We start from the raw sequence: 72089 nt of genomic DNA on the forward strand, positions 1-72089 counted from the left end.
ACAAATAATTTTGCTGCCTCAACAAATACAGATACAAATACAAATACTGGGCTCTCTGCACATCCCTAATAGATACAGTTTATACATGTAGAGAGGCTTTGTCTGCTGTGTGTGGTAGAGCAGGAGAACTCATATACAAGTCTCAGAGGTCCAGGAGGAAATATATATTTCCACTGCACCAAAGTAAAGGTGCATTATGATGCTATGTGAGTACAAAAACTGCAGAACTCTGTGCATGAACAGCATTTCTGTATTAATGGGAGATGTGAAACCGAGTCCTTAAACCTGCAGAGACACTGCTGTAAGTGTTCATTAATGAGTTCATCACTGTATTCATTGATATCATGGCTTCAGCTGGTTCCTGTATCTGAATGATGACAGGTGAGGTGACGTAAGAGCAATGTGTCACTCTAAAGCAGTCCGGGTCAGGTTGCGGTTAAACGTTGTTGTTTTGTTGTTATTCAAAAAAAAAAAAGAATAATCCTCTCAGGTTGTCTGCAAAGAAAAACTGTTTCCTGTACTTGATGAGTTTTCTCTCGTTTCTGTAAAACCCTTATCTGAGAGTAGAATAACACAGGAAATAAGAGGAGAATGTAGAGAAACCAGTTCACATCCTGCTGCCGTCCTTCCCGCTTTTCTCTCTTAAACTTTGAAACAGTCATTTCTATTTAAATCCAGATGGATTTTGCCATCAGCTTCATCAGCCATCCCTCGGCTCTCCGCAGTTCTACAAACACGTCGGGTGTTTCTGATGAGATATGTGTGAAGTGTAAAAATAACCACAAGGACAGTGTGGAGCTCAGATTGCCTCCTGTAATTCCAGTTTGTAAGTGCCTTACACAAACATAAGATACAAATAAAAAAAATACCCCCTCTAGTCTTACATCTGACAGAGGAGCAGCCAGGAGGTTCATGACGAGGGACCTCAGCTGAACACAGACTGCTGTGAAGATCCAACAAATAAGATCTTAAAACAAGTGGGTAGCCGGTGTAGTGATGCTAAAAGTGGAGTAACATTCTCCTGGTTTTAGTATTATTATAGTATAGGAGCTGGTATTGTAGAAGACAAGAAAGTCCATGTTTGAGACGGATCAGGGTGATGTTGGTGCCTCCTGTGCTGTAACATTACTCACTTCTATCTCCTCACTCTTTTAAGTTATATGAAATTTTGAAATATGTGGCTGCAGAGCGAGCGGTGTCACACCCGAAAGTCAAATCAAATCTGCAGGAAGCTTCATCATGAGCCCAGTGTTTATGTAACTTCTGTAGTCGCAGTTTGCATCAGTAAAAAAGTCTTTACAGCCTTCCAGAGGATGGAAATGTATGTCAGTAATGGCTGAAATTCATTTTTGGAGACAATCTTCCCTCCGTTATCAGCCAGTGGTTGTTTGTGTTTGGCACATTTTACAGCCGACCGTCTGCTGAGTTTTAAAACATGGTTTCTTCCTGTTACTCAGCTAAAGGAATATAATATATCTGTGCTAAAGCTAAGCTAACAACCTCCGGCTACGTTTGGCTGTCTCACTGTTCAGAAACTTCCTGTTGAGTCTCAGCTGAGCAACAGAAGAATCAGACTCTGCTTCATAGACGCTTTATACTGTCTAACATCTCCAGCTGCAGACATTACTGCAGGTAAACATGCTGCTGCTTTCATTAGGGCCTATTCTGATTGGCTGAGGGGTGAAGGTGGGAGGACACACCTCCAGCCAATCAGAGTAGGTGTTCATTAATAATGCAGATTTTATGTAAATAAACAGTCTGCTGGAGGACAGAGAGGAGTCTGAGCTGTAAGGAAAGATAGATTTAGAGAAAACTAAACAATGTTTGGTGAATAAAATGTAACAAATATGTTTAAATCAGTATTTATAAAAAATAAGTCAAAAAGGCCAAAATACCAGATCTTTAAAAGTCTTGAGATTGTGAGAGTGATTTCTGGTTTATGCCCGTTAAAACATTTCTGCAGTGAGGAGACTAAACAAAAACTAAAAACAACTTCTGCATTTTTACAAGATAAACAGGACTGGACAAGCTGCTGATATAATATTCAAAATTGAGGCTGGGGACACTGGAGACACATATTCTGTCACACCCTGCCTGAACTTTGTGTGTTTTTTGGTCTCTTTGTGTTTTTGTGTTCTTTGGGGTCTCCTGGTCATGTGGGTGTTCTTTTTGTATTTGGGTGGTGGGTCTGGACCGCCTTTTGTTGTTTGGCCTGGCGTGTTGTGTACTCGGGTTTGGGTTCATGGTGGTTCTTGGACAGGTTGATGTGGGTTGTATTTGGAGTTTTGTGTTTTCTGGGTTTTGGTTTTGTTGCTGTGTTTCCCTTGTGTGTTCATGTGCTCCTCCTCACCTGCCCTTCATCACCCTCGTTAGCTCTGCTTCCTGTGTTTCCCTCAGCCAATCACTCCCAGCCTGCCCTTGTGTCTTGTCACCTGTTCCCCCATTCCCTGATTAGTTTAGTCTGTATTTAAGGTCTGGTTTTGAGTTGAGTCTTTGTTGGATCATTTGTTTTGTTCAGCTTGTTCTGGTTTGCCCTGTCCTGCAATCTCTGCATGCTGGTCTCTGCAATTGCATCTGTTCCTGCTACTCAACCTGACATATTTATACCAGGTGTAAATGTAATCAGGTTAAATCATATCATTTTTAATGCAAGGTGTAAAGGGACTCTGAGATGCCTAAATCCACAGAACAGCTGTGGAAACTTCTGCAGGAACAACCGACTGAGAGCTGCTGCTGTTTTAAAGGCAAAGTGTGATCACGCCAAACGTTGACTTCATTTAGGTTTCTTCTGTTTACTCAACTTTCTATCACACTAATTGATAAATAAAAACTATTCATGGCATTATTTTTGAAAGCATCCTCACTGCACAGAAGCATCTGCCAAATGAAGCTTTGGTGAAAGTTGAAGAAGGAAGATCTCTTCTCCGGTGTTCTGCCTTTATTTCACTATGGATGGAAGTCTGGATTTCCTCCTGTTCTGTTCTTGCCTTCCCACGCTGTCAAAAATCCCTTCATTCACAATTCCAACATCAACATAGTTGACCAATTATCTCTCAGCCCACATTCCTCTGGCCAATCAGTCTCTAGATCCCGTTTTTTTAAATATTGCTGCCATTCTGCTATTCTGTCTTTCAGAACTATTGTTGTGCGACCCACCTGCTCTCCATCACCACCATGACCTCCATGATATCCAGAGAGACTCGTCCATCAACCACCTGCCTGCTGGCTCCACTCCACCACCACCACCACCACCACCACCACCAGCGTCTAGACTCCGGGGGGGATCCTGTCCTGTCTCCTGTCTTCATTACGCTTTATGAGGATGCTTCACATCGATGGAGTCTAATCACCAAAACTCTGTCTGACGCTAACATCAATAAATATTGTTATACATTTCCAACTGATCTCTCTTTGTCTGATGTCTTTGGCAGAGCTGATTAAGAAGCTGTTGAGAATGTCTCAGACCAGGGGCCAGATTAATAAAATGATTTATGAAGTTACTGTACTCATGGTTCTGGTTGTCAGTAGGGGCACATACACAAGCCTCATTTCCACTCCCACAATCAGCCACATATGGATGAAGATACGCCCTTAAAGGACGGGTTCACAGTCAGGAGCCCAAATGAATATTAAAGCTGTTTTTCTTGCTGTAATCATTCCTCTTGTTCATACGGACCATTAGAAGATCCCTTCATAATGACCTTACAATGGAAGTGATGGAGGACAAAATCCACAGTCCTCCTTCTGTGCAAAAATGTATTTAAAAGTTTATCTGAAGCTAATATGAAGCTTCAGCATCCAAATGAGTCAAATCAAGTAGATATCTTTCAACGTTACAGTCTTTTTAGTGCCAAAGTTCCTCTTTTTGTTACTATACTTCCACCAGAGGGAATCTGATGCTGATGCTTTGATCTGCTTTCAATGTAAGTGATGTACAAAAGCAACAGTTTATTTATTTACAGTTTATCTGAATCATATATGAGTCTTCAGCAGTCTGAGTTAGTCATATCAAGTGGATATCTGACACATTTACAGTCTTTTTAGCATCAAATTCCCTCTTTGTGTTTCCTCGGACAGTGTTTCCCTGTTGAGCTGCAGGTGGAAGGATTGTAAAAGAAGAACTAAAAAGATTAACTTTGGAAGAAACCTCATATAAGCTTCAGATAGACTTTTAATTGCATTTTTTTCCCAAAATGAGGAATTGCCCTCCATCACTTACAGAGGCAAAGTAGGAAGAGATCTTTAAAGGACCGGTATGAACAGGAGGGATGATAATAGTGAGCAAAACCTGTTTCAGTGTTCATTTTGGAACCTGACTGTCGCCTGATCCACTCGTCTTTACACCCGTCAATGAAACAAACAGTACCAAGTAATGATATTTATATCCTCCATATCACATGGACCTGTGAACCATCATCTGCAGTGACATCTCATCATCATCATTATTAAAAATCTGAAACATGATCAATGAGTTTGCAGCTCAGATCAACTTTACAGGGCGTCACAATAAAGAATCAAATAAGAAGAATATTAACAGTGAAATAAAATAACGTCTTCAGTGTTGATTAAAAGTGATAAAAATTGATCATCCAAAATTTATTAATCAATATAAAGTTTATAAATGTTCCTTTGATTTACATTTCACAGATTGCTGTGTAGACGCATAAAAATTAGACAATCAGTGCAGTTGATTAATAACAATCATGTTTTATTATTTAGTTTTGACCTCTCAGATCATTTTTCCGTCTCCACCTCATCTCATCTGTTTTTATAAATACCAGTTTATCTGTGGGAAATGGTGTTTGCATGTTTTTTGTGATGTTTATTGAAAGCATCCAAAAATCCTGATAAATACCCAAATGTATACACTTGTGTTTGAGTCCACTGAATTAATAATACAACATCAAAATTATTTTTACTTGTCTTTTTCTTTTAGATTTAAGTGTTTAAGTGTAATTTAAATTTCACTGTAAAACACTTGTGTATGTTTGCCTACGTGCAGCCTGGAGTCATGCCAAACTATGCAGATATAATCATAAAATAAAATAAAATAAATTAAAAAAACACTTAGTTGCACCTCTCAGTAAAATTGACGGTCATCATGATGTTTTAACAGAATAATAATTTAGCATAAGGTTTATTGTTATTTTCATGTTAGTTAATTTTTTGTAACACATTTAAACTTGAGATTAATTTTAGGTGAATGTATTATAATTATAAGCATTTCTTCCCTTTGATGAAAAGCAGTTCTTGCATGAGGCCCAATGAGCTTTCAGTGTAATTAAAGTAATAGCTGGACTGACAGGCAAACATCTGGCAGCAGCGTTCAGGGTGTGAAAACAGTTTGTTGAACATCTGCAGAGCCTGACAGGCAGCACTCAGCCTCATTAAAGAGAAACAACAGCGATTATAAATCCATTCAGCTCCACACAGATGACTTTTCTTTATTTATCGGCCCATCAACGTGTCAGAGAGACACCTCGCGGCATCGAGATGTCGGTTCGGATCCTGCATCGCTCTCACTTTGGTTATAATGATATCGGCTTTTTACACCATTTCACATGCAGATGGTTTGCTGCTCTTTATTAGTCATTAACTAAACAGTGTTTGATTACATGTCCCGCTGCGAGGACGTGGAGCTGTTGGGTAGAAAGAACCAACAAACAAATAAACACCAGCGAGGCCTAAATATATCACAGTAATGTTGTTGCTGTTGTTGTTGTTGTGATGTTAATCCCTTTATATTCCCAAGTTATCTCTCTCCTTATTGCAGGTAACCAACTTCAGTGAAGTACTGGAACCTATACTGAGGATTCATCTATATTGTACCATTATATACATATATATATTGAAATATGGGTATTTTTCTATGTAATTATTTTTCAATATGGCTGTTTGTGAATATCCGATGCTATTGACTGTTTATGATGGATTTACTAACCTTAAAGATATTGATACCTTGTTAGAATTGACTTAATCTACCTGAGCCAGTGTTATTCTGATTGCAGCTGACAGCAGCCTTGGTAAATCTATGAGCTGTCACTTGTTTTTAAATGCCCTGAAGAAGACTGTGAGTTGAAACGCGTAGGCGCTAAGCCCATTTCCTAAAGGCTTTTTAATTTTTGCAAAGTAGTGTGCCTTGGTATTTTGTGGTTATGACTTCTTGAAAGCAAAGCAAAGTACAAGTCTAAACTCTCTTTTTTTTATCTTATATGTCCTTGGATCCAAAGAGTACCTGGTTTTTCATACCTGCACTCATGAAGAAGCACTTTTCAGCTTTATCGACTGACATTTGCTCTCTCTACCAGTAGAGAAATGATTTATGATGGCAAATCAATTTGTTGTGTTGTTGTGTTTCAGCTCCTAAAACAGGTTTTAAATTATCAGCTTGTTTCATATTTCAGTCAGTTTTAACTTGGGGTCTTATAATCTCTAACAGTAACATTAAATGGAAGTCCAGAGGTTTGTGCTATGAAGCAGGATTTGTGGTTAGCGAGGTAACTTCAGGTTTAAATTTGGGTTTTCAGGATTACAGTGGTTCACTTCTTACCGCGGTACATCACCATGGCAACATATGCTGAACAGCTTAAGAGGATCGGATCACAACCTGTCAAAACTCCGACCACTGACCAATCAGATCACTGGAAAAAAAGGACAAAAGTCTTGAGTTTACAATAAAGTGACAAGTAAAAAGATCAATATATATTTTTATGGGTCAATAGAAACATTTTATTGTTCCAGACTTTCTATTTCCACTCTGGTTTTAAAACAGAGCCTCTAACAAACAGAGAGATCGTTTACGACACTAAACACATAATGATGATTTTAGCTGGGGGAGTGACAGCTGACAGTGTGGATGATTTTACACTCTGCAACTCACAAGAATCATGAGACAACTGTGATGATAAATGGAAATAAAAATGAAAGATTGTCTTTTATTAGAAAAACAATCCTCACACTGTAAATGGGCTCCATGATTATAAAGCAACATTTGGGTCAGATAGACTCATCGGTCATTAACTACTTTTACACTCTTTTCTTCAGTAGCAGAAACAGTCTGACGTTACTTTTAAGTTTTTTATGTGACATATTCAAAATGTTCTCCAACTAAATAGCAAGAAATACTCACTCTAAGATTAAGTCATATATTGATAATTCCCACATGTATTTTAAGTCGTAGCCTACTTTTAATATTTGGAAATTATTTCTATTGTTTCTTCATTTTCTCATTCTGTTGTATGATTACAGGCTTGTTTACATTTTGCTTCGTTGAACATGACTTTTTGCTGTTCCTAAAACTGAAGTTTTTTGCAGGTACTTAATATCACTGTTTCATCTCATATCATATGAAGAACTTCATTCATGGTTCTGATGATGTCACTCATAATTAACAACCCTGCCTCTTTTATGTGAAGACGCTTGCAGCTGTTAAACCCAGAGTTGACTGAGCCAGTTGATAACCAGTTTTGTAGTTCTGGTTATCTGGACGGTCAATGTTAGGCTCAGTGAAGCCAGATAACCAAAAGATAATACTGGATATGTTGAGCTTGCTTTGGCAGGGTTAGGGTTAGGGTAGGGGTTAGGGTTAGGGTAGGGGTTAGGGTTAGGGCTATGATCTGCCAATGTTACAATGAAATAATTTCATCAAATTTAAATTATACTTTCCATTCATGTGTCTATTGTGTATGAACATTTTAATTAAAAGGGTTATGATTAGGGGTTAGGTTAGGGGTTAGGTTAGGGTTAGGGGTTAGGGCTGGGGTTGGGGTTAGGGCTGGGGTTGGGGTAAGGGGTTAGGGCTGGGGTTGGGGTTAGGGGTTAGGGTTAGGGTGGGGGTTAGAGTTAGGGTTAGGGTTAGGGTAGGGGTTAGGGTTAGGGGTTAGGGCTGGGGTTAGGGTTAGGGGTTAGGGCTGGGGTTGGGGTTAGGGGTTAGGGTTAGGGTAGGGGTTAGAGTTAGGGTTGGGGTTAGGTTAGGGTTGGGGTTAGGGTAGGGGTTAGGGGTTAGGGCTGGGGTTGGGGTTAGGGTTAGGGTAGGGGTTAGGGTTAGGGGTTAGGATTAGGGCTAGAGTTAGGGTAGGGGTTAGAGTTAGGGGTTAGGGTTAGGGTAGGGGTTAGAGTTAGAGTTAGGGTTAGGGGTTAGGATTAGGGTTAGAGTTAGGGTAGGGGTTAGGGTTAGGGGTTAGGGCTGGGGTTGAGGTTCGGGGTTAGGGTTAGGAGTTAGGGTAGGGGTTAGGGTTAGGGCTATGATCTTCCAATATTACAATGAAATCATTTCATCAAATTTAAATTATACTTTCCATTCATGTGTCTATTGTGTATGAACATTTTAATTAAAATGTAAAATGCACTTATCCAATGTATATAAAATAACAAACAAAGAAAAAAAGCAAAACAAACAAAGGTCCACTTACTAGCATTTTCTGAACTACCACATCTCATGGTCTTTCTCAGCAGATGGAGTTTGATTAGTTGTCATCACAGATAATTAAGGAATGGTCACATGTTATTAGCAACAACAACAATAACAAATGAGGAAAGCTTCAGAAAAAGCTAGGAAGTGGACCTTGATTTAAAATGAGATAGTTTATAAGCACATGAAACTTGAAAAAATGCTCCTCTTAGGGTTTCTGTAAAAAAGAAAGAAAAAGAACCATTAAACACAACTATAGCATGAATATAACAAAAAAACACCATCTTTTTTCTCACTTCTTATATTAACTAGGGAAACATTTAAATTAACTTAGGACAAAAAGAAATATAATAATCAACAATACTTAAAACACAAAATATCACTTTCTAAGGTCATGAACAATAATGTAGTGTTCTCTGTCTTTTTTTACATTTTATGTGCTGGTTTAAAATTATATGTGAGATATTTGCATTCAAATTACGTAACCTTCACAAAGTAACTAATTATACAGGGTGAAAATGCATAATTACTGCCAAAATGAAAACTTAATTGATACATAAGGTATATGTAAAATACAATGTACAAACTTTTTTTTTTTTTCATTTTTAGATTTGATTTCATTTTAATCTCAGCAACCTTGAACTTCCATAAGGAAATCATATCTGTTGAACCTGTTTTACTCTTTACTCTTTAGTATTTGTGGGTTGAGATTTGGATTTGAGGTGTTAGATTTATTTGGTCAGGATGAATCTCCAGTCAGATGGAGACTATTTACTCTCTTCAACACACAGGATCAAGTCTGCTGCTGCCGACATGTTCAGAAAAGATCAGAACGATAAAAGTAAGAAATGAGGCGACTGGGGACCAGAGTATGCATCCATGTAACCTGCAGCTAAAAGAATATACAAGCTTCAAAGTGCCCTCTGAAGTTAACATTTTTTTATTATTTTTTTATTATTTTATTATTATTTATTTATGTTTCTAGTTTTTATTCAGTTTTTTCCCTGTTCACCATTGGTCAGATGATCTGTACAAGAGTGAAATATATCAACAACTACTGACCAGAGACCCATATAAATGATTCATGATGTCACAGTGACACCCTATCAGTGACAATAAGCTATAGCAATATAATATGGCTGTAATATCTATATATATAATAGTATCGTAATATCCTTTTTTGATAAATATAACGTGTAATATATTTAACATACACACTAACACAACATACATGTATAACATACAGTAAATTTGCCAAATGTAATATACAGTATGTAATACAAAAATTCACAATATAATTAGTTAGTTAGTATAAATATAGTATAGAGAAAATATTATTACATTTAAAATAAACAGATAAAAAAATATAACTTTATAATAAATAACACTGTTTAAATATATACAAATAAATACAGTAAATGTATAAATACCTATATACTGTAAAATAGTTGAAAGGTTTAGATATAAAAATAAAATATATAAAAATACAGATATATGTAGAATATCATATATTGATTTATAACAAATTATATTTTAAAATGTTTATATATGTATTATCATGATGTATTCTATATTTTATTTTAATAATATGTAATATAGTTTTATATTTTTCATACTACATATAGTTACAATATAACATTTGTTTATCTTTATTGTAATATATATAAGCAATATAACAAATATATGTTTAATACAGTATACCAAATGTGATATATGTATATATGGTGTAAATATAGAATATGTTATAATATTAAATAAACATCTAGTATATGAAAAACGAAGATATAAACTATTATAACTATATTATAAATATACAGCCATATTGTGGCTGTAATGAACACTGCAGCCTCTAGGGGTTGCTATTTATCTATTTATTTATTTATTTTTAATCTTTTTAAAGTTAGGAGACAAAGAATCTATTTCAAATATAATGCTTTTGTTCCATAATATATACTCAGCTCTTTGATAATGTTAGTGTGCCAAGGAAAGTATGACCACTGAGCCTAGTTTACGTTATTAATTTTTAATTGACATTGTGGGTGTATGTGATGTGCTGTTGTGTGTAGCTTTGTATTTTGTATGGTGTGTTCTTTGTGAGTTTTTTTTTTTTTTTTTGCTTTGTACTGTTTGTTGTTGTGCTGTTGTATATTTTGATTGTAATGGACTACAGATGCAAATTAGCTTCAAGCTAACTCTGGTGCAGTGCATCATTTATGCTTCATACTGCACACTGTCCCAATCAATAAATCAAATCAAATCAAATCAAATCAAAGAGAAAACATATGCACATTGATGATTTTATATGGAATCCTGTGGGCTCAAATAATGGTCAGTAAGACTGAAATGATGCCTGTGGTTGTGGATGAAACTTTGTAAACCTGTGAAAAAATGAGAGATTGACGTTTTCGGATGTGCAGAAAAGATCTATAGTTGTAGGAAAAAATGAGAATGTCAAACTAAAACCTTTATACACAGTATGTCAATGGTGAGGTTACTGAAATACTGAAGTGCTTTTGTGATTTGAGTACAGATTCAAAGCAGAAAACTATCTAACGCTGCACACACACACATTCAAGATTTAGCACAAATGTTGGCCCTGATTCCAGATGTAAAAGTAACTTTAGTGTCACACACAGTGTGGGAACTTTGAGTGCCGTGTTTCACACGTAGTTTTCTGCCTTGAACCTGTACTCAGATGTTAACAGAAGCATGTATTCTTTCTCAGTTGTCTTTGTGTAACCTCGCCATTGATCGTTTTGACATTCTCACCAACGAGTCTTTTCTATACATTCACAAGCTGTTTCTCACAGGTTTATAGTGGCTGACATGTAATCACAAGCTTTGAAAGAATTTCTGAACATCATTTTACAAGATCAAAATCTTATTGAGCCTCATTTGAGTCCATAGACAACTTTTTCATGCAGCTTGTGAGAAAGGGTGAGACCACACACTTAGTCCCATGTGCACCTTGATGTATTTCTTGCAAAGTCAGTATCTTTATCTGTTGCATTGCTAGCGCTTATTATCCGGGGTTTGTTTGTGTTTAGCATGATGTTTTGTTAGTTAGGCTACAGTCAGCATTTTCTGGTTAAAACAAGACATACAAATAATTTTTAAGTTCAGTTATTGTTTATTGATTTAATCCTGAGTTTCCTGAATCAATCATTTGCTCACTTTGATGCTTACCAAACTCTCCCAACCACTTCCTGCTTTTATGCTCTCACTGACATTATCAAAGATTTTGTTTAGTATTTGTTTTTGTACATGGGTTTCTTGGCAGATGGTAAGGAGTATATTGTATAAACAATAGTATTGTCTGGATCGTGTCTGGATGAGCAAAAGTGAGACACCCCAAGAGAAATATGGTTCTGCCGAGACTGACTGGAGGACCTCTTAAAGGGGAGAGTTGTTGTTTGTTAGAGGTGAGAGAAGCAAAGAAGAGGGAAGGATGCCTGAGTTTGTTGAGCTTTCCTTAGTAAAGCCAGTTAAACGTACAATATGTAATTTCAGCCGCTAGGGGTCTCAATCAAAACAATAACAAAAGACGGAGTGTGATGATGGTGTGAAGTAACAAGGGATCATGGGAGTTGTTGTCTTCGTCGTTAAATAACCAGCTTCACCGGGATAGGATTACTCCAGTGTTCATCATTCGGGACGTTTTTACCCGCAGAGGTCTCCTCCTCTCCAGAACAAACGGACCCGGAGATTACAGGTAAAAACACTGAATAAAGCTGTTTCACCAAAAAAATCAGTGTTTCTCCAACGATGTACGGTGACCACCGGACTTCCTGGAGGGGCTGTTAGCCGAGCTGCTGCTAACACTTGTTTGGTTTATTTCTCTTATAACTTTAGATCCAGACGTTCAGTCGGTTTCTCCCGGGAGCCGAATTATCTGCAGAGGTCTCCTCCTCTCCAAAAACAAACGTACACGCAGATTAAAATTGTTAAAAATACAAATTAAAGCTGTTTCACATATTTCTCCAATGATGTTTGGTGACCACCAGACTTCCTGGAGGGGCTGTTAGCCGAGCTGCTGCTAACGTTTGTCCAGTTTATTTCTCTGATAACTTAAGATCCAGACGTCCAATGACTAAAATCCTTCTTCCGGCTAAAAGATATAGTTAAAAACCACCTAAATTTATCATGAAAATGTGTCTTAAAACTGAATAAAAGTCCATTTATAACAGTTTGTGTGGAACAACCACAACGCCGATGTATTATCTTGTATGTGTGTAAGTTACTCTTTGGTAGACGCCATTGTAGCGGACAAACACAGCGCCGCCGTATGCATCTGGTGTGTGTTTACTCTTTGGTAGAGGAGGTATGACACCATCGACAGGCGAGCAAATGAAACGGTCCGTTACTTTGATTAAATTACAGATTTCTCTGAGTTTGAACATTGTTGGAAACATTTGGGATAATGTAAGTACACAACTCAACAACATATATAACATAGGTCTAGTTGTTTTTAGACATTTTAATGTGGAATAATTACATATTATACCTTTAAGCTAAGCTAACTAGCTTTACTAAGCTAAGGGTGTAACTAAGTACATTTACTCAAGTGCTAAAGTACAATTTTGAGATACTTGTATTACTTGAGTATTTACATTTTAAGCTACATTTCAGAGAAAATATTGTACTTTTAACTCCACTACATTTATTTACCACTTATAGTTACTTTTCAAACAAACAGTATAATATACTATAATAATATAACACTCTAAAAGAAGCCAGTCTGCATAATGAGTACTTTTACTCTCCTCACGGCGGAAGTTGTGTATCAGCTCCTGTAATTCATGATAAGGTTGTTTGCAGCTTAGTTGCAGTGATTTGAAACTGTCTGTTAGTCATACAGCAGGATAATAACATATCCTCCTTCTTCCCCAGCCTGAATTCTGTTAGACTGAAGGAACTGTAGTTGTCATTAGGTACATGATGAAAGGCTCGGTAGGTTTTAATGGTTCCTGGAACACAGGGACAAATGAGATTAGCATTGAGTGTTTGTTCTCTCTACTGATGTTGAGCTGACTCATGTGGATCCAATACAAATCCCAGTTTGTGCAGATAAACAGGCTGTGTGATCTGGTTTCTCTCTTTCAGCCTGGCCTGATTAAATGTGTAATGTCTGATGGCAACCATTCCATACTTTCATTCCTCTGTACATAACAGTACATTGGAAGGAAGTGAAAAACAACCTCTTGATGCATGCCTAATATCTAAGTTATGGTCATTACTACTAAATGAAAATTGATGGTACAGAGCATTTGGGATTTTAGACAATGAAATATTTTTTTATAAAACAGAGCAGGGAAATAACTATCCTGTCCCTCACCAGTGACCAGCCGAAGGTTATGTGCATCTTGATGAAATTCTGATACAGTTCAGAGCGAGTCATGCAGCTCTATTCTGGAATAACTGTAGTTTTTCCAAGTCTTTATTTGACTACACTACTGGACAGTTATCTAAATGAGTAAGAAGTGATGTTTGAACAATTTGAGAAATGCATTGTTATGGTAAAAAATTAGCACATATCTTAATAACTGCCAGACCTCTCCCCCATAACTAGGACAGTTTTATCATTCTACTGTCTAATATTGATCCATGGAGTTTGGTTTACTCTACCTATTTTAAAGGCACTCCCTGTACAGAGAAAAGTAAAAAGAGAATTTTGATCTGATAGATCAAGATAGATTAAGAACTAACTTGTTAGTCCATGCCCACATTACAACTGATTGTAATTCTGACTGTTCTTATGCCACGGCTCAAGACTAAAGGTGACTAGAGGCTAAAGGCTTTTGCAGAATCAGTGAAGTCTTTTAAATCACTTCTCAAAACATATCTTTTTTTAAAAAAAGGCCTTTATTTAATTCTTATCACAGTGTTTTATTTCCAACATTTTTTTTTATTTTATTGTTATTATTATTTTTGATATTATACTAGGGGTATTTTATTGTTTTATTTTAGTGATTTTACTGCTTAACTGTAATAGTTAAATGTTTTAACCATGTAAAGCATGTTGTAACTTTGCTGTATAAATAAAGTTTTATTATTATTATTATTATTATTATTATTATTATTATTATTAATAATAATAATAATAATAATAATAATAATAATAATAATAATAATAATAATAATAATAATAATAACAATAATAATAATAATTAATTCAGACATTTGCTATGTATTGTACATATTAGGTACATGCAATAGTTTTACTTTCAGCCTTTCAAATCTTAGTTTTCTGAACTGTGAATATGAATTTTCATCATGTTTAAAGACTAAGAAGTGGTCTTCGGTATGGAAGCCCATTAATGCCAGAAAAAGAAAAAGATAGATGAAATGATAAAAAGGAAATACATAGATAAATACTCATGGTAAGTCATGAGTGTGTAGTCAAAATTCTGACTTTAAGTTGAAATTATGAGATACTACATTGGAATTTAAGTAAAAAATATGATGCAAATATGATTGTTAATTTAAGATTCTTAGTCAAGATTTTAAGATACTTAATCAAAATTTTTACTTTTTATGTAAAAAATTAAGAACTACTACATTAATACTACATCACACTTGTGACTTTATGAGATTATTAAATTATAAGATGCTACATCAAAATTAAGACTTTGTATGTCAAACTTCTGATACTACATCAAAATAGACTTTAAGTCAAAATTATGTGATAAGCTGTAAAAATTATGACTTTTAAAGTAAAAAATATGAAATAGTAAATCAGAGATTATTGTTTTATATGCACAAATACACACAATATGCACAAACACATAATCAAAGCCATGATTTCATGAGAAACTACATAGAAATATGACTTTTAAATAAACATTATGAGAACAAATTTAGATATACTAAACCAAAATTATGACTTATGAAATTATGACAATGAATTGTGAGATACTACGTCAAAATTGTAAGATGCTAAGTCAAAATAATGAGATACTGTGTAAACAGGGCTTCTATAATGAGACAATAAATCATAATAATATTTATTATTATTATGAGATACAAAGATAGAATTAACTTTTTATGTTTAAAATTGAGATATTAATTCATAAGTGCTTTTACAGTAATAATTATGAGGTAATATGTCAAAATGTTGACTTTGTATCACCATAATATGGAGTCTTTCTTTCATTCCTAACTTTTCATGCATTTTTTTCTTTTCCTTGTGGAAATGGGCCTCCATAGCTCAGAGTCTAACTCTGCTAATGTAATTATTGTGTGACCCACTGCCAGTATCAGAGTTCAGAGAGCTGCAGATCACTGACAAATGACTTGAAGCCGGAGGGACTCTCCCTTCCCTCTGACCCAGAGTGAAATCCAGCCCACACAACAGCTGTGGGTTATTTACATGGTGCTGGGAGGAGCTGCTGCTGGGATGGAAGAGCAGAGACCAGTCAATTTGCAAAAGAGCAAAAGAATAACTGAATTCACATGATTGTCATCCTGGTTCTGCAACATGCAAAAACTGAACAAACTGGAAATTATTTGATGGTGGAGATCAGCTTTCACATGACTGTGTGTGTTTTTAAAGAGACAGGAAGTCCGGCTCGGCTGACGGAGACAGCGGTGAGTTCTTATTTTAAAATCAACTCTGCAGCTGAGAGTCTGTAGAGTTAGAGTGTTTGAGTTGTAATTATCAGTTTGCTGGGAGGCGGCCAGTTGTCAGGCTGACAGTCTTTTTATAAACACTCTCCGGCGCTGAGGCACTGTGGGAGGAAACGGTTCCTGCAGCAGGTTTTATTTACTGAGAATAACTGGGAGGAAATATGTTGGAGAGTCAAGCTGAAGAGGCAGGCAGCAGATACACAGTCAGTTCAACTTCATCAGCCATTCATTCACATACAAACCACATATACAGCCTCTTAAAGTTAAAAAAAATGTAGAAATTTACTTCAAACTCTTTAAAAAAAAAAAAAAAAAAGTGTGAAAATTGGCAGGAAAAGTCAATAATACAAAAATCTGCTTGATCAGTTTTTTTAAATTAAAATATCAAACATACATCTCAAGATCAGTTTACTACTCATGGTTTAGATGACTCAGCCTATGAAAACAGAGTCTGAAAAACTAACCCTGATGATGTCACAGTGACGTCATCAGGGTTATCTCAGACTACTGGGGGTGTGGAGTGTGAAAGATGTGGATGTTTACCAGGCAGAAATGGACCGATGAGAAGATGCTATCAAGTTGCATTATGTTTGTGGAAGATATTGCGACCTTTGCTGCCTTGATTTTGACCGTTCTCTTTGTTTAATCTCTCTCATGGGTCCCCCGACTTTACAATAAAAATAAATCACTGGAGTAATCCTTTCAGTTTCACAGTTAGGGTGAGGGTTGGGCTCACCCCAACTCACACATACCATCCTGCTGCCCAAAATACTCACTAGAGCTCCAACTGTGGATTGATCCACCACTGAAAATAGTCCCCCAAGAAATGCACTATTCCCTCCTGTTTGAGCAATGTTTGCTTAAAAACTACAAATGACAGACTTTTTAAAAACTATATACTGTATTGGCTTGGATAGAAGACAACTCTCCCTTTTGTAACACCTGTTTGTGGAAAAAGACTTGAAGCTACAACACACTTTCACACAAGTTTCCATGAGATGCTATCAGTCCAAGGGGAAGAGAGTCCTCATCCTGGAAGCCTTTTCTTATTGCACAATTTTATGCAGTTTGGGTAAATATAGCACCAACACAACATCGGTTTAAATTGCAGTAGCAATCGCATAACAAGCTTTAGCTAAAAACTGTCACAAATGTATTGTTTCTTGTACAAAACGATGTGCATATGACATTCAAAATATACACAAGTTAACAAGAATCAATAACAAACAATGAGATGTGAAATTAAAAAGAGGAGCCAGTGTTACAGCAGTACTCTCAGTAATAAGTCAGTTGTTGGTTTTGGTGTTTTCATGGCATTTCATGACAATAAGAAAAATATGGAATATCACCAGACTCATTGTTTAAAGCTGCATCAAGTAAGTTTTGACCTCAAAACAAACTGACAGAAACACGGCAAATAGCTGCAGAGTAACATTAACCCACTGGAGTTGTGTTTCTGTGCTTGGTTACATGTTAGTAGATGTGGGGAAACTATCTCGATTTTCTCTTCTTTCCCACAGAAACATCGGGACAGACAGTGGAAAAGTGTGAAGAAATCTCTTTACCTTTCACCTCCTGACTCACACAGTCACCCATCACTTCACTTAAGTCTCTCTTTCACTGGAGACATACAATCCTCTGTTTCCATCTCTTTCCTCTCTCTCTCTCTCTCTGTGGTTACAAATCGTCACATACAATCATGGACAAACCTTCAGTTACGCCAATCTCTCTTCAGACACAAACAGAAACCATCACAGTCTCCATGCAGACCGGTGAGTGTGAATCAACACTTATTTTCATTTGCAACATAGTAATATTAACAACACTTTGAATATGACATAGTATCTTAAAGGATAAACCAGTACAATGTCTGTCTTATTTTAATAACCAAGCGGCAACCTCCGGGGCTAAAAAATGAAGCCAATGCGGAAGTGCCAAAAACTGCAGTTCCTTGAGGCTCCAAAAGCGAGTCAATCCCCATAGACCCCCATGTTTAAATGCCCAACTTTACAGCAGAAATAAACATGTTTACAGCCTGGTACAAACAACGGTTTTGGTCTCTGTAGCTAATTTCCTCTTTCATGACAACTGTACGGGGGGTGAATTTTTTTATAACTCACCCATTTAAATTTTATTAAGCCGTAAAGTTCTGCATAATGAAGGACATGGCTGCTTTGAGTGACAGGTCCGCCAGCCGCTAGGTGGCTTGTTTCAGCCATTCGGCCACGCCTCTTTACCCATTTTTGATTGGCTGGGAGTTAGGCACGTACTGCCAATACGGCGACGGCGGCTCACTTTGAGTTTCAAAACTGCTCTTCAGAAACCAACGGGTGACATCACGGTAACTACGTCCATATTTGTCTATGAGTTTTAACCATCATTTATATCAGTAATAGTAACGTTGTACTTGCCAAGTGAAGAGCTGAGATCAGACAGGTTGGAATCAAACCGACAGTTCATGCAGATTATCTAAACCACTTGATTTGGAAGTCACAATGAAAGTGAACGCACCTGAATTCATTCATTCAACACGAAAACTGTTTAAGCACAATTACATTAACAACTGCGGGTCAAAGATGAAGCAGGAAGAGGATGTGTCAACTATGACGGATGTTTACAGACAGTTTGGTGGTAATTTTACTGTTGGCCTTTGTTTTCTCTTCCAAATAAGTTTGAATAACTTGCAGGTTTGTTTCCAACCTGTCTCATCGTCTGACCTTTTTGTGGTGTAGAATAGTTTCACAGTCGGAGGGGTTATTTCAGACACCCATGTTTCCAGAAGTAAAAGTTATGTTTCCCCAGTTGAATCATGAGTACACGAGATGAACAACTGTGTGAGAACTATCTGCTTCTTAATTTTGGATAAATTCAGTAACTTTGACATCATGTTTTGTTTCCAAATTCATCAATGAAAAGAGCCTCTTATTGACTTCTTCTCCATAGCAACAGTAGCTGGGGATCATGGGTACTGTAGTATTGAGAGCAAAGTGTCACTGACAGCTGCTAGATGCTTCCTCAACTTCTCTCCAGAAATACTGAGTCAATCATTGTTTTCAATGAGTCATTCTGGTCTCAATCTTTAAATTCAGACCCTCTAATAAGTGTGCTGGTGGTCATTTTGGAAATTATTGCTCTGTTAATAAGATTTGAAGACTTCTAGTAGCTTTGATGTCTGCTGTGTTGGTGTTGATTGACAGCTGTGATTGACAGTTGGGTCACCCACTGCTCTCTCCGACTCTGGGACTCACACTGAGTCGGACTATTGTCGCAATATTTCACTACGTTTAATGTGACTTGATACTTGCCCTGTTAGCACAATTTAGCTAAAGTAGATAATGTTAGCCCAAGTGTGCAGCACTCAGTGTTCCCAGTAAGCTAGCATTAGTTTGGGTGCGAGCTAGCGGGGCGTGTTTCATGCTCAAAAATATTGAGGAGGAATATTTGAAATGAGAAAAGAGAAGTTCCTCAAACTTTGCACCTGTTGCAACAGATGACCAGAACAAAAATGTTGTAATGAACATAGTTTTCATTTGAATCTTTTATTAAGTGAAACCACAAGAAATTCTGTTTGTAGTTTCTTAAAAGTGATGATTTTCTTCTTTTCTCAGTCCTCCAAATTAAACAACTAAACACATGGTTTGATCATGTGACTCCGTTTTCCAAAACTGTTACACATCACTGCTAAACAATAATGATGTTTTATGATGTGACAAGGCTGTGGTTCAGGTCTGGTTAGGTTTAGGGAAAAATCATGGTTTGGGTTAAAATGATCGCTTTGTTAAGCTTAGAGAAACATGTGTTGTGGGTTAAAGTTACTACTTCCTTAAAGTTAGGCCACCTTTGTTAATAATAATAATAACAATAATAACCACAGAGGGTTAAAGGTTAGGGAACGATCGTAGTTACGCTTTTTAAAAAACTGTCCCGACTCACGGCAACAGGAAACAGGAAACCGGTCTCCTGTGGCCACTTTTTCTTCTGAATGAGGATATTTGTCACAAACACACTCAGGGAGCACTTTATTAGGAACACCTGAGCACCTGTGTGTTGCACACTTAAGCAGAAGACACAATTACTATCTGGACTTTTCAGAGCAATAGTTTTTATGTTTTTTTATGTTTTTTTATTTGCCTTTTTTTGAAATGTCAGTACTTGTTACACTGTCACTTTACTTCTTTTCTGTTGTATTTGCACAGCATTGGTACACATATTTACTTTAGCATTACACTAGCAATATGCTAATATAACAACATGTTACACAAATAAAGAGATTCAGATTTGGATTAATTTTCCATCATTTATTAAGGTAACATGTAGTACGCAACATATGAATAAAGTAGTTAGTACAGTCTACATCACAAGGGGATTTATCTCAGAAGTATACAGTTTAGTAACTTTTTCATAAAAACACTGGGGTACGTATTAGTCAAGGCACAGCACACAGACACAGTCTTGTCAAGGGAAATCATGTCCTCGCCTCCACATGGGAGCACCATGCACGCTGGTACGGTCTCACTTAGTATGGTGTATTTGGTGTATACACATCCAATCACCTCCTCCATATGGACCCTGAGGTGAGCTATCTGCTGTGTCTCCTCCACATCTTTTGCATCCAGCTGGCAGCGTCCTCTTGTGAATGCAGGGATTTTTCACTTCTGCACACATTAGTCTGACACCGTCCCTGAGGTCAAATCCACGATCCACCAACACCAAGTCTCCAGGCAATAGTTTATGTTCTCAGTCACCTGCTTGTCACTGGCACAGCCTCCCCAACCCTGTGGTAATGCAAGAGATATCTCCCTGTGGTGTAATGCCAATAAGATACTTTATGGTGTGCTTGTGTTTGTAATGGGAAAATGTCTGGCTTTCAGATTTGATGCTTTCTCAGTGTAAATTTCAAAGCACTCCACAATAACCACATGACTGCCAAAAGCCTCCACAAACTGATGTGGCATGCTGCCTTTAAACAACGTCTCTCTGGCCAGTTCACCAAGGGGGCTAAGGTGTGTAAACAGTGCACCTTTGGTGTCTCTGAACATGGTGGACACAGTCTTTCGGTCTATGCGGAAGATGTGTGCAATTCAGGTGCATCAGAGTCAAGAGGAGCATTTGAAAAAGAGTAAGTTCTCAGCCTCTCTGTGGTAGGCAAGGAAGAAGTACACCTGTCACAACAGCAAAACATGGCGTAGTACCTGACCTTCATGTCATCATCTTTCAAGAAATGCTCATCCATCTTCTTTTGGGAGAACTCTTCCTTCAGTATCCTGTTCAGTGTAACCTGCGGCAACAAAAACTGTATTTATGCTGTTCTCTAGTGTCGTCCTGTAGTGCAGCTTCACCCACCTGTGACCTCTGTGCAGCTATATCTGGTGGTGTTGTTTCACCCATTTGTGCTGCAGGTGCAGTGTTGTTCCCTGTGAGAACTTACTGTCTCTTTGTCGTTTCGTTAAACCACTCAGTGTGCATTGCTTTGAGGTCTGTGTGCCCGAGGTGTCATGAAGGTACCCAGTCAGGATAACACTGTATCATTGTCTAAAAAAATCCACAAAGAATATCTTTGATTAGTTATGTAGCTCTGCAGCCATCTAGTTGTGCAAAGTAAGATGTGTAGCAACAAACCAACAACAAACAACACAGCTTGGCTACCGTACGCCATGTATGCAGAGTTAGCAGTAACCACGTAACAGTCAAACGTGTTTTGATTATATCTTACCTGTGTGAAAACGCTGTGAACACGTGAACATTTGTCAGGAAATGTTGCTGAAGGTAATGTTTGTTCGTCTTACAGCTGATGTTTACCACGTGATGCCTCTTTGTTTACTCTGTGACTCTGTGAGTTCCACTGTTTTGTTTTTAAGCTGAAAAATCACACTCCAGTCGTGAGAATGGTTATGAAAATTGATAAGTTGGATAAGATGTAAACACCACTGCAATGTCAACTTCCACTACTACTGCTACTTGGTCTCTACCATAGCCTCTGTGTCCTAAAATATGCTCACTTCCATTCACGTCACATCTGTTGTTGTCTAAAAACTATTAAAAACGCATCAGTGAGCCACAGCGCTGCACTGGGTGACATGTTCCTTCATCATGAAGAGTTTTGTCACATTAGTTTGTTTAGAAACGGCTCCAAAGACTAATAACAGTGATCGCGTTTTCAGTCTCTAGAGAGTAGTTCTGTGTAAGGCAGACACCACCTAGCTTCACTAGCTCGCTGTGTTACATGTCACAACCTCTTGACTTTGTCCTCATTGTAAATTTCTCAAAGAACTTCAGTACTTCAGACAGGTGGGAGAAAAAGCTGTAGTTCAAAGCAAAAATATCGACTCCTGCACACTGTCAACACTTGTGGTGTATTTATTTACTAGCTGTGTTTCAGTCAAGCGACCTTCATCAGGCATTTCATACAGCAAATGACAATGAGTCTGTTATAAGTACATACACATAAGCACCCACATAAAAAAAATAGCCAATCCTAGGGACCAAGGAATCAACAATCTAATAGGACAAGTAAACCTGGGAGGGGGCGGGGAAAAGAGAAAATACATTGATAAGGCCTATATATATTCATAAATAAAGAATAAAATCAATTGTCATTTGGTAACAACCACCTATATGAACCAGGGTGAATTATTCACAATAAAGTTGTAGTAAAGCATCAAAAAGTACTCAAGAGTACAAAGCAATTAAATGTTATACTGAAAATATGTATTTGTTTTTGTCATTGTACTAATTAACCCTGAAGTAAGTAAGTAAAAACCCAAACCATCATCACATCTGTGGTGCTGTGTGTTCTCGTTGAGCTGCTCCGCTCCAGACAACATCAACAAGATTTCATGGGAAAGCAGTTTCCTCATTTGTTGAGCTGTTGTTGTCATGCTTCACTGTGATTGGTTCAGCTGTTTCAGAGTTACGAGACCAGTGATGTGACTGGCTGAAGGTGTATTTATTTTTTTCATCACCACACCCTCTGAAATAGGGAACCAAAATGTTTTTCCCCCGCTGAGTGCCTGGGTTTTTACCAGGTCAGGTGTCTCGTGCAGTGAAAAGCAGTTGCCAGCTTTTCACCCGCCACTCCAGGTGCTCCCTTTGTATGTTTGTGCTTCCTGTCAGTCTCCATCCACAGCTGAGTGTTGAAAAGCAGTCACTGAGCAGCCAGACAATGATGTTGTTGATTTTCTGCTCTGTATGGCTGCTTCCCTGAGGTGGAGTGCCTTTATTTAAACAAAGACAACATGGACATTTGTGAAACCTGAAGGGAGGAGAGATGGATGTGCCAGCTGTGAAACAACACACCACTCATGTAGAGTACTGCAAAAGAAAAGTCGGCTGCTTGCAGAGGATATGTATTTGCTGAATGGCTCCAACACCATGTTTGTGCTCTATATTGTATGTGCAGAAAAAAGGGAGAACAGGTGGGAATTATAATGGATGTTGTCAACCCTTTTCAGAGGTTTTAGCATTGAATAGGACAGGAGGCAGGAAGAGCAGAAGAGTAGCAGCAACATTAGCACAAAAACACTGTATTTTTTTATATGTAAAAATGTGACAAAAAGTGAAGTTATTGCTTCAAAAATACTGTAAAAAGCATCTTGTTACCAGACTATTAATCAGTCAGGTATTAATTTTTGTTGGTTGTTTTCTGTGTGGATGATTTAAATTTTTCTTTTGGATAATTTTCTGCTAATACTGAAACAGCATTGATCAGTGTAGTTGGCTTGAATGCACTTTAGCTTAATTTATGCATGTAGACTTAATTATGCAGTTATTAAGTTAAGCTAACTGTTCGCTGTAGATATTGAGACCGGTATGTGAAGACAGTTTGCTTCTCTGAAAACACGTGTAAACATTTATGTGAACCTACGCAGGCAAGAGGAGACGTAAACCAATTACAAACAAGTATAAAATAAATCGCACCGCAAACGTCTCTGAGCGGCCCGTGTTTTGGTTGCAGCCAGTTGTCAGTTTAAAGGATAACACACCGTGAGCTCTCCCGAATACAGAACAGAAGATGAGGCAAAGATTTGTAAAGTTTCTTTTGCTAATTTTTTTTATATTTTTTGACATGTCTGAGAGCATCACAGTTTTATTAACTATAATGGCTGTTTTAGACCAGTGTCAGGCAAGTTACCTGAAAACTGTAATCATTTACACACATTGTACATAATAATCACAAGGACTTCAAACCATGCACACTTCCTCTGCTTCGAACAGCTGACTGGTGCTAGTGGTGAGTGAATGGGGACACCAGACACAAGGAGCAGAAATGAGTTCAACAAAGGAGGTCGAGCACCTGTCCGCCTCCGAGACAGAAAGTGCCCTTTGTCTTGGGTGATTTTTATTTTTATTTTTTTTATAAATTAATAAATTCCTGTTATTCTTGCTATATCCAGCATGTAGCTGACGGAGAATTTATATTAGTATTATGTTCAAATTAATAGTTTATCATGAGATAACGTGACTGTAGTTGACAGAACTCAGTAGCTTGAAGCTAACTTTGAGGGTTCGTCATACATCCCATGCAAAGCGGAAGTTGTTCAAGTTAGTTATAAAGTTGTGGAAAAGGTTTGCAGGTTTTTTTTAAGACTCGTCTTTGGTCAAAGAGTATTTCACAAAACATTTTATCACTAAAGGTGGTTTAGTAGGTTTAATCAGCTTCTCAGTCTCAGGCAAAGCACTTTGAATTGCACTAACCTGTATGAAAGGTGCAATACTAATGAAGTTTGACTGACTGATTGATTGATTAATTGATTGATTGATTGAGAGAAGTTAGAGGTAGTACAGAGGACTCCTAAGTCACTGCTCACAATCAGTCAAATGCTGCAGGCAATGAGCCTTACCGTGTCAGTGTTTTGGAAACATTCATTTAAATAAAGCTGCAAGCAAGACAAAGAAAAATACTCATATATTTGAATGGAGAGTGTGAGTGAACCCACACCTTTTTGAACATTTACTGCTTCCACATAGTTTTAGATACAAACTTCATTTGAACTTTAAATGAATCACGAGACTTTGACCTACAAATCTTAAATTTACATGTTTTTTCTATCTTTTACTGTTTTTGAGATATTAGACTTTTAAAGTCTTTTCTTGCTCCTCCTGTGATTTTATAATGAGTGTGTATTGCGGAATGTTTCACAGCACTGAGGGAGTGACATCACCAGGAGCAGTTGGAGAGGAGGATTTTAGAGTACTCCTTTTGTGAAATCTCCTCATAAATCCCATGACTTTGGCCAAATCTTACATTAAAAATCATATTTTAGTAGGAAATTTCGTGGCGAATCCATGGCGGCCATTTTAGTTACATAGGTGGCGCTAGAGAGCACATTCTGGCACTCTGGGGGTTAATTTTTAAATTTAATCAAATTTTTCACCAGACCTGATGTGTGTGCCAAATTTGGTGAGTTTTTGAGCATGTTTAGGGGGTCAAATTTAGGGTTTAAGTGGCGTAATAATAAAGAAAGAAAGAAAGAAACAAACAAACAAACACACAAACAAACAATAGGGTCCTCACCCTTAGTCCTCTGCCTTTTGGGCTCGGTCTCTAAATATTAAACATTAGTGAAATAACGGTGCCAGTTAAGAACAATCAAACAGCAGATGACAGTTTGCACAACTAGACACTGGAAAAACACAGTTAGCAGTGCTGATGGACATCAGATACATCAACTGACTGTTTGGTCAGACCAGGTGTCGGGAACCTGTTGCACATGAGACCATGAAAGTGGGCACAGGGAGCAATTCAATAAAAAATATTTTTTTTAATATAAAGTGTAGCCTAATGGTAAACTAAAAAATGAACATTTCATTTTAAAATTATATTGAAATAATGAATTAGTCTCAAAATACATCACAGCATCACAGTAGTGGTGAAAACGAAGGAAAGCTAGCTGGCTTCCTTTTTTGCTTTAATTCAAGAACAACTGATGATGGCAGAAGCAAAAAAAAAAAAAGTAGGTTGTCTAATATTCGCCTCTTTTAGCCGTCTTGGATGAACTAATTCAGATGTTTTTACTCCCTGCTGTGAAAATGTTGTGTGTTGAACTTCAAGTGTAAAACGTCATTTTGAAACAAGGCCTGAAAAAAACTTCAAGGAAAAGGCTGATAAAGCTGAACCAGTTAAGAGGGGCAACATGTTTACAACCCTGTGTGCTGCCAAAGCAGGGTCAAAGGTCGCACTACATTGGTAAGACTGAATAAATTTTCTTCTATGCCCTAGTAATTTTCATACATCTGAGCAAGTAATAAAGTGTGGGCGTGTGTGTAGAGTGCAGCAGCAGTAAATAAATAAATAAATAAACAGATAAATATTCATTATGAAAATGAACTGGCACTCAGGGCTGTGTGTGTGTTTTTTTTTTTAAACATTGTAAGGTGGCACAGGACATCTAAAAGGTTGCCGACCCCCTGGGTTAGACTGTTTGTTACATGTAGATTAAATAATAACCAACTGTAATAACTGTATTAATAAAGATGATTTCATGGACATTGCTGGATTACCAGTAAAATGAATGCTATATTTAGAATTACTGTATGTGAAAAATGTGTTTTGTCAACTGGAAACAATATATATCACAGTATCAACATGCAGATGGTAATCTACCGATCTATGTTCCTCATCATCCTCCTGAGGAAAGTCTCCTTGTGAGTCAGATACCAGGATCCTGGTACACAGCCAAAATACCAATAAAATCATAATCACACAATCAGAATATTAAAACAAAAACCACCCGGACTGCTAATTATGCTGTACAGATCGTCGACCTCTGTGAAGCAAATTTGTGATTGTCTGCTTTATAAATGAATCCAAATAAAGTGGTTCAGATCAATCTGATGAAATCTTGGTTGTTTAAAACCTTTGAGATCCTCTGACAACTCGTCTTCCTGTTGGACTGCTGTAGCGATGTTGAAATGCTGAGTCAAAGGTTCTCATAAATTACAGTAGTCCAACGAAACGACGAAATACGTCCAGAACGACACATAAAAGTGTTTTCTGATCTGACCGGATTTCATTTGCTTGCAGCGACGAACTAAATGTACACAATACTTTCATGCTGAGTTCAAATTTTGTGAACTTTGACTTATCAATCTGCACTTCTGACTGTAAACAAGCTGTCTTGACAGTGCTGAACTTCTTTACTGAACCTCCTCTGTCGGAGTAAAAACTATTCGTTCCACAACAGAGACACGGTTTGCAGACCGATGTGAGACAGGAGTCGATGGTACAAATATGTTTTTTAAATAAACTGTGACCTTATTGTCCCATTAGAGAAGTTTGCTAATTGAACAATAGCAAACTTGTTAACTTGGAGAACTTTAAATCTGAAGTTTTATTATTTGGATCAAATTGGAACCATTAACTGACATTATTTCTTCTTCATCTTGGCCAATCGTCTCCTGTTGTTAAATCACATATAAAAAATCTTGGAGGTATATTCGACTCTCGACAAACGAATCAATCAGGTTGTCTCCAAACGTCTGACCTGGAGAAAGCCATCCTTGCCTTCATCTCTCATCCTCTCGTCTTCTTTATCTCGTCTCCAATTAGTTCAGAACGCTGCAGCAACAGTTTTAACAACCTCACCTCCCTGCTCCGGCTCCCTGTTAGCTATCAAACTGAATTCAAAATGTTGCTGCTCTACAAAGGGTTAAATGTTCTCACCCCTTCTTACATCAGAGAACTCCTGTGTCCATATCACACTGTCAGAGACCTGAGATCTTCTGTCTGTCCACAGATCCAGGACTAAATGTTAAGGGGGACAAAAGTATGAATTCTCTCCCTCCGGCCGTACGATTCTCCCCCTATTGGAGATTTTCAAGAAACTCACTTTTATGCGTTTATAGCTTTCAACTATGCCGAACCTAACCAGCTAATGTGCCTTTATTGTCTCCACACTCTTTTTTATTATTTCTTTACTTTGTTTTTGTTTTACTTTGGATCAAGTGCTATATAAATAAAGCTGAGTGGAGAGTTGAGTTTATTTTCCATCTTTAATAACTTTTTATTGAACGGTAAACAGAACAGTAGAGAGAAAATAGAACAAAGCTGTGGGAGGTATTGTGACTAATTAGCCCGACCGCACCAGCAACCTATCACTAACCAACCCTGCGAGTAGTCACTACATCACCGAGCTTCTGGCGCCGTCTGTCTCACGTGGGCGAGCAAACGTGACTTTGGTGAACGCTGCTTGAGATGTTTTTCAGTGTCAACAAAGTTTTTTTTTTTTTAGGTAATTGGACGGCAGGCTGAACAGTTGTAGGCCAGAATCCCTGACTGATGGGCTGTCTGTGGAAAGACGGCAGCTCAGCGTGAGAGATGAAGAGCAGGAGGAAGACGAGGAGAAGGAGGAGGAGGAGGAGGAGGAGGAGGGGAGTCCTGTAGGGCTGCAGCTCTCCTTCCCTATCTCTGACACAAGACTGGAGGAGGTGGGGGGAGGGAGGGAAGGGGGGCTCTTGGGGCTGTAAGATAAACAGACACCCGACACCATTTCTGCCTTTTGCACCCCTCCCTGTTGATTTCCCAATACATCTTCACCAGCGACACTCTCTCCTCCTCCTCCTCCTCCTCCTCCTCCTCCTCCTCCTCCTCCTCCTCCTCCTCCTCTCAGAAGGAAAAACTACCTCCAAAGCCTGCAGCTCCAAAACTCAACACATCCTGTTCCAACTGAGCTGGCAGTAGATGGTTTCCTCTTGCAGCTGGGTTTTTTTTTTTCCTCTCCCTCCTCCTCCCTTTAGTGCTGTTTTTCTTCTGCTGCCACTTTTTACTTATCGATTTCTCTTTGTCTCATTCCTGTGCACTGTAAGTGCTTTCCCTTCTCTGCCTCCAGCCCTTTGTTTCATCCTGTCACTCTGAGTTTCTCAGCCTCACTCTCCCTCCTCCAGCCGCCTGACTCACTCTGTCATCTACCTCATGACCTCTCTTTGCCTCTCCCACCTGTCCAGTTTTTCCTTCCTCGTCTGACCAGGTAATTTCTAGTGATGCCGATAGAGAGACACAGTGGATAATTGAAAAATTCTCCTCACTGTGTCTCTCTGTGTTTCTGGCAGCTTCAGACGAGTTGAGGTCAGCTCCTGTATCTTCTCGTCCGACACCCGCCGTCATGCTAAAAATGGAGGATCGTGCCGCTGTTTCCTGTTGTCGGTGACACTGTTAACAGGCTGCAGAGCTCTTCTTAAAGGCGTTCAGACTCTTTGTTTCTGAGGAAGACAATTGTTGTGTATATTGTGTGATGAAGGAAATCTTACATTCTGTAAGATATAGCATGACAGGATGGTAAACTGTGATTAATAGCAGCAACAAAATGTATTCAAGTAGACAATGTTTCGATCCAAGTTAAGGTTCTTGGAGGGAACTCAAGTCTTTTTGGGTTACATATACGTTTTTTAAATTTTTTATCTATACACATGTACAACAGCATCAAATCCAGCTAATAAAGATAAAATAGGTGTGACAGGAGAGGCGCAGAAACTACACGCTGATACAACAAACCTCCCCTCAACTTAAGAAAACAAAGGAAAAATACTAAACTAATAAATACAACATGATTTTATAAAATACAAAGAAAATAAATGACAATAAGAAACACACACAATTAACTTTTATTACTAATTATTTATGAGTGCGTTTAGAGTAGAAATCCACCATTATATATATAATTAAAAAAATAAAATAAAATTTAAGGATTATTTGTTGAACCATGATACCTGACATCTGCAAACCTCATCGAATGTGTATTACCCAGTTATATTGCACAAGTCACCTGTTTTTGACAGTTTTTTTTTTTTAATTTGATTGGTATTACTTTGTTTTCTACTTTTGTTTGTTTTTTTATTGTAAGTTGTTAAATTTGTGATTTGTTACATTAAGGAGGGGTTAGGGGTTAGGGTTAGGGGTTAGGGTTAGGGTTAGGGGTTACCTTAACCCTAATCAGGCTATGTGAGTCCTACTTTTTATTGTCGTAGTGTTGGATTGTATTTTTTTTTTCTATGTTTATAATCTTTTTAGGGTTAGGGGTTAGGGGTTAGGGTTAGGGGTTACCCTAACCTTAATCAGGCTATGTGAGTCCTACTTTTTATTGTCATAGTGTTAGGGTTAGGGGTTAGGGGTTAGGGTTAGGGGTTAGGGTTAGGGTTAGGGTTAGGGTTAGGGTTAGGGTTAGGGCAGGAAAAATATGTTTCAGTTAAAGGTTCTGTATGTAGGAATCAGAAATTCCTTCTCATTAGTGACATCTGAGGTCATTAAATGAGGTGCAGTCAACATCCCGCTGCTGTGCGGTGTGAAACTACTGCAGGTGACATCCTTTTCCTCACTTACACTCCTCATAATTACATAAAAGATCTCTAATGTTGTGTTTTGCAGAGCATCTCTCATTTCCAGTCAGTCAGCCCCCCTCCTCATACATTAATACATGCAAAATGCTTCACAATTCTACATATAGAACATTTAAAGTATGCACAGGATTTCTGGGAGATTAAGTCAACAAGTCTCAGTGTTTCTGAAAGGTCGATGGAGAAGTTTCCTTGTGCAGCTTCTGTTCTCTGCCCAGAGACTGAATGATTTATGCTGTGATTGTTTCTCCTGTAAAATAAATAAAAACTGCTTCAAGCCAGTCAGTTATCACTACTGAGACCCTCCCAGCTTTATTTTCCAATATGATTTTTTTTTTTCTGTTCCTCAAAAATAATATTCTTGCCTCATTAAATAACTCTGTGGCTGGTGACCAACAGATCAGATCCAATTTCCCAGAGGTCATCTCAACTCTGCCAACTCCTCATAATCTCATTCTCTGAGCAGTATGTTGATACTTATCCAGCCTCTCTTGAGTATGACTTTACTGATTATTGGTATTATTTTTATGCTGTTGTTTGGTCTATCATCACTTCGGCTCAGACTAGTGCTGTCTCCAGGAAAACAGTCATATGTTCACACGTCTGATGGTGACAAAAACTCTCACCTTCTCCCGCCTACTCAGCTTTACTTTAGAGCTGCAACTATCAGTCTATTAATCGATTGGGCAAAAATACCAAACATGCTGTGGTTGCCATGTCCTACCGGGACTTTTGCTGTTTTGGACTCTTTGTGTATTCTGTTTTCTTGAGTTTTCAGTGTTGCTATTATGTTTCCTGGTTTTCTCTGTTTCCCTTGTGTGTTCCTCCTGTGTTTTTGTGTCACCTGTTTGTTTACTTTAATTCCTGTTTTATTCTGAAATATTTTCTCCTTGTGTCTGGTCACCTTTACTTCCTGTGTTTGATTGTCTCATGTGTCTCACCTGTGATTAGTTTGCAATCACTCCCTGTGTATTTATAGTCCAGTTTTCAGTTCGGTCTTGGTCGAGTCATACTGTCACAAAGGTGGGTGAGCGGAGCAGGTGGACCCAAATGCAGAGACGGCAGGCAGGCAGGCAGGCAGGCAAAATCCCATGCAGAAATATTTAATGAAAATGCAAAAGTCATAGGAACATACCAGAAATGCAGGAGACACAGACACAGGAACACTAACCAGGAACATGGAATAAATGTAGAACAAAAGCAGACGACTCGACCAAGACTGAACTGAAAACTGGACTATAAATACAAAGGGAGTGATTGCAAACTAGACACAAATATTTCAGAATAAAACAAGAACTTAAGTAAACAAACAAGTGACACAAAAACACAGGAGGAACACACAAGGGAAACAGAGAAAACCAGGAAACATAATAGCAACACTAAAAACTCAAGAAAACAGAATACACAAAGAGTCCAAAACATAAAAAAGTCTCGGTAGGACGTGACAGTGGTTGGATGAATATCATGGAGGTAGATGAGCTTCTTGTAAGGTTCGTATGCAGAGCAGTTTGTGCTGAAGGCAAAAAAGAAGAAAAAGCAGAGAGTTTGTGTGAGATCCTGGATGAAGAGGTGCTGGAAATGTGGACTGGAAGTTCAGGTTGTGGTTGGTTGTGTAGCGATTTGATTTGATGTTGTAGAGACGTTCATTATCAGCTTTTCCTCCATTTCTCTTAAACCACAAACCTTTCTTTTTTTTTCAGTCACAAATATTAAAAATGTTCAAAAATCTCTTCATGAAAACAACTGGCAGCAACTTGATCTGCAGATTTCAGATGAGAATCCTTACATCACACACACTTTTATGATTTTATCAACACCAGCTGGCACAGACTGGAACAGACCTGCTCCAGTTCACTCCCATCAGTCCTCATGTGTCCCCACCTTTTGTATATTTTTGTTTATTTACTGTAAAAGTAAAGCACACGAAGCATCAACGCATATATCAAAGTAACAAATTGATTTACTACTATTTGATACCTGCACATCCTGTTAATGTGTCCTGAAAGATGCCTGGACAACAACAAATACTCAAAGTAGTTGAAATACTCCAAATATTTAGAAGTCCAGACTCAGGTATACCAAAGCAACACAACACTTGAACTTCCCACCGCTACTCTGGACTGAAACATCTTGCTAACTATTGGAAGGATTGACATGAAATTTGGTATTGACATTCACCTCAACCCCATCTCATTTATGCTGGTGGTCTCATAGTCTTAAAGTCCAGATGAAACAACATTTTGAAAGTATCAGAGTGGAACAGGATAGACAGGCAGGACGTAACGTAAGGAGGATTTTGATTTGAGTGCTGAAAGGTTTCATAAGATTGATTGATTGGTGGATGTCATATTATTGGTTAAAACTGGTTGGTTCAAGCCTACATAAGCATACGTTGTATTTTGTTTTACAGGAAGAAAACGTGTTTGGATTTTGATATTTGATTTTTTTTTTATATATTGGGCCAAAAAAACAAACAAAACAGTAATAATTGGTTGAAAACCACTTTTTATAAAATTCAAACATCACACAAGGCATCCTATAAGATCATTACATCATTCAGAATCATCTGTGCCACCTGTATTGTCACCTGTCTTTGCTTTACGCATCATAGTACCATCTTGTGGTTAAATCAAAACAAAAGAACCAAAAACAAAGAACAAACATAAAGAAGAAGTTGATGAAATGAGTCTGTGTGAGGTCCAACAGACATTTGTCTCCTTCTCAACACAACCCTGTCTCCTAGAAACTATGTTCATATACGACTTAATTGTTTTCCCAATTCTGTTGCATTTGCAAATGTAACTACTGCCTGGGTTATGTTCATGGGTTATGTTTTTTTTTTGAATGAATGAAACTATATTTATATATCTTTCTGCAGTGGGAGGGAGCAGGTCGGGGTGGATGAGTCCTGTGTGTGTTCAGGTTTGGTTCAGGTTAGTGGAAGATCATTAACATGTTGAGCCTCAAGTCACTGCAGACTTTTTTCTGTATTTTGGTGGAAAAAACAACTATGTTGTCTGTGAACTTTTCACTTATATGTTCATTATCAACATGTCAAATATGTTAATTACCATTTTCTCATTATGTTGAGAGAAAACGTAATGCATCAGCAGTAAGTTGCTAGCAAAATGTATTTGCTGTTGCAATTTAGTCGTATATGAACATCATTTCTAGGAGACAGAGCAGTTCAGGGTGAATTGTAATAACTTTGGTGCTCTTCTGAATTTTCATCTGGTGCCATCAGCAGGTCAAAGCTTTTATTTGTCCAGTGCTTTTGTTAGCAGTGAACACAGTGTGTACTATGTACCAGTTCATAAAAAGGAAATGAGTCGTTTTTCCTGGTGGGCTGTTTCCCTCTGACAATCATTTCCTTTCATTAACCTTCTGTGGAGACACTGGTCAGCCTGCAGCACTGCACCGTAATCACCTGCTCCACTGCAGCTTCATGCAACACGTCTGGACTCTTCATATACTGCAGAGACACAAGCATGTGATGAATCCATTAGAGATTAATGTTTAGTTTCCTCCGGCTGAGGTCGTTCTGAGGTCAACGCTCCACTTTGACACATGAAACATCCATCTTTGAAATTCACTGATCCGCTTTCCTGCTCGCCAGAGGATTAACCCTTCAGATTTGAAGGTCTGGACTGTGCAACCGCAGTAATGGACCTTTTAGAGTTTAATTAATAAATTGATTAATAAAAAACATAATAAAAAATTAAGGCCATTTTTATTTAAACTATGCATACAAAGCTTAAAGTTAAACACAATTTCGAATTAATGTCTTGAAACAAAGAACTAATAATTGAATTTTAAAATAAAATCACAGTATCAATTTAAAGGTTTTTAAATTTATTATTGTGTCCGCCTGTTATATTCCATCTCACAATCTATTTGTCTCCTTTACATTCATTTATGTTTGAACATTTACACTTGGCATTTTGTGATGGCTTTAATTTAAACAAAAAAAAACTATTACAATAAATAAATGCAATTAATAACTGAAATTATATAATAATATAATAATAATACATTTAAAATTATGTGATGAATTAATTATAAATTAATACTGTGATTCCATTTTAGAATTCAATCATTATTTGTTTAAATGATTGAGAAAAAAAATATTTAAATTTGAGTTTCAGCTTTTTTAAAATTATTATTTTAATGCGAAGCCACCGGAGTAATAACACAAATAGAATCAAATATATTTTATAAACATACATATAAAAGATAATTATCATTATCATCCAAATAGAAATTCTGTCAATATATGATCAAACATTTTTTCAAATGATTTAAAATCTAACTTTGTTATTCTGTTTTTCCATCTCACACTTAATCTGTTTCCCGCTTTATCAAACACAACACGTATTTCAAGACAACTTGAATTTTCAAATTAAAAATATAAGGCATAACTTTAATTAATTACTGATGTAACTGAATTAAAAAAAAAATCTATAAAAACAGATAAATGATGCATATTAACATTCAATTATTTTTCCTTAAAATTATGAAATACCAATAAGATAGTAGAATAATTAATTGTCAATTTAATGATTTTTAAACTAATATAATCATATATATTCAAATAGTTACATTTGATTCCTATTTCCATTCATATATTGATTTATTTACAATAAATATAACAAGTGAAGAAGAAAATAAAATATCTGTGATTAGAAAGTTGCTCTCCTTAAAGATTGTAACTCTTCATTCAACACAACTTCTCTAATAATTCTCCAACAGTCCCAAATTCACTCAAATATGTTTTTCTCACTATAATTCCATTTTATTAATGATTTTACTGCTGCTTTATAATCTTTATGATGGAGTGACGTGAATGAGAATACCAAAATACCAGACTATTGTGCTGCATTTGGATCTTCTGAAGAAAGAAACGCCAAAACCAAGACACAAGGAATAATTTCTACTGTTCTTCTACAACATGTTGAATCTGATATAGTGTTACCACTATAAACAATAAGAAGTGGCTTTAATCTTTCTATTGTGTAGCTATGAGTGAAGTGAATTTATTTACCTGGATACAGTAACATGCACACACAGCAGCCAACCAGAGTCCAAGCACCGACCTGATGATCTCTCTCAAAGAATAAATGCTGCTTTTTTACGGCGACTAAAACTTACATTAGACTAAATTTATATTGATCATGTTTCTCAAACACAAACATGCAGTCCAAGTGATTGGAAAAGTGATTGATTGATTGACAAGAGCCAATAGACCTCTTCCCACAATCACTTGTTTAGGAATCAGCATCATCAACGCTCCTAAAATGTCCATATGAAAAGAGTTTGAGGTTTGCTGCTGTCAGAAACCAGCAGACACATTGATCAGTGTCAGTCGTCGTATTAGAGGAGCTGAAACAATTAGAAAACATGAATCCATCAGAGCAGCAGCTGCACCGTGACAGAAATAAAGAGGAAACACTTTGACATGAAGTTAGATGCTAAAAAAAGCATCTTTCTAAAGCAAAGTGACTTATATGAGAGGAGGTCATGTGACGTTGCAGAGATATTAGAGGAGAGAATATTAGAGCTGCAACACAACATGATGCTGGACAGAGAGCTGCAGAGAGACACTGAACCAGATGTTTACAGCTGCTACTGACAGAAAAATCATCACACTGAAAAAAACCTCTCCGGGTTGCCGGGATAAAATATGCCAATAAAAATGATAAAATCTGAAAACCCTCTTGGCAGCTATGATAATGATAACTGCGGACCCTTCACACCCTGGACAATAGACGCTACAGAACACTGAACACCAAAACCACCAGACATGGGAACAGTTTTTTCCCCTTCATGTCACACTTATGAACAGTTAACTCACTTGTTGCACTGTGGAATAACCCCGGACACTATAATACCCACTGTACCCACAAATTATATATATTTAATTTAGTCTAAAATACAAAATGTGCAATACATTCCACTCACTACTGTATATCTGAACAGGCTGTATATACTGTACATAAATGTCTTTTTTTTATCATTTAATATTAATCTCATCACTCCTTGCACTCTTCACTTCTTTGCACTATTTGTATCCTGTTTACAGTTCACAGAAACGCTTTCACCTGTATATCGTCTTTCCTTGTGAATATTCCTCATGATTGTTGTGTTGTTATTCTGTGAAAGTACATTAGGAGCCACTACATGGGAGACAAATTCCTTGTATGTGTAAACAAACTCGGCCAATAAAAGATGATTCTGATTCTGATGATAATACGGCAAACATAATATTAATTTTGCATAAACTTTGTTTTAGTTGATTTCAGTATATTTAAACTCCAAATTCACTCAGATTAAGTTATTATCATTTTAAATCAATCAAGTGTTTCTCCTTTTGTGAAGAAAGTCAGACTGTCTGTCCATGACATGAAAATTCTTTGTACAAGGAGATTGATGAATGTCTCATACATGCTTCTTAAGAACGAATCCGTTTGTATGAGTGGTTCTTGTATGAGGCCTGATGACTAGCAGGGCCGATCATATATCTATGATGGTGAAAGAGCAGAAGAGTGAGATATGATTGGTGGTGGTCGGAGGGGAAGCATCAGCTCGCCATTTTGTACTTTATCACCCTCAGTTGAAAAAAATACATTTATATACATCTGATTTCCAACAGAAAATGTGTTTTTTATGGACAAAAACTGATTCATTAAACATTTTCATGAAATTAGGATTTACGCAGGCGTGTTGGATTAGTGACAAGGATATTTTTGGGGTGAATTTAAGGAAAATCTGTAGGATATTAAAGGGGAAAAATGTTACAATAGAAATTTCAGAGACAGATATCTCAAACAAGACAACTAAAACCAAAAATGCAACTTAGGTGAAGTGACTCTTGAGAGTGAGGTAACACAGAGAGGTGATGGAAGTGTTGCTGGTTGGAGGGGAAGTGTCAGCCAGACATTAATTGGACATTTTCACCTTCAGTCAGACTCACAAATGTCAGATGATGGAAATGGGTAAAAAAAAAAAAAGGCCCAAGCTTAGATAGATACACTCCATCATTTCACTTCAGTCATCTATCAGGCTTGTGGAGAACTCAGCATTCAGAAGCTGCTTTGCAGAGTGTACATTTATATTTCTACGTTCATAAATCATCACCAGCAGAAATTCGGGATTGCAAAAGTGTCCAATTATCCTTTGAAAACACTCTGGACCTTTTTCCTATTAAACCGATTCAGTGTGGAGCCGACAGCATCAGGTCCCCTTCAGCCTGCAGACTTTTAGGCAAATAACAAACATCTCCACAGAGTCTGGCTGATAACAACATGATGGCTATTGATGGCACAAAGCATTCACTGAATGTTTGGCCTGAAGCTGCCAAATTGAGGGCTGTTTCTGTCACACTGTTGGCTCCATTCAACAGCCCGTCCATCCTCACAGGGTCCATAAATGATCCAACTGCAGCGCCACAACGGTCAGAAACTCCCCGAGAGCTCAAAGTCTGTCTGCACACACTGATAACATTCTCGTTTTGATTGTGATGGTGTGTGTGTGTGTGTGTGTGTGTGTGTGTGTGTGTGTTTCATTCCCATCTTCCCATTTAATGATTCAGTCAAAAGAGTTAAATTTCTGCCCTGCTTTTGCATGTATGTATTTGCTGAGAATATCCTATCAGCACAGTGTCAGCCGCAGCGCTGCAGGGTGAAATTAATTTGGCTTCTAGTTCCTGCTCGGAGACACTTGCAGCTTTTTCTTCGTCTTCGGCTTTGGGTGAGATTAACGCCACTTCTGGGAATGCGATGAAAGGCGTGTGTGACACTCCCCAGGGGACAAGATATTCTGTGTGGAGAGTCTTCCTTCCTTTCCTCTGCCCTCTGAAGAGGCCCGTGGCTGCCAGCGGGGCAGAGCATATGTCCCGTCTTTGTCCTGCAGAGGCCTCTGGATTTTTCTAACGAGGCTAATGAGGCTCTGGCTTTACTAGACAAATGTGACTGAGATTTGTGCTCTTCAACCTGCTCTGACATTCATTCCTTCTGGATGTTGACTTGTTCCATCCCTCTTGGGTCAGATTAAACTCTATTTGGCAGGCAAACAAAAGCTGTGAGTCTCCATTAGCTACCCCTGCTCTGGTTCCACCAACCTATGTTGCCTCAGAAATAGAGCAGATAGAGTAGAGTGATACCGGAGTCTTGAGGTTGATACCAACACCGAAATTTGATAGTATAAAAAGTTGTCTGACATTTTTGATTGAAAAATTGTGATTGTTTGTACTGAACAGGACATTTTACAGTTAAAAAATAAACTTGTCAGTGCTGAGATTTTACCGTCAGGCAAGCAAACGCTCGGACCGCCAACTAAGAGGGCAACTAATAGCTATAGATATACTGTACTGGCACATACTGGTATTTGGCAAACTGTGTCTGTTGTAATCACATGCTATGTATTTTCTAACATTATTTAAGTTTATGCAACATTTCATGAACAGTTTGCTTCCATCTGTGATGTGATTAGCAGTCATCCTTGCTAAATAGTCCTCGGGGAAGCAAGGGCTGTTTCTTTAATAATAGCAAATGGTTTGGTGTTTTGGTTCAAGATCATTCAGGTTGTCAGATGAAGTAGTGGTCTGTCATTAAGTATGGCCTCAACTTTGCATTGAAATGGTTTATGCCTACAGATATCTGGTGCCCCCTGCCGGTGTGGATAAGGCACCGACAGACAGCTGTCCTCTACCTCTGACCGAGGTATCGAACGTAGTTCACAAAATCTACAGACGCATGATCCATCCTAGCCTTGCTTAGGGAACCAAATTCAGCCTGGCTTCTATAATCACCAGCTGTTGTTGAACCACTACCAACGGGCCTATTTAGTCAAGTATGTCCTGACAGCCTGGGTCACAACGAAGTGTATTGGTGCAAATAGGTGTTGGAGGTTTGAAAGTCCTCCAAGATGGCCTCCTAACAGGTCATCTCTGGAGGAGCCCCACTCTGTCGGTCGAGGGCACTCTCCTGGTTTTATAGGGCAGCTTCAGAGCCCTAGCCCTAACAATTTAGCCAATTAGACCCCTAATTATAAAACACTCAACCTAATTTTAGACAGAAATCATACCTCTATCACATGTACAGCAATATATTAACTTCAGTCACTGAACCATTACCACTCTGTTATTCTATAAACAGCACTAATTTTTACCTTTGCAAAATTCAATAATTTATAATCTAAACAATTTCAAAACTAATGTCAGCCTATCCCGAGGGGGCGTATTTTCTTACCTTAAAGGAACACCAGAGGACAAGTCAGGAACTTTGGTTGGAGTGTATAAAAATACAAACCAGTTTTATTTGGTTTTACAAAGCAAGCAATCTAAGAATACAAAAACTAAAATACAAAAACTGAAACAAAAAATTAAAAAGCAAAAATTAAAAGATTAAAGAGTCTCAAAGAGATCCCTCAAAAGACCCTAAGGAAAAAAGAGGTCCCACAAAAAGAAAAAGGAACCAACTCCCTAGAGCCTCTCTTGGCTTTACTTTTTTATAACTCTACAATTTCCTCTTATTTGTATTACCACATATCGTCTATCTTCAAGACATCTATCAGTTTCATGTTGATGTTACATGACTTTACATAAAAAAGTGAGCATTTCTATATCTGTCACTTACATCAGAGTACATGGAAATTTTGAACTTCTTATTCACATTTTGAGCATGTAATCATGGGATGTCTGCAAGGTGCAGAAACACAGCTCCTCTATTGCCTCAGAATATCTGGTGTTTGCCTCAGTTTTGTGATGTTTGTTTGTGTTTGTTATGGTCATCTGTGAAGGTTCAGTTCCAGTTCAGTACACGTTGCATAAATTGTGAAAATTCCTCAGAAATGGTGCAAGACATTCAACTATATTAATTTGTCTCCAATTAAAATAGTTTGAAGTAGGCTTGAATAGAGTTTGTCTCAGCCACATATAGTGGAACTTTCCACAGCATAATAGAGTTTGTAGACACTAATCATCTATTGTTTGATCATGCAAGACAGACTTGTTGTTAAAGAATGTTAAATAATGTTAAATTTAAATTTATGCAGCAGTTTATGTACAGTTCAAGTATAGTTTGAAGAGGATTATAGTTGGATTTTGCAAAGGTTATGTATGCACTTGCTATTATCTTGTTCTTGAGTGCTGGGATGCAGGAACACACTGTATATTTTAGTTGTTTGCGACAGTAGATTGTGCCATAAGGTAGTTTTAATGCACCTGTGCATTAAATACTCAAAAAAGGTGGTGCTAAGATGTAGAGGAATCTGCAGACAATGTCCAATCAAAACAAGTTTTTGACCATGTATAATGTGTAACATGTGTAACGTGTACATGAGATATGAGATGTTACAGTTCAGAATACAACTTCAAGTAGATAATGGACAAGGCTTAATGTAACTTCAAATAAATTTTCATTCAGTGTTTTCCCTGCTGCTGAGGACATGTGAGCACATTGGGATTTGATTCACTGGAACACGAATCAAAACAAAGATTTGCAGACTAAGTAGCCTAGGAACTTGGAACATGGTAAAACAGCCACTATACAGCACCAGTCAAAAGTTTGGAAATACCTACTTTTTCAAGGGTTTTTACTATTTTCTACATTGTAGAACAGTGGTGCAAGGTAAAATAAAAAAAACAACTAACTTCTGATACGTAAATCTGTTTTCAGTTTTTGGATTTTTTCTCTAATCTTTGATTTCTGGAGAAATATTGGATCATTTACATATTTATGTAAATAAACAAACCATGTGAGAGGGTAAGAGGGAAAAATCACAATTTGGTAGAGCTCAGATGTAGAGAGACATCTGAGAAGGAAATGCCCAGTTAGCCCTGTGAGCAATACACTGTCCAGTCCTTCACAGCCCAAATGTCAGAGGGTATCATCACTGTCCTGCAGGCCTGAGTTTCTTTGTCTGGAGGCCTCCGCCTTCCCTCGTCAGCTGGATGAGGTGGACTCTCTCGGTCTGTGATGCCCTGTCACCTTCCCGAGTGTGCCCCCTCCTGCACCTGCTGTCAATTTCAGGGACCCCCCCACCTCCACTCAAATTTTACTGTGTATGGAGGCAATGTCTCAGATCCGGAGTTTCTGCTGGTGGGAAACTCAATTGTTCACTTTGTGGAACTGCTCAGGGGCTTAACATACTGTTTCTCTTGTGCTAAAATCTTTGATATGGCCCAGGTATGAACAATCAATCAAACTCCAACATGATATTGAATTTCTTGCTGTAACTGTGAAAGTCTGTATGTAGTATCTGAGCCCATTCCAACTCTGAAAAAAGGGCGTGAAGGTTTTAGCCGGCTTTCTGGTTTTAATCAATGGCGTCAAGTGTTGTGTTCTGCCATCAGTTTCAGCTATATTTATCACTCTGATGCATTTTGGAATTGGAGAGGCTCAAAAGAGATAGGCTACACCCTAACAAAAAAGGCACACATTTACTCACAGCAAATTTTTAAACCTTTATTTATTCAGGGGAGTTTCTCTGAGAGCAGTGCTGTCTTTTTCAGGAAAGCCTTGATCAAATTCACACAGTTATACATTCATACATGGAGGCTGCCCAGTACAACCATAGTTTGATCTGCCGGCCACTGAGCAGCTCCATTGGAGCAGTTAGGGTTAGGGGCCTTGCTCAAGGGCACCTTAGTGGTGGTAATAAGGGAGAAGCAAGCACTGCTTTTTCACTTTCCCCGTGCAGATTTATCCTGCCAGTCCGGGGGATTGAGCCAGCAATCCTCCAGTCACAAGCTCACTTCTCCAACCCACTACCTAAAATTTTGTTTATTTTATAAACAATACCTGGCCATGCGGACTATCTAGCACACTTCCTCTCCAACAGAATTCAAATGATTCTCAAATGAACCAGTTAATGACTATTTGTGGTAGGAGACAAACCACTGTGCAAAAGGGGCAGCAGCAGTTATATTCAAATACAGGTATATCCAGTTTAATCACAGTTTCTCACTTTCCTTTGTCAACTCCGCTCAAGCAATTGCAGTCAGCTTCTCTTAATGTGAGATCATTTGTAAACAAATATTTCTTATGTAACAATTTTATTCTTTCAAACAATCTAGATCTCTGTGATCACAGAATCTTGGTTGACACCAAATGATCATGTTCCCTTACTCAAAGCCAGCCCAACTGGTTATTGGCAGGGGTGGTGGGGTTGCTCTTTTATGTAAAGATAGCTACAAATGCTCTAGCACTGATATGGGGCTGTTTAGCACCTTTGAAGTCTTTCCTTTCCTGATTAAAGGTAAGGCAAATTTATTTGTGTAGCACATTTCAAAAACAAGGCAATTCAAAGTGCTTTACATAGAGCATAAAAGGCATCAAGACAAAATATAAAAGCAACACAAGTATAAAGACATTTAAATACAATTTAAAAGTGTTTAATTTGGAAACAAAAAGAAGCTAAAAAGGAATAAGACAGATAAAACAGGAGAATAAAAGTTACAATGCAGTGTGAAATTTTAACCCTCAAATTTGGTTTAATAAAAGGCAGCGGCAGACAGAAAAGTCTTCAGCTGTGATTTCAAAGAACTGAGAGTTGCAGCAGACCTGCAGTTTTCTGGGAGTTTGTTTCACATATGTGGAGCATAAAAACTGAACGCTGCTTCTCCATGTTTAGTTTTTACTCTGGAGACAGAAAGCAGACGTGATCCAGACCACCTGAGAGGTCTAGATGGTTCATAACGTAGCAGCAGATCAGAAATGTATTTTGGCCCTAAACCATTCAATGCTCTATAAACCAACAGCAGTATTTTAAAATCAATGCTTTGATAGACAGGAAGCCAGTGTAAAGATCTGAGAACCGGAGTTATATGATCCACTTTCTTGGTCTTAGTGAGGACTCGAGCAGCAGCGTCTGAATCAGCTGCAGCTGTCTGATCAATTTTTTAGGGAGACCTGTGAAGACGGCGTTACAGTAGTCAAGTCTACTGAAGATAAATGCAGGACAAGTTTTTCCAAATCCTGCTGAGACACAAGTCCTTTAATTCTTGATATATTCTTCAGGTGATAGTAGGCTGACTTTGTAATTGTCTTAATGTGGCTGTTGAAATTCAGGTCTGAGTCCATGACGACACCAAGATTTCTGACTTGGTTTGTAGTTTTTAACATTATCAATTGAAGCTGAGTGCTGACTTTTAAACGTTCTTCCTTGGCTCCAAAAACAATTACTTCAGTTTTGTCTTTGTTTAATTGAAGAAAATTCTGGCACATCCAATCGTTGATTTGTTCAATGCACTTACTCAGTGCTTGTATTGGACTGTAGTCCCCTGGTGATATGGTTATGTAAATTTGTGTGTCATCTGCATAACTGTGGTTACATATTTTTTGTTCTCCATAATCTGAGCTAGTGGGAGCATGTAGATGTTGAACAGAAGAGGCCCCAGAATGGAGCCTTGGGGAACCCCGCATGTCATTTTTGTCCGCTCATATGTGTGATTTATATTCATGCTGCCTCAACAAATACAGATACAAATACAAATACTGGGCTCTCTGTACATCCCTAACTCTCTGATCTAGTCTCAAAAGATGTAGTTGCCTCTCAATGTCCTAGATAAATGAAAATATTCGGGTGCTGACACAAAAATGCTGCAAAGCTTTGTGTCATTTTTGATCAAAAGCAAGTCAGATCAATCCTGTTTTCATCATCTTAGAAACAGTTCAAAGATTAGGCTATTTCTTTCTGCCAAAAATCTGAAAACTGTCATCCTCACCTTCATAACCAGTCAGCTGGTCCACTGTAATTCCTTGCTCTCTGACATCGTGGTTCCCGAGGCTGCCAGCTCTCTCTTCTGTCCAGCTCCTCAGAGTCTCCGCTGCCCAGCACCACAGACGACGCCCAACCTGATCCTGAGCCATCAGCCACCCCTGCCAACACCCAGCCTGAATCCCAGTCGTTGGCCACCCCTGCTGACGCCCCACCAGACCTCCAGCCAATGGCTGTCTCCGCCGACATCCTGCCAGACCCCCAGCTGTCGGCTGTCTCCGCTGACATCCTGCCACACCCCCAGCCATCAGCTGGCCCCACTGATGCCCAGCCAGACCTTCAGCAGTCAGCTGCCATCGCCCTGCCAGTTCAAGAGATGTTGGCCGTCGACGCCCTGCCAGACCTCCAGTCGTCGGCCGCCCTCATCAATGCCCCACCAGACCTCCAACCATCTGCTACCATCATCTAGCTGGTGAACATAGTGGAGCACTGTTCACCAGCTAAATCAGAGCCCCGTCAATGCCTGCCCTTCTGAGTGGCTTTGTCGATGTCTCAGCCCTCAAGGTCTCTGCCCTGAGCATCTCTGTCAGCCTCCAGAAGAGTCCCACCTACATCATTGACCTCCAGAGCAGTCCTCCCCATCTGTTCTGCCATTTGGTTGACCTCCCAAGTGACTCCACCCATCTGTTCTGCCTTCTGGTCACCCTCCAGAGTGGCTCCACCTATCTGCTAGCTAGACTAGCTGGTGAACATAGTGGAGCCTTTAGCAGCTAAAGAGCCAGATATTTCCCTCAGGAGTTGTTAGAGAGCAAATACAGAGCCAAAAGAGAGTGAATATTGGACTTACATTCATCAGGTGGACAGAAACACAACTCCAAATGAATGATAATGATGCTCTGAACTGCTGGGGGTAGGCATAAGCAACTCTTTGCTAACAAATATAACATATTAACTTAAAAGCTGATGAGATTCAAGATTCTAGAATCAAATACTTATCTAGACATGTAGTTTGTTAAAAACTTTCACTTTTCAACAAAATATAGCCTAATTCCAACCCAGATATCTTGATATCTTTGATCTGCAAATCAGTAAATGAGTATAAAATAACTCTTGTTTCCAGCATGTTTTCTCTTGTTACAAGATTGATTCTAGAAAATTCTTGAAATGTGGATTTATATCGCAAACAGAAGAGTTCAAAAGTAGTTTTTAGACACTTTGGACACATTTGGCCGAATAACTTGTCAGAGCAGAGATATTTTTACAGTTTGCAGTCAGTGTAGTTTAATTTCCTTTCTCTCTGTCTCTTTATGTCCCACATGACTGAGTCTTGTAATTCTGCTTTAATTGCACTGAACTCATCCACATTGTAAACAACGCAGCAGAATGAGAATTTAACGAGTGGGCGAACACCTCAATGTGTTGAGGTGATTAGGTATTAATGAGCCTCTCTGTTAATTGCACACATCAGGCTGAATGTTAATACTGTGTGCTGAACACTGCTGGGCTTATGGGATGGATCCCAGTTGTAGATCTCTCTCACACACAAACACAAACACAAACACACACATACACATTCACGTGGAGCTACGTCCGTCCTTCAGCAGAAAGTCGAGTGAAGGCGGGCAGATGTTGCCTGAGCAATAATTCATGATTACCTTTAATCACTTTCTGTAACGAGCTTACTGTTCAAACAAACTCTGATGAAAAATTCACAGCTGTTACAATAACAAAGTCATCTGCATCCAAACATCTAAATCTCCTCCCACATCTTAGATTTTGTCCAACAGTTGAGAAAGATCTGTTGTTGAGAATATTTGCTTCCAACTTTGTCAGAAATTGACAAACTCTGTCACTCTTCCGGCTGAAATGACACTTCCCCAGCGGTATATTTTAAGTTTCTGAATCTTCTCTTTCCTTTTATTTATGGTGTGTATGTTGTTTGTCTCACACTTACATACAGACTAAGTCTAATACAGAAATGAGAGCAGAATGATGCATATTCATTGAAACTATAGGAACACAATTTGTGGTGACACAATTTTAAGAGTAACGTCTGCCCCTCTTGGCATAATCGGCAGGACAACATCATTTGTCTGTACTTTCCAAAACCGTTACATATCACTGTTAAAGAATTATGATGTTTTATGATGTGACAACGCTGTGGTTAACGTCTGGTTAGGTTTAGGCACAAAAATCATTTGGTTAGGTTTAGGGAAAGATCATGGTTTGGGTTAAAGTGATCACTTTGTTAAGGTTAGAAAAACATGTGATGTGGGTAAAAGTTACTACCTCCTTAAAGTTAGGCCACCTCCATCGTCATTGCTACAATAATGACCATGGGGTTAAAGGTTAGGGGACGATCGTAGTTACGCTTTTTAAAAAAACTGTCCCAACTCATGGTGGCAAACAGGAAACGAACAGAAGTCTTCTGTTGGATTAATGCCTCTATCCACCCTCCTCCTCTAAATGAGGAAATCTGTCCACATGTTTACACACCATCTGAACTATACCACTGCTCTGAGTCATAATTATTACAGCCGCTAGATGGCAGCTGTCACTCAAACATAACTGTAGGTCGTTTTTGGGTGACTGACATTACAACCTATTGTGTCCTTTTTCTTGGAAGGACAGTCTCAAATTAAGTTGCTTTGCCTTTAGTTAATTAATTTATATAATGAGTCAATACAATGGAAACTGCTTATAGTGATCACAGTTACAGTGATCAACCGCTAATATGGATCAAAAAGCTTGGGTCAGAATCATTCCTATACAAATGCTGTTTAAATAATTTGCTTATAGTAATCAAGTAGTCCACTTTCAGTGTTCATTTTGGGTCTTTTCATACATGAAAACATATGGGAAAAACTATGCTAATTACTTACCTTACTCCCATAGTTCACGTATGATGTGTATTTAGTGGCTGCGGAACCATTATCAGGCGTTGTGGCACACCTCTGCAGGTTTGTGTGGAGGTGCAGGGTGTGGGTGATTATTTGTAACCATTGTGAAACAATCAGAAAATAACATTTTTTTCCTTTCATTCACCGGCTTTCTCGCTACCAGTGATCACTGTTCTCATCCACTTTCTAGCTCGCTCAACCACTGCTTCTCTCTCTCTCTCTCTCGTCTTTTTTAAAATGAGTCGGAAAGCCATCAGCAAAGCCTAACTTTACTTTTAATGTTATCAAATGAAGAGAAATGTCCTCCCCTCTTCCTAGTAATGTTTTTGTCTTCCCTCATGGCAGGGTTGTGCAGCGTTACAGTGTAGCCCCGGCCCCGCAGCCTAAACGCACAATGCAGAACCCGTCTAATTCAGGCTGGGGGCGTGCGTGCACATTGAAATCATGACAGGAAAAAGAAAAGGAGAAAGTAATTTTCTCTCAATGAAAAACGTAGTGTCATTGAAGCTCATGACAAACTCCCAAAAACAAGCCAATGAGATGCAACAGAGAAACAACAAGCGTTTGAAACAGCTGTACTATATTTTGAAACAGTTTATAAAATTCAGTAAATAGCAAAGCTGCCCATTTCATTATTTTATATTCATGTAATAAATATACAAATGTCGATTAGATGGCATGAGAAATTAAGAAAAAGAAAAAAAATCTTATAATAATCATTGCTTATAGTGATCATTTTGACCCCGACGGATGTGATCACTATAACCGGTTTCCACTGTATAAAAGGTCTCAAATTCTTCCATGATTTAATGTTCATCTGTAAACCTTCTTCTGCACATTAAACAACACTAAACCTTCTTCTGTGAATGTTCAGCTAACATCTTCTGTGTTTTCTCTGTGGCAGATTACGATATGGATGACGGATATTTTGACGCCATTCTGGGAGGTGAGTTCAGATTTTCTCACCATGTATGAGCCATTCAACGAATCCCACCGGTTTTGTCTCTTCAGGCCTCATTTCTGCTTCTGTAGACAATAATACACTGCTGAGTACAGACAGCAGCCCTGGTTCATTGAGACTGAAAAAAACACACACTTCTCTTGAAGAAAACTAGAAATACCGCCTTGCAAATGTATGCCTCCAACAACCTGTCAAGTTGCAGTTTACATCCATGTGTGTCCAGATTCATATAATATTCTTAGTGATTACTTTGAAGGAATTTAATAAAATCACCACAGTTTCAAGGTGGGAACCAATATTAGTGTCAACAATTCAGTATCCGACCAAATGTGAAACATGGTCACAATCTCCCCTGCTGTTCCTGAGTTATGGTGTTCTTGCAGGACATTGTGATGTCACGGTGAAGTTGACCTTTGACCTTTCGGATATAAAATGTCTTCACTTCATTTTATCCTATTAGACATTTTTGTTAAACTTTGTCATAATTAGCATATGAATTCTTGAGTTATGGCCAACAGCGTGTTTTGTGAGGTTACAGTGACCTTGACCTTTGACCACCAAAATCTAATCAGTTCATCCAAACGTCCAAGTGGATGTTTGTGCCAAATTTGAAGAAATTCCCTCAAGGCATTTCTGAGATATCATGTTCACAAGAATGGGACAGACGTACATATGGACAGACAGACGGACAGACAACCCAAAAATATAATGCCTCCAGCCATGGCTGTCACAGAGGCATAAAAAAAGTCTGATAAATGTCCTGGAACAAAGGCTTTTAAAGCCAGAATTCAAAAGTTTTATTTGATAGTCTTTGGTGTTTGAGAGGGGGGGGGGGGGGGTGCAAAACAGGGGACGCACGTCAAATAATTTTTTAAGCACTGGGGAGGGAGTTACAAACAGGTGACAAACTAAAGGAAAAACTGGTACACGTCTGAATGCTTGACCCCCACAGTGAGGGGATCCGGTGGCTCTGTTATGCTTTGGGGGGTATTTTGCTGGTATGATTTGGGTCCACTTGTCACCTTAGAGGGAAGGGTCACTGCTAATCAATGCAAAGTTGTTCTGAGTGATCACCTTTATCCCATGATGAAACATATCTATCCTGATGGGAGTGGTCTCTTCCAGGATGACAGTGCCCCAATTCACAGGGCATGAGGGGTCACTGAATGGTTTGAAAGATTTTGGACTGACGTGTTAGACAGCGCTCTCCACCACCGTTATCAAAACATCAAAAAAGGGAATATCTTTTTGAAGAATGGTGTTCCTCAGCCTTGGCATTGATTCTACAATTGATTCTGTTCTTCTGGAACTCTTCTGGAGGGATGAACACCATTCTTATAAGCCATCCTTACATATAAAAAAAAAAAATCTCCCTCTCACCCCACTCCTATGGGGGGGTGGTGGTGTGTCTTCCTCAAGCTCGGGTCCTCTACCAGAGGCCTGGGAGTTTGAGGGTTCTGCGCAGTATCTTAGCTGTTCCTAGGACTGCGTTCTTCTGGACAGAGACCTCAGATGTTGTACCTGGAATCTGCTGGAGCCACTCTCCCAGTTTGTGGGTCACAGCCCCCAGTGCTCCAATTACCACTGGCACCAGTGTTTCCTTTACTCCCCACATCTTTTCTAGCTCCTCTTTCAGCCCTTGGTATTTTTCGATCTTCTCATGTTCCTTCTTCTTGTTGTTGCTGTCACTACGTCTATCACCACTGCCTTCCTCTGTTGTTTGTCGATCAACACAATGTCCGGTTGGTTAGCCATCACCAGCTTGTCAGTCTGGATCTGGAAGTCCCACAGGATCTTGGCTTGGTCATTCTCAACCACCTTAGAGGGTGTCTTCCATCATGACCTCGGGACTTCCAACCCATACTCAATGCAAATGTTCCTGTACACTATGCCAGCCACTTAATTATGGCGTTCCATGTACGCTGTTCCTGCCTTCATCTTACACTATTATGTGCTGAACTGTCTCAGGAGCATCTTTGCACAGCCTGCACCTGGGGTCCTGTCTGGTGTGGTAGATCCCCGCCTCTATTGATCTTGTACTGAGTGCCTGTTCTTGTGCTGCCATGATTAGTGCTTCTGTGCTGTCCTTCAGTCCAGCCTTTTCCAGCCACTGGTAGGATTTCTTGATATCAGCCACTTCTTCTATCTGTGTATATATATATATATATATATATATATAACATACAAATGTCAATTAGATGATAATCTGCATGAGAAATAAAGAAAAAGAAAAAATATGGTTAAAATAATCATCCGCTTATAGCGATCAATTTGACCCAGACAGACGTGATCACTATAAGCAGTTTCCACTGTATATCTATACGTTTGCTTGTTCTCCTAGTGCCTGTGTAGGTTCTCTCTGGCTTCCTGTGGCTTCGTTCCACAGACCTAAAACATGCAGGTTAGATTATTTGGCGACTCTAAATTGCCCGTAGGTGTGAGTGTGAATGGTTGTTTGTCTCTATCGCTGCTGGTGACCTGTCCAAGAGGTTCCTCCCGCCCATTGTCAGCTGAGATCGGCTCAGCTTCCCCATAACCCTCTAGAGGATAAGGGTTATAGAAAATGGATGGATGGATGGATAATACATTCCTGCCCTCAACCCTGAAGCTGAGTTTTCATCAACTGGATGACATCCACAGGAGCATGAAAGTGTTTATGGCAAAAAAGTCTGTTATCCCGTATTCTACACTCTATATTATAAGAGATCTCAGAAATAACAGTGTTCTGCTTAAAGTGTACCCACATATCTTAGTCCAAGATCAAAATAAAACCTCATTAAATCCAAGCGATCCACTGTGAGGGTGTACATAATACAAGAGAATGGCATTGGGGTGAAATCCGTTGAACCAAGAGTACAAATTACTAAATCGAGAGCACAAATTAGTTACTTTTCTCAGTGGTCCCTCCTGGGCTCTGTAAAATTCACATATATATTAAGCAGGAAAGTGATGTCAGAATGGTGGAAAATTTACTTTAATATGACTCAAACATAACTGCAGAAAATGGACTTATACTGAATATATGGTGCAGAGAAATTAAACTATATGATGTTTTCTGTCTTCTTCTTGGATATTGTATCTGTGTGAGACCAGCTGTGACTGTGAAACCTCATCTCAGTCTGTTCTGACTCATTTATCTTCCTTTTCCCAGTTGTCATCGCCGCCGTCATCCTGGTGCTGATCGGTCTGGCGGTTGTTGTGATCCGCTACATGTTCAGACACAAGGGCTCATATCGCACCAACGAAGCCAAGGGCATGGAGTTTGCAGAGACAGCGGACACAGCGCTGCGAGGCGACCCTGCCCTGCGTGACGCCATGGACATCAGCAAGAAGGAGTACTTCATCTGAGCATGTGCAAACTGCTGCTGCTGTGTTCACTGGACCTCACTGTGGTTTTGATGTGGATTTATGTGGTTTTGGAAGATGAGTGGCCAGATACTCAGCAGGAAAAAAAATCGCTCTGCTCCATTTTCACATTTACTCTTTTTTTTATCAGTGTGACTGATCTGACATCAGTTTGAAAACAAAACATCAGTGTCTGGAGATGCATCTTCTGTCCATCCAGTTTGTCTGTCTGTAGTGTACTTTGAGGCTGTGAACTTAAAAAGTCTCCAATGGAAGAGATCGTCCTTGTTTTGGGGAAAAATTGCATTTGAAAGTTCAGCAGAAGCTAATATGAGGCTTCAGCTGAACTGTGAACACATTTTTGCAGAGAATGTGGACTGTTGATTTTGTCCCTCATCACTTACTGTACATCGGAGTTACATAAGGAAGGAATCTCCAGCCAGTATAGAGAGAGGAGAAATGATTACAGCAAGTAATAGCTCTTTCAATGTACATATAAGCCTGAATATTGTTTAAAGGGGAAATATTCTGCATATTTCTATATCTATATTTATATTCTGGGGCTCTTTACATGATTTCTAGTTAAAACCTTATTTATCATATACTGGTCCTTTATGCAGCCCCTCAGTTCAGCCTCTGTCTCAACAGGCCGTTTTAGCTCCTGTCTCTTTAAGGCCCACCTCCTGATGAGCCCACTCTGTTCTGATTGGCCAGCTTCCTCTGGCTCTGGAAATGTAAACAAACAACAGTAGTAGAATTCCACTATTTTTTCTTATTCTTTACTCAAAATATGAACTTCTAAAGTCTGTCCGTACATGTTTTAAAACTATTAAAAACATGTTAATGAGCCACACTGCACTGGGTGACATGTTCTTTCATTATGAAGAATTTAGTCACGTTAGCTTAGAAACGACTCCAAAGAGTAAAAATTGCAATAAGATAGTAACCTGCTACTGGGCATGCGCCGAAATTCAGTTCCGTTTGCAGAGCTTTGCTAGCTTGTTGTGCTACATACCATAATCCCTTGACTTTGTACCGAAGTTCTTTGAGAAATGTATAATGTAGGCTACAAAGTCAAGAGGTTGTGATATGTTGCACAACAAGCTAGGACTCAAGGACCCTTATTGTCATCTCACCACAGTTACCTACATCTACTTACATCTACTTTTCAGTGTCAAATGCTACCTATGAATTGTGTTTCATTGGCTCGATGCAAAGGTAGCATAAATGCACAGGTATTAAAACTTTAGAATAATTAAAATTAAGGTTTAAAATAGAAAAAAAGATTTGAAAAATAAAAAATAGGGAATGTAAATAATCTTGTGTGCAAGGTTGAATTGGTACAGGCATTGAAAAACTGGCAGCATTCGTGAACATAGATTGTGAAAAAGATATGTATATATATGTATATGTGTATATATATATATATATATATATATATATATATATATATATATATATATATATATATATATATATACATATACAGTTCTGTGCAAAAGTTCTAGGCACTAAAAGTAAAGTGAGAATGCTTACAAAAATATTGTTATAAATTGTTTTAATTTATCAATTAACTTCTTAAAAAGTTGAGTAAACAGCAGAAACCTAAATGAAATCAATATTTGCTGTGAGCAGCTTTTCCTTTAAAACAGCAGTAGTTCTCCTCGGTACATTTTAACACAGTTTTTAATGGTAACTTGCAGGTAGGTTGTTGTAACCATCCTGGAGAAAGAATGTTGTTCTCTGGATTTATTATTTAGGCCATCTCAGGTGCTTCTTCATGTAATCCCAGATTGACTCCATGATGTTGAGATCAGGGCTCTGTGGGGGCCAAACCATCTGTTGCAGGACTCATCATTCTTCTTGTTGCTGAAAATAGTTAATGACTCTAGCTGTATGCTCGGGGTCACTGTCATGTCATGAATAAATTTGGGACTGATCAGACACCTCCCTGATGGTATTGCATAATGAATAAGAATCTAAACATCTAGGGTGCCTAAAACTTTTGCACGGTACTATATATATATATATATATATATATATATATATATATATATATATATATATATATATATACACACACACACACATCTGGCTAATGTTTTACAGTACAGAAATACAGGACAGACAGAGTGCAGTAGTGAAGGAGGATCAGGTGATTAAGTTATTGACCATACAACTTTGTTGAGGTGGTGCAATTGTATTTTGTGTGTGTGAGTATGTAGGGGGTGGGGATGTACAGAGAGCCCAGTATTTGTATTTGTCTCTCTATTTGTTGAGGCAGCAAAATTATTTGTATTTGTATTTGAATAAAAGTGGAAAGAGGCATAAAAATCTTGTTTTCGTTTTTATTACGCTTTTAATTTTAGAAAATTAAAGTGTTACAATAAGTGTTCATAAATAAACTACCTTATGAAGGAGGTCCTCACACCAGGTCTCAAACTGGAGTCTCCCAGATCATAGACGACTGCACTGACTACTGAGCTAAAGCTTTACTCATTGCCTCATTGCAGACAGACCTCTACCTATTTATACACCCATAACACAGAAAAAGTCCACTGTGTAACGTGTAGGGAGGAACTTCAAAGGCGATTCTTGCTTTGTACTTTTCACTTATTGCCTATTTTTTACAACCTAACTGGTGAGTCCCTTGGGAGCACTTTGCTTGTGTCAGTAGTTCAGCTTTTTCTCTGGGGAACACTCCCAACTCTAGGAGTGATGTCCAAATTAGGAAATGTGTGTCATGTAGCAGGCGGATGTGACTCCCCTCACTGAGACCTGCTGATAGACGTAACAGTAGGGCAGAGGACAGTGACTGTAATGTAACCAACCTGCGCACTGGTATTTGACATGTTTTTTTTCTTCCCGAAAACAAATAATTTTTAAAATATTTGTATGAAACAAATATTCAAACAAACCCACTATTTGTACTTTGCTAAATAACATCTTTATATTCAGGCACACCCCTATTCAAAGTATAACCTCAATGAAACAAAAGTGAGTACACCTATGACTACTGAAACAATAATGATTACACCTGTCACTTACAATTAATACTAATTGAACCTGAACAAGGTTATAAAAGAACATGTGAACGCCTGGGATGTGTCTAATGCAACATGGCTCCACATGGTGAGGAATTGCCTGAACAAGTTAAGAAACCAGATTGTGAGACTTCATAAAGATGGGAGAGGTGCACAAGATCATTAGCACAGCTGCAGCAGTGTCTAGGAGGTACAGAATGACCCATACTACCAATAACAGCAGGTGCCGTGGCTGTCCTTGAAAAACGACACCACGCGCAATTCACTATTCATGCAAACTTGCATTGACAAATGCTTCTGACTTGGCGCAAGGATTATCTGTGGATATTGGTGTTTCAGTGACTGTTCGGACAGTGCGAAGAACATTGCATGAAATCAACCTCTACAGACAACAAGCAGGAGAATAAAAGTTAGAGTGCAGTGTAAGAAATTAATAATTATTTGATTTAAGAAAAGGCAGCGGCAAACAGAAAAGTCTTTAGCCTTGATTTATAAGAACAGAGTTGCAGCAGACCTGCATTTTTCTGAGAGTTTGTTCAGATATGTGGAGCATGCAAACTGAACGCTGCTTCTCCATGTTTAGTTTTTACTCTGGGGACAGAAGCAGACCTGTCCCAGACAACCTGAGAGGTCTAGATGGTTCATAACGTAGCAGCAGATCAGAAATGTATTTTGGTCCTAAACCATTCAGTGTTCTATAAACCAACAGCAGTATTTTAAAATCAATTCTTTGATAGACAGGAAGCCAGTGTAAAGATCTGAGAACTGGGGTGATGTGATCCACTTTCTTAGTCTTAGTGAGGACTTGATCAGTAGTGTTCTGAATCAGCTGCAGCTGTCTGATTTTTTAGGGAGACCTGTGAAGACAGTGTTACAGTAGTCAAGTCTACTGAAGATAAATGCAGGACAAGTTTTTCCAAATCCTGCTGAGACATAAGTCCTTTAATTCTTGATATATTCTTCAGGTGATGGTTGGCTGACTTTGTAATGGTCTTAATGTGGCTGTTGAAATTCAGGTTTGAGTCCATAACTACACCAAGATTTCTGGCTTGGTTTGTAGTTTTAACATTATTGACTGAGTGCTGACTTTTAATTGCTCTTCCTTGGCTCCAAAAACAATTGTTTCAGTTTTGTCTTTGCTTAATTGAAAGAATTTCTGGCACATCCAATAGTTGATTTGTTCAATGCACTTACTCGGTGCTTGTATTGGACTATAGTCCTCTAGTGATATGGTTATGTAAATTTGTGTGTCGTCTGCATAACTGTGGTAACATATTTTGTTGTTTTCCATAATCTGAGCCAGTGGGAGCATGTAGATGTTGAACAGAAGAGGCCCCAGAATGGAGCCTTGGGGAACCCTGCATGTCATTTTTGTCCACTCAGATGTTTAATTACTTATAGACACAAAGTAGTCCCTGTCCTTTAAGTAGGATTCAAACCAGTTTAGTACTGTGCCAGAAAGTCCCACCCAGTTTTCCAGTCTGTCTAGTAATATGTTATGGTCAACTGTGTCAAATGCTGCACTGAGATCCAGTAATACTAACTCTGAAATTCTGCCACTGTCAGTGTTTAGGTGTATGTCACTGAAGACCATAATAAGAGCAGCCTCAGTGCTGTAGTTTGGTTGAAATCCTGACTGGAAGACATCAAAACAGTTGTTTAGAGGCAAGAAGTTTTTTCCAATGATTTTACTTAAAAATGGGAGGTTTGATATGGGCCTATAGTTGCTTATTAGTGAAGTGTCTAGATTGTTCTTGAGTGGCTTGATGACGGCAGTTTTCAGGTCCTGTGGGAAGAAACCTGAGAGAAGAGATATGCTGATAATCTGTAGAAGATCTGAGGCCATACAGTTTGAAACAATTTTGAAAAAGCCTGTAGGCAGAATATCAAGGCAGCAGGAGGAGAATTTAAGATGTTGTATAATGTCCTCCAGGTTTTTATGGTTGATCGGATAAAATTGTGTCATACTACTCAAATTGATTTTAAGTGGACACAGGGACAACACATAATTTTCTGAATTTTGTCAGTGAAGAAGGAGGCAAATTCATTACAGGCCTTGGTGGATAGAAGTGCAGGGGCTACTGACACAGGAGGGTTTGTTAGCCTGTCGACAGCAGCAAATAAGGCACGTGCATTATTATTGTTTTTGGCAATAATGTCAGAGAGGAAGGACTGCCTTGCTTTTCTCAGTTCCAAATTATAAATGCAGAGTGTCTCTTTATAGATGTCATAATGAACCTGGAGATTTGTTTTCGACACACTTTTTTGTTCTGTTCTGGCCAATGTGGCATTTCTCTATGCAGATCTTTTCTGACCAGAGACCACCTTCATCTTAGTGGGTGCAATGGCATCAATAACATTTGTAATTTTAGAAATTAGCTACAAGCTCATTGACTAAGACCCAAGAGGGTGGGTGTGGAAGAGAAAGTCTGAATAAATATTTCACTGGTGTTTTCAGTGATATACCATTTTGTGATTACCTCTGTTTGAGATAGGCACTCTCAAAGAAAACACAGGAATGATCAGAGGGCAACATCCGTCACCACAACCTTAGAAATGTTCAGGTCCTTGGAGATGATTAAGTCTAGAGTTTGCCCCTTATTGAGCAGCTGAAAAGAATTATCTGTGAGGAATGACAGAACATTTCTCAACTTACTTGGGCAAGATTGGTATCATCAATGTCCAGAAGGGTCGAATCTGTCATCAAAAATAAAGGCGGGCATACAAAATATTGAAAAATAAAAGAGCAAATTCTTACTAATGAAGGGTGTGCTGACTTTTGCTGCAGTTTGTTCTTAAATATTGACCTTTCATTGTAATTTAATAGTCAAACATTCTGTTTTTCAAGTGAATTGGCTTAATTCTTCTTGAGTATTGTCTAAAAACAAATAAAATTGTATTAAATGGAGATGATTTGTAATTACTTAACATTTTAGTGATATTGACCAGGGGTGTACCAGGGGTACATACACATACATACATACACAAGAAAAAACACACATCATGGATTAGTAATTGCATAACACACAATACAGAACTGGTAGAAATAGCTATTTCCTGGAAGCGGGACATACCAGTGCAGACCTTGTGCACACCAAATGTATTTTTTGCCAACACTAATTAAACACATATCTCGTTTGTTTAATACATACACAAACAGAAATGTAAAAACAACAGTTTGGGGTTTTAGTTGCAGTTCCATGCAGGAATTGTTCAGGTTTTTGATCTGCGCACCAGAATATTTCAGAGTTTTGTTGAGCCATTTCATGAAAAATTGACATTCTTCAGTCATCATTAGTGTGGAAGAACACAGAAGAAAATGGGAGTCAGTTAAAACTTCTTCCAAATCACACAGCACACAGTCTGTTTCCTTTTTGGAATGAGGGTAAATAAATCTATGTGACTGGGAGGCAGCAGCTCTCAGCAGCATCACACTACATGTTTTTTTTTTCTGCCTGGATTGAAATGGTAAAAATTGACTCTTTACAACAGAAACTACTGAAATATTGATGGATCTGCATTATTTTGATGCACCAATATTTTATTCATCCCAGTGGAGTAAAATTCAACTAAAAGCAAATAAAAGGTATGTCAAGTCAAACAAGCACAAATTCCAGGTTTAGAAAAATGAGGAAAAAAATGTATTCATATATAGAAAAGATGCTGCCGCTTCGATGTTTTTCTGCTCAAGACTGAAAAGAGTTGTGTGCAGTGAGGAGTTCAATCTTTCAGCTGGTAGATGAGACAGAGAAAAGAGCACATTAGAATGAGGGAAGGAAGATGGTGAAGGAAAAAAATAAAGCTTTTTAAAATGAACCTTCACCCCTTACTGGCCAGAATAGAAGAATAATTTAATGTAAATGTTTTCAAAAAGTGGAGGTTGTTTTATAATTGAGGACAAAAGATTTCTGTATTTGCAACAGCAGATGTTTTCTCTGAATCTGCACCAAGGTTGTGTTTGTTTCCCCATTGATTTGTGTTTCATGTCAAATGCGATGGATGGTGGACACAGGAGACAGTCCCATGTTTATGACTTGCAAGATGGTTTGATAATTTCAGAGCTGGTTGTGTGAAGCTTAAATACAGTGCACTGAAATTATAGCCATATCTCCATTAAATCTGGATTTCACTGAACAGACTTTAGCTGATGTCTGAAAAATAACATAAAGTTTTGCATAGTTATTGGTCTCATGATACTCATGATAAAGTTGTAAACATTGAAATAACTGAGGCATAAATTAAAACTAGACCTTCACTCTAATCCTTACCAAAACAGTGAGTATTTCAGGTGTTTCAATAGCACAGCTTAAAGTGGACCATCCAAAAGTTAAAAAGTGTCAGTGAATCTAGATTTCTGGACTTCACTGCACTGAGGGATGTCTAAATGCACAATTCAGTCAAGTCCACATGGGTGCTTGTTCTGACTTTCTGCAGACTTCCAGAGTCCGTTTGGGCTGCAGAATTCACCAGACGTGAACATAATATCAGCACTGTTGTGAGGGAAAATTTCACTTTTGTTGTATGAGTCATGCAGAAAAAAGGAATGTAATTTCTCCATGGAGGTCCTAAGTCCTTTCTTATATTGCCTTTTATGCCCTCATGGTCCAGCAAGTTCACAGACTTGACATGATGATGGTGATCATGTCACCGTACATACGCCAGAAGTCTGCAGGGTTTTACTGCACCTTTGCACTCAAAAATTTAAAAAATCCAACTTGAAAAAGTATGATGGAATGGCTCTCGAAGTCGAAGTTCATACTGGGAAACTTGTGCAAATTTCATGCACCCCGACTTCACCGAGAACTAGACGCTGTGTCGTCACTGAGTTATGGCAGCTTCCACAGAGGTGAGGTGAAGCTCGACACGATGAAAGGTAAGTAATCAACTTAAGGCCATATTTCTCCTGCCTAAAAACACTGTAAATAAAATTATATTATATTATATTATATTATATTATATTATATTATATTATATTATATTATATTATATTATATTATATTATATTATATTATATTATATTATATAAAAAGACTAGTTTCTCAAAGTCAGCCATGTTGATCGTTTATGTTACTGTATGTTTACGTTAGTGTATGTGGCAATAATAATCTGATGTTGTCAAGGTAATAGAGGTATTATGGTCATCAGACATGGATCACTTCAAGCTCAGAGGTCGGATATTTCAACTTGGAAATTTCCACATCAAATGCAGCCTCAGCCTGCAAGTCCAGAGGATAGACATTTGGATTCAGCCGGCGATGAGCTCAAGTGTATCCTTGTAACTTGTTGATGAAGTCACTGATAATAATTTAGTACCAAGTGTTAGATGTGTACATAGAAGGGTATGTTTGAAGCTTGCCTTGAGAAAGACCAAAAATGGTCAAATGTTGAATATCTAATAAAATAATTGGTGCTTAGGGTGAGGTTGTCTCCCCTTCCATAACTCAATTTTAACCAATTTGTAGTGACTGCATTTTGCATTTACTGCCACTGAACATCACATCAGCTCAGCAGCTTCTTCGCCTGCAGCCTGATGACTTTTCCTCTTTGTTTCCATATTTACGGTTGTTGTCCAGGCTTGTGTGTGCCTGTTTGCTGCTAACTCTGAGTCATCCTCCAGCCTTTCTCCCACACACTCACTAGATATTCTTCCTCCTCTCCTGTTTTCCAGCCTGCAAGGGTTTCACTGGTTCCACTGTGTGTTTCACTATTGAAACAAACATTTTATACATGTACATGATGTAAAAACATTGTTTTAAAAGCACAACACTGATTATATTTCATTGGGGAACCATAAGGGCCTGCTAGTCCCTCACAGAGGGTCTAAGATAAACAAAAATCTAATTGTAAAAATAATTTCTCCTCTTCTTTAATATTTATATATATTCTCAAAGTCATTTACCATAATATCAAAATGTTGCTAAGTCAAAATTAACCTTCCCAAATCACTTCAATTTGTCTTTATTTGAAAAATCAACAACAAACAAGAAAATAAATCCCCTTGACACAATCTTTCTGTGACTAGTTTCTGGGTTTCTGTGATTGGTGGTCCCTCTGTAAATTTGTAGAAGGCCTCGCCAATACAGCAAAACAAAGCGACAATCTGGAGAGACATTAAAATGAACCAATCACTTATTTCAATATCTTATTAGGACATGTTTAACTCTGATATATAGTATTTTAAATGCCTCATCATTCATTGTATTGGTCAGTCTCATGAAGAAATATAGGTATTATATTAGCTTGCACTGCACTTTCTTGTTTTTTTCTTTTAAAAATGAGTTATGAAAGATCAGTGGAGCAGAGGCCACATCTCATATCTTCACTTCAAACAACTGGTGTCATTCCACATGGCTAACTGCTGAGAGAGGAGGTAAAAGGAGCCATAAGGCCTTTGGTCAAAAAGAATCAGCATGGCAGTTCCTCCATGAGGGACCACACACTGCTTACATGAGCACAACCTGCTTCCTGTCTTTCTGATATCATTAGCAGGGATCATTACACCGTCCTTCCCTCAGGCTGATAAAGAGATGCAGCATGTGATGTATGTGTAATGTCCCATCAGAGGGGAGGAGGCAGAGAGTGGAGAAATGAGAGACTCAATAAACATCCAGTCTGGATCTAGTCAGATAGTGGAGAGCACTGCCGAACACATAAATCCAATATATCTCAAAACTGTTCAACCACCTAAAGAACAAAACACCTTTGAACACCTTTTTTTTAGTGTGCAGAACCACCCAAAGGATGACTAGAGCCTTTTACAGGATAAGTAGAACCACATACAGGACCTATTAGAGGACTTATTATGCTCATTTCCCGTTCAAAATTTTTATTTTTGGACTCCACTAGAGTAACTTGACATGATTCACAATTCAAAAAAGTCCTTATTTATCTTATACTGACTGTTTATGCAGCCGCTCAGTATAGCCTTTGTCTCTTTATAGTCTGTTTTAGCTCCTGTCTCTTTAAGGAGGATTTTTATTGTGAAGAATTTACAGGAAGTGAAACGTGTTCCTCACTGAATTAACGAAGCTTCGATAACGATGCTAAAAAACAGTCGTAACAACAACATATGGACCTATTTGGAGCTGTTTGTTCAGCGGAACAGTCAGAAATAATGCAGGGAGGAATAGTACAAGCAGAAACAGCCACAGTGATGATGATGTTTGATGAAGAGCTGCAGACGACCAGCACACCTCCAACAGGTAAACTACTTATTTTACTTTACTGTGCTGTGTAGTGGAGTCATGGCTCAGCATGACTACCCCTAACACAATGGAAAAACACCATGATGTTAGTGGAGCAGAGCAGTGAACTTGCATGCTGTGCATGTAGATGTCCACATAAAGAAATCTGTCACAAGCTAGCATTGGCTCAGGCTGAAAGTAGAAAAAAACGTCGGTAACTTAGTTTTCAGAGCAGTTTGAAGTCAATGCTTCAGATCTATCGATCAATAGAACCACCTGAAAGACCACTAGAACCTTCTAAAGGACCAACATAAACTTCTCAATGACTATAAGAGCCACCAATAAGACCACTAGAACCTCCTCTGTAAACACAACAACCACATAATGGACCTCTAGAACCACCTCAGTGGCCATCTGAAGGACCACTAAAATCTAAACATTGCCCTCTAGAATCTCCTCAAAGACCACTAGACTTCCTCAATTACCTCTAGAACCTTTTCAATGACCACCAGAACATCGTAAACAACCCCTATGAGATAGATAAAATGTAAGAGGAGAGAAGAAGGGCACAGTGACCACAAGAACCTCCTAAATAACCCTGGAATATTGTAAGTGACCACTGGAACCTGCCAAAGGTTCACTAAAATCTCCTAAAGAAATACTAAAACCACCCCAGGAACCACCTACAGGATCCCAGGAAACTCCCCAATGACCACTAGAACCACCTTAAGGACCATTACAACCACCAATAGAACCTCCTTAGTGACCACAATAATCCACCTTAAGGACCTCTATAACCTCCTGATGGGCCAATAGAACCTCTAAAACCACATATAGCAGCTCAAGAACCACCTGAATGATCCCTTGAAACTCCCAAAGGACTTCTAGAACCTCATCAGTGACCACTAGAATCTTCTTAAGACCCTAGAACCTCCTAAATGACCACAAAAAACACCTAAAGGAACAAAAGAACCTCCTAACAGTTAATTAAAACTTCCTAGAAGACCTCTAGAATCACTTCAGTGACCACTTGAACCTCATTAACAACCTTTAAAAGGAAGATAAGATGTGAGTGGAGCAGCAGGTGTGAAGGCGTCTCACCTGGCTTCAGTTACACAGAAACAGACGGTTTCATTGCCTCAGCCTGCAGGGAGCTTCACCTCCTCTTCACTCTTCTTCAGCTACCTATCAGGTGCACTCATTATCGGTTAAGACAAATAGGCCTTTATTCTGCCGCCCCTCATTTGTTTTAGACAAAGTCATGTAATTAAAATCTAATCAAAGACAGGGCTGCAGAGCCAGAGAACACATGAATATTTAAATGTGTTTTGCCTCTGAATCTTAATGAAATGGTAATTTATGAAAGCTGCAGGCTTAATTTTGGCCATGGAGCAAATTAACTGGATTTCAAGAGTTTCCCCTTATGTCATTTCCCTTCCTTTTCCTTTACTTTTTATTCTCCTCATATGAAAATCAGGATAAAAATTGTATTCAGAAAAGCTTATCCAGCCAGTGCAGCCGTTTTTTTAATGTTCAAAATATTACTGTTTTTAAATAAAATCTGCTTTTCTGGATAGAAGTTGGGATTTAGTGAAGTTCACGGCCAGCAGCTTCACATCATGTTGGAGGCGATGCTGGTGTTCATCCTCTCGGGCGAGTTTCTTAATCTGCAGTGACTCGGTGTATCTCCGTCTCTATAAATGAAGGAGTTAACGCTTGGCTGTTATGTAAGTGTCCCAGGGCTCAAGCCTCTGCTGGCTGTGTGAATAATAAAAGATGTTAACATTTCCTTCTCTCCATTGGCTTAACTTTGCCTAAGTCTTTGCCAAGTGGCACACATGTAGAGAGCAGCTCACTGTCAAGGATGCAACCATTACACCATGACATCCCCAGAGATAGAGAGAGAGAGAGAGAGAGAGAGAGAGAGAGATTTAAACAGACAGCGAGGAGGTTCTCCAGCAGATCCTCTTTAAGCAGAGAGCTGCTGATAAATAAAGATTCAAGACTTTAGTGAGTGATGTCATCAACCATGAGGTAGATTTGCAGATTAATTGATTATTTGATTACCAGAAAGGTGTACCAAAATGCTGCAACAACACCAACAAATGTTAATCAATGACAGTAAACGCAACACCAGTAACCACTTTAACCAGTGTCAATAACACAACACCAGTATATTGTTTAAAATGTATTCATATTGTTTGTTTATCATATCATGGACTGTGTTAAGTATTGGAATGTCTGAGAGCAAGAGATATACACACCTCCATAAATCTTGAATGTTGTCAGAACAAATCCTCATAAATCCTTCAATGTGAATTGTTAAACTCATATTACATCAATTGCATGTGTCAGCTTGAATCCCTCATTTTCAACCTGCAACAAACAAACATCATTTGCAACGAGATGAAATAATAAAATGCACCTTGAATAACCTTCAGTTTCTCCATTGTAATTACGCTTCCTCTTCTCAGTGGTGTAGAGAAGCTAAACTATCACCATCAGATGTCATCGTTGGAGGCCTTCCACAGTGTCTACGGTTCTTCTCCATTATTATCCACATGTGCTAAAAAGCACAATGTAACTGTACCTTTGCAAAATCAACTCTGTCTCCCAGAAATGACATTTTGCTAGAAATGTAATGCTGGATGAATGATGTTTTCTCTCAACATAACTAGACTGCCCCACATCCACCCCTCCACACACACACACAACGTTTTTTGTCACCAAGGCTGTCATTTAATCGAATCACCATTTGTTGAGTCACAATTATTGCCCAATAATGTACATGTTTCTACAACTAAAACGTACATTGTAAAAATCACACAACACTGAAGAGTTCCTTTGAAATGTATTTAACCTCAAACATAAATTAATAATATAAAATACATAAAATTATTGAAGCCAATGAACCAATGTATAAAATGAAGTCAGCATAATCTGCATTACATTTTGAACAAATATAACAATGAAAATTGATACTTAAAAAAAACTAACCAATACCTGCCAGCATTAATATTACCCAGAGGAGAGTCTTCAGTATGTAGGCACATTAGTGGGAGCTCTATTCCTGGTTATTTGCTAATTTCTTTGGACAGAGGGAAGTTAATTTGAGCCTGAGTGCACCTGAGGCTATCAGATTAGCGAAGCAAAGACAGTCCACATGGTATTGGCGTCACTTTTTCTTCATCTGTGCCATTATTTTCTCAAGCACAGTAGCTGGGCACTCAAAGGCACAAAACCACTTAACACACACCTGCGCTTCGTCAGCGCCCACCATTAGCATCCAAAGCCCCCCCTCACCGCTGCCAGACTTCCACCACCACCTGACGTTGCCTGAATGCTGGGGGGCTCTACTGCCCCCCACAATCTTTCACTAACACTAATCCAGGCAGCAATTATGTTTGCCAGCATAATTGGGAAAACAACTTAGTTGTATATGAACGTAATTTCTAGGAGACAGGGCTGGGCAAAATGGTGTTGCATCAAGGGAAAGTATATGTGAAACATTGTGTTTTTAGCACATTTAAGCATTCAGTGGTTCATAAATAAAACCCCCAAAGTGAACCTGTGTACAATATGAACTCTTTAAATCCCAAATTTATTGCTAGCTCAGTCTTTAGATTCTTGTCTTTGCAAAAGATGTCACAGAGAAATGTATTGTTGTCTCCCCAGTTTTACCTGTTTCAATCAACACAACTCAGCTTTTTCTTTACTAGCCTATAATCCTAAGAGTGTTATATTAGTTTGATCATATTCTCAGCCTTCAGAGGATCATAACATTATCATTCTGGTGACAATATGTCAGGTTCAGACAGATAGTAGCTGGTATCTCGGTAGCTGTCGACTGTAAATGATTGACAGCTGGTGAACAGAAACTTTTAAGAATATCATGTGATCATTGTAAGTGTGTCACACAACAATGTGTGGTGACACTATGTGATCTAATGTTGTTCATTATGTGTAGTTTTAACATGTACATTTGTAAATGGTTATTATTGATTTAATAGTGTGTAAATTCTTATTTGGAGTTGAATTCCAATTTTTGCCACAGGAGGGCATCACCTCCACAGTGAGACAGCTGGTTGGTGTGGCCTACAGGCAGCTCATCTTCAGACTGGCAGAGGTGAGACAAGGAAACACACTACCTGTCACCGTCTCTTTATTTCCCCGTTCTTTTCAGGTTAACAGATGGTACAAATCACACACACATGGTCCAAACAATTTCCGTATCATGTAAATGTAAACGCCTTCCTGTGGTCTTTCTGTTAGGATATGTGTTTTGTTTATTTTGGGTTCTGTAATGCAGTCAGAATGCTGCTGCTAAGGAAGTGCGAGCTAGCTTAGCTCATCACATGCTGTAATCATTTAGATAGATAGATAGATAGATAGATAGATAGATAGATAGATAGATAGATAGATAGATAGATAGTTATTTTATTAATCCCAAAGGGAAATTAAAATATTACAGCAGCTATAATGAGGTAAAAAAAAACAATGAGTTAAAAAAGGTTAAAAAAAAAATGCAATCAAAGGCTAAATTATATACAATAACTAAATAAACTAACTCAAATACAAAACATAAATAGAACAGAATGAATAGAATGGTAAAGTACATGATTGTCCATCGATGTCAGAATTGATTGTACTTAATATTGATACCTGAATAGTCTACACAATGCATATACATATGATAACAGCAGCATTTTCAGACGGTACCCAAATATGATCAAAATATGAATCTGAAATACAACTGATGTGATGGATAATGTAATAAAGTAAAAGTCCAGGTGAGCAGTCTGTCTTTACCATCAGAGGAGTCCTCCCCTCTTCCAACACAGAGAGGAGTCATATTACACACTGATGGCAGTTGGCAGGAATGACTTCCTGTTTGACACAGTGGAGCTGAAGAATTCTCTGACTGAAAGTGCTCTTATGTTTGACCAGCACCTCCACCTCATCTTTTGTTAATGGCTCTGTTAGTGGTGTTTGTCCTAGCCCTGATCCTCCTAAGATCCATCTCTTTGGTCTTGGCCACATTCAGGAGCAGGTGGTTTCAGAATGCTGAACCAGAGTGCTAACTGGGGCTAGTAAAATACAACACATCACACCTGTACTGAAAGCACTTCACTGGCTGCTGGTACAGTAAAGTATTACTGCTTGACCCTAAATGGTATGGCTCCTAAATATATTTCCAACCTGCTCACTGGCTGTAGCCCAATCAGATCCCTCAGATCATCAAGCATGTGTCTCCTGAATGTACCTAGAATTAAATCTAAATGAGGTAAAAGTGCATTTAGTCACTATGTTGCTGTTCTCTGGAACAAACTGCCTGAAACTTTGGTAGAGACATTTGTTGTCAGATGGAAAATTTACCTTATAAATAATTTTTATGTTTTAATGACACATATACAATAATAACTATATATACATTTTTTAATATATAGTAGTAATAATATTTCTCCCACTAATTTCAAAGATGAATGTTTGGATGGATTAGAGAACATTCTTGTTAAATAAACTCAACTATTACTGACACTTTGGTTTTCATTTAAAAAAAAAAAAGGACATGATGTCACTTTTGGGAGCAATTTTCACTAAACATAATAAAGTTAAATGACATGTCTGACCAACAATTACAGATTAGCTAAGAATGCCTCACACCTGAAATGAAATAAAATATCAAATGACAAATTTTTGTTGTTGTCCAATGAAGATGTTTTAAATTCTGTGATGTTTGAAACATTTAAACTAGAAATACTATCGGTAAAAAATAATGGTAAGGACAATTCAGCCACACCTTGATATTGGTAGGGACATGTCCCTTCTGTCCATACCCAAATCTACACCTATAGTCTGTTGTTTAATTTATAGATAATAAATGCAATTTAAACTGCCATCACAATATTGTTCAGAAAAGTCCAATCGTTCAGCTTTAGTCAAGGTCATTTCCAAGATGAAGTCGAGTGCCTTGAGTTAAAAGCAGGGCAACAGTGGATGGTGATAAAACCAAGACTGAGACCAAAACAGTCACCAAAAAGGCATGAGTTTGACCTCCAGTGTCAAAAAATAAATAAATAAAGTCCAAGATGTTTTTGTTCCTCTTCAGCTTCACCTGCCACAGAAAACTTTTGCCTTGGCAGCCATCACCAAAATATATATGATTGAGACCTCACTTCATTAATCATATTGACTTTAAGAACAGAACAGATCATGATTATCAATCAAGAGCTGCAGACTGATGTCTAATCACAGAGGCTTTCTGGTTTCTGCTGATTGATGGATGGTTGTGAAACAAACAGTCCTGACAGGAGATCTGATGTTCATGTCTCCTCTGAGAGTCTTCAGGTCAAAAACATCGGTTGGAAAGAAAAACACAATCAGTCAAGGCATTAAACATTTACAGTCCTAAAGTGCTGATGTCAAAATAGAGGCATTTACCAGCCGCACCTGTGACAAAAAACAATACCAGTACTTGTGTGTAAGACAGTTTGATTCACTGTGGAATATGGCTTCACTTCTGACACAGAGCAAGAGTGCCCCTCTGTGGACGTAGAGACACATTGCAGTTTGTGGAGGTTCAACACTGCTGCACACTCTAAATCTACCATGAAATATGAATGTGATGACCAATGTTGAGACCATGGCTGACTGCTTCATCTGCTGAAGAGGCAGCTGTTGAGCTCTCACTTTGATCACCTTTTTAAAAGGTTTGTCATGATTTATTATGTGCCTTTAAAGTCTGTGTAAAGCAATAATAAATATGTGTTTTTCACACCACAGAAAAATGTGTTATTAACCACCCAGACGAATTTGACTGATTAAAGAAAGTGCCAAGTATATAAAATTAGGTTTCAAAATCATGGAAAAGACAGCAGTATTCTGAACTCTGAAACGCTAGGGGTGTGTCCGCTGAAGGAGCTGAAACCGCGCCCCCATCTGAACAGCCCCTGAGCCTCTGAACTTAACAATGCTGATGCTGAACTCCATTAAAAATGCACAATTTAACATAGACCTTGTTTGTAGGTGTAAGACAAGCAGCATGGATGATATTTAAAAAATTAAGTAATGCTAGGAGCCGCTGTCTTTTGGCACCTATTTTGTAGGTAAATGCAGACATATTTCAGTAAAAATGTGACTTAAATGAGTAGTTAACAAGCAATTCATCGCCAATCATCGTTATGTTAAATTGTTGTTATTTTCAATGAAGTTTGGTGCCAATGTTACTCGCTTCTTTGAAATGTGCCAGCAAGGGGCAGGACCCGCAGCCACAGGATTACATCTGTAGTGAAAATGAAGGCACCACCACAACACACCCCGAGACAACGAGGGTTAGACCGGACAGAGAGGCAGAGAGGCCCGCTACACAGGCAGCGGCTCCTGCAGCAATGCTACACCAGCGAGACATCGATATATCCTCTCGGTGGACTGGAACTTTAACAATGCCACCTCTACCCGTCAACAGACACTTCAGCTGGGTTTGAAATAATCCTTGAGCACTACCGTTGACTGAAAATGGCCCCATTCACCAATAACAGCTAATACTGTGACACTGGCATCTATCAGCCTGGCTCTGCTGGCCAGGAGAGAGTGTAAACAAACAGAGAAAGAGAGGAGCTCTAATGGCTAAGCTAAGGCTAACTCCTCATCGGCTATCTCTACCCAGCATTTTCCTCACCAATGTATGGTCTCTGGTGAACAACATGGATGAACTGTGACTGCGGATCACCAATAGCAAAAAGATTATGGACTGCAACATCATGATTTTTATGGAAACTTGGCTTAACAGCAAGATCCCCGAAAACGCCATTGAGCTACCAGGCTGATACATCCTCAGGGTGGATACAACAGCTGATGACTCTGGTAAGACCAGAGTGGCATGGGGCACTGTGCATTTATATTAAAAAATCGTGGTGCATGGACAATGCCATTATAAAGAGGCACTGCTCTGCTAACCTAGCATATCTCATAGTTAAGTATAGACCTTTCTGTCTGCCCAGAGAGTTTACATCTACTGTTGTGACTGCAGCATACATCAGGATGCTAATGCTAAGCTTGCAATGAAAGTATTGCATGCTGACACTAGCAAACAAGAGACTACACACCCAGCCAAAGCCAAGGTGCTCTAGTTCTTTTATAGTGTTGGAGGGGGTCATGCTAGTAATCCACTTAAACAGTGGATGGGACACTGGCTAACAGAAAGGGGCTATCTTGCTGTCATTCAACATATTGATAACCCAGGACCTTACAAATTTTAATGTAATCCATTCTTCTTAACTCTTTGCACTCAATGGATGCAATTTCCGTCACCAATGATCTCTTATTTCCCCCCGTTATTTAGTATGGATAAAAGTATAGTCAGGAAGAAGACGAGAGTCTGTCAGCAAGACACTCATTTAATTGTTTATTACCATTTCCATTATGTAGGCTGTAGGTGTTTGGAAATGAAAATACCCCTTCCACGCCCAACAGGACGGGGTGTGTGTGAGAAAGTGGAGTCAACAGAGAGTGCGGCCAGTGTGGCAGTGTTTTCTGGACGGATCCAGGTTTCAGTCAGGGCTAGTATCTGTCTGTCAGATTAGCAATTGCTTGGATAAATTCTGTTTTGTTTACAGCAGACTGGCATTTCTATAGGCCAAGAGTAAAGGAGAATTGCATTTTTTCAAAAGCCTTGGATGACGGGGATGTCTTTGTAGCACATGGTGAGAGAGGCAGGCTATGTGAATAGATAGTAGAAAAAGATTCACTGTTCGGTGGACTCGCACAGGTAGACTCAAAGGTCTTTACACAAATCGCTTTTAACTGGTAGACTGAATTGCTGACACTACAGCACAGCTTGTGTGTTTAAATATCAGGAGGCTGAACCCACCCCTTTTAGATTTTCATAGCAAGGCAACAATAGAGGATGTGAACCCCCGACAGCGGCCCACCTATTGAAACTCAGAGAGTGAAACTAGGAAGTTCTCTGCTCCAACAAAGCCTGACAACAGCTTCAATCAGAGTCAAACTCAAAAACAAAGTTTCAAAAACACTCATTAACCAACTGCTATCTCTTTCGCTCTAGATCAGAGCTTGTTCTGTTTGGAGCTTAGTTCAGTCTCTTTTTATAGGTTTTCCCTCAGGGCTTTCTGCCGGAAAGCTTTTCTAACAGAAATCCAACCCATTTCCTCCAGCAGCCAATAGAATCAAACACGGCTTCAGTCAATGATATGCCATTTTCGCTTTCACCACAAATCTAGATCCCGACCAACCATCCAGAGCTTGCTCCATTGGTGAGTATTAAAGTTATTGACATTATTAAATACAAAATACTTATTGGTTACTGTGTAGTTAAGCTACTATATCCAATATCACTTAAGAGAAAACAAAAGCTAATGTTAAGCGTGAAAATTAAGAGGCTAATTAGCTAATGTTAGCTTGCTAGCTACATTTTTTCAGAAAATGCTAAGTTCACATTAACGTTAGCCCCGTGGCAGTTGAAGGCAAATTTAGTTGAAAATTTTCAACCAGTCTGCTGAATTAAAAGCGTTTTATCACTGGCAGCTAGTGAGATAAACCATCTTTTTGTAAGAAAAGTTAGTGATGTTAGTCAATAATATTATCAATTGTCTTTCTGTCAGAATGGTTAGTGCATTTATCACTAGTAGGTAATAATTTCTATTGTGTTTCTGTCAGAAAGGCTAGTGCATTTATCACTGGTAGCAATATGAACTGTATTACTCGTTCATTATTGTCAGCTGTTTTGCACCTCATTTGGATATTTGCTTATCTTAGTCTGTGTGAAAGCTCTACATTTATGGTAGAAGTGAGTTAACTGGACCCTCCTCAGACATATATGGAAGGATCATGGGTGTTTTGGCATGAATTTTTGGTTTATTAAGCTTTAGTGTAGTCTTTGTGATCACAGATGAGTAGATTACCAGCAATGTGTTTGTGCGTGCAGTCTACAAAGTAATGTTCTAAATAACATAATAAATGTTGTGTGTCGCTATTCAACACGTGTGGGTCCACCATGGGTAGGCTGATGAGTAAACTCACCCTATGACTGCTCCAGGATGACCTAGAAACAGGAAGAGGGAAAATAGCAGCTGGTAAGTAGAGAGGAGAGTCCATCATTTAGAAAGTGACACATTTAGGTTGTTTTGGCTCCGGCATATTTGATTTGAAATGAAACAATGACTAAAATGAAAGTGCTGACTTTGTTATAAGTAGTTTTAGTGTGTTCACATCCATACTGGGTGAACAGTGAATCAACTGTAGCCCTCTTTTATAGGTAGTCTGTCAATTTAAGGACAATGCAGGAGGAGGACAATCCTAAATATAAAACAAATGCAGCCAGGGAGTTTTTATGACCCAGCAGTGGGATGTTCTCAACTGGGATTGTCATTCACCTAACCTCAATCCAGCTGAGCAGGTGTGTCACTCACCAAAAATCAGACCAAAGGCAAAAGTCCAGTTTGCAGTTCAGGTCTGGCATAGAATTACCAGGCGAGATATAAGTGTCCTCTGGGATCACAGACTGCAGTCAATGACACCAAATATTATATATCATAACTAAAGTTTGTTTTAATTGGT

At 38.5% G+C, this 72089-nt stretch overlaps 1 protein-coding gene and 3 long non-coding RNA genes across 6 annotated transcripts; 3 read left to right on the plus strand and 1 right to left on the minus strand.

Annotated features, from left to right (window-relative positions):
• The first annotated feature begins 2689 nt into the window (after positions 1-2689).
• On the plus strand, positions 2690-3400 carry LOC122992148. Its single transcript, XR_006405989.1, has 2 exons — positions 2690-2781; positions 3136-3400. It is a non-coding gene; the product is annotated as an uncharacterized LOC122992148 (long non-coding RNA).
• A 12324-nt stretch (positions 3401-15724) lies between these two features.
• On the plus strand, positions 15725-51573 carry gypc (glycophorin C (Gerbich blood group)). Of its 3 annotated transcripts, XM_044365788.1 has the most exons (4): positions 15725-15997; positions 17557-17808; positions 47885-47926; positions 51093-51573. In XM_044365788.1, exons 2-4 carry the CDS (start codon positions 17736-17738, stop codon positions 51287-51289), a joined length of 312 nt encoding a protein of 103 aa, XP_044221723.1. In that variant the 5' UTR covers positions 15725-15997; positions 17557-17735; the 3' UTR covers positions 51290-51573. The 3 variants fall into 3 exon arrangements, with proteins under 3 accessions (XP_044221723.1, XP_044221724.1, XP_044221722.1); XM_044365789.1 differs by lacking the exon at positions 47885-47926; XM_044365787.1 differs by lacking the exons at positions 47885-47926; positions 51093-51573 and adding an exon at positions 44174-45187.
• Positions 20335-22107, minus strand: LOC122992149. Its single transcript, XR_006405990.1, has 3 exons — positions 21750-22107; positions 21465-21568; positions 20335-21314 (listed from the first exon to the last, which is right to left on the minus strand). It is a non-coding gene; the product is annotated as an uncharacterized LOC122992149 (long non-coding RNA).
• A 17165-nt stretch (positions 51574-68738) lies between the features above and the next one.
• Positions 68739-72083, plus strand: LOC122992150. Its single transcript, XR_006405991.1, has 3 exons — positions 68739-69377; positions 70754-70786; positions 71535-72083. It is a non-coding gene; the product is annotated as an uncharacterized LOC122992150 (long non-coding RNA).
• The last annotated feature ends 6 nt before the right edge of the window (positions 72084-72089 follow it).

Source organism: Thunnus albacares, chromosome 11 (assembly GCF_914725855.1).
Source record: "Thunnus albacares chromosome 11, fThuAlb1.1, whole genome shotgun sequence".
In the NCBI taxonomy this organism is placed as follows: domain Eukaryota; kingdom Metazoa; phylum Chordata; class Actinopteri; order Scombriformes; family Scombridae; genus Thunnus; species Thunnus albacares.

What these genes read in the sequence shown, in the direction of transcription:
- gypc (XM_044365787.1), top strand. Translation starts at nt 17,736, where the DNA reads ATGGACAAACCTTCAGTTACGCCAATCTCTCTTCAGACACAAACAGAA. An exon ending in CACAGTCTCCATGCAGACCG is followed by an intron (nt 17,809 to 44,173) that starts GTGAGTGTGAAT and finishes TCTTCTGTCCAG; the next exon opens with CTCCTCAGAGTCTCCGCTGC.